Below are 72,089 nucleotides of genomic sequence, written 5' to 3'. Positions count from 1 at the left end.
CTAAGGGGAAATGTGAATTATGCAGTTAAATGGATTGATTTTGATCTAAAATGAAAAGCCTGGTGAGGAATATACCGTTATTACAAGAATAAATGATATTACCTAGGGGAACTGAGTAGACAGGGGAAAGAAGAGACCCAGGTCAGAGAGAGGATGCAGAACCAGCAGGAGAACTGATAATTAGCCAGTGACATGAGAGGAAATTATTAGGATTAAGTTAGTCTCTATATTGATCCTAGGACTTTGCAAGGAAATTCTGTTATATTAAAGGTGATATTATTGTATATCATTTAATATTTTGTGTTAACTCTTAAAAAGTTAATTGTGATTTTTTTTCCTCGAGTCTAGAACTATGAATAAGGGGTCCTGTTGTAATGAAATGTCTTTGGCCAGCCCTACCCTGAACAAACATCTAACCTAAATAAATAGGAATCCTACAGAAGCCCAGGTATCCAAATTCTAGACTTTCAAAGAGAAAATAGAATTAGTTTAGTGATTTATTAGTCACTATCAATTTCATTTATTCAATAAAAAATAAGCATGTATCTCACTAGTTATTGTCAGAGAAAAATTTAACAGGAGGTGGTAAATCTATATAAAATACAAGTAAATTTTAAGTACCAACACTTGGTCCAGAATGATTGATAATTTTTCCGGAGATTAGCCACTATGAATGTTACATCTTCTGATTTTCTGGTTTAGTCATTTATTATTCAGCATCTCTATCTGCTCATTATGTACCAGCTGGGGATACAGCAATAAGCAAGATGAACAGGGCCTCTCCTTCTATAACTTTTATCAAGGTAGTTAATATATGGACTATAAACAAGTTAAAATACATAAATTAATTTCAGATTGCAAAAATGCTATGAAGTGAACAAAATAAGGTGATACGAAAGAATGCTGTGGCTACTATCCTAAATTGGGAAAATTGGGAGGACCTTGCTGAGGAGATGACAAGATATCTGTGCTTTGTCTGATGATCGAGATCGGTCCTTTGTTTTCAAACCCTACCTCAAGGCTGAGAGTTAGCAATTGGCCGCTGGGGGGATTCAGGGATGGGGTAAGGGTGAACTCAGTATTCACTAAGTACTAACTTAAAAAGCTTACATTTAAATGTTTCTTAGTCCATATTAATGTATTCTTATTTAAAAATGGTTATAACAAAGTAATCCATTAAAGAAACAAGGCAATGTTTGGAATACCAGATGAAAAAATAAAAAGAAAAGTCCCTGGAGAACTAAATGGTGAAAGTCAGAGACTCAGAGCAAGAAAGTAAAAGAAATAAAAAAGATCACATCCACTCTCCAGATGTTCACCTCCGATCTGGAAATATTGACGGTGGATCATGTAGTTTGAAGTGCTTTTGTGGGAGGAAAACTAACAACAATTAGTGTGTTCTTTGACTTACCCGAAGGCAGCAGTTAGAGACTGAAGCCAGAGTAACCTGAGATGCAGCCCACGCAGCGAGGAAAGAGCAGATTGACTTGCATCCTTTGCTGCAAGGGTTTTGATATTTTCATAGTGTCTCAGAATATTAGGTGATGCCTCACAGAATAAACTGCAGCCCTAGGTTCTAGAAAAAGGAACAAAGCATCAATTGCTGTGGGTTAAGCCAGTGGGCTTTGTGGATTTAGCACGAATCGGAGACTACATGTAGCTTCTACACTCAAAGCTCAATGTTTGACATTCATTTTACATTGTTTTTAATAAATATAAACATATTATCACTTTCACTTATGTTTAGATGTTCTCACTAGTGATGGAAAAAGGAAATCAATCAGATATATTCTGTTTTCATAATTTAGTTGTTTCATAATAAATGAAATGAATAGAGTACCTTCTGTCTCTACAAGAAATCTATATGCTCCTCGATGGCAGGGACTGTGCCGCTTAGTGGTGTATATAAATGCATCTCTGGCGCAGTGCTGATTGTTAGTATCCGAAGTGGTGAATAGAGAGCTGTTTGGGTGGGAGGACTTTCATATATAAAAAATGGTAGCTGCAAGGAGGGGTGACTCCTTGAAGGCAGGCACTGTTAGCATTTAATTTGCTATATCTCTATAATGTGGCACATAATAGATGCTAAAAATAAAAAAAAACTGATTAAGGATTTTTAACTTGCAAAGCTGTGGTAGTGGTCTTCAAATGTATGATGAATTTCTCTACAGTGTGAGCTTTAGAGCAGAGATTCAAGAAAAGAGGCTAAAATAGGTAACACAATGACTATTCTAATCGTGGAAACTGTTAGGGTTCTCCAGAAAGTCAGAATTAGTTTATATATACATATACATATGCATACACATACACACACATATGTGTATAGATAGATAGATAGATATTGCATACACGCTCAAGAGAGAAAGAGACAGATTTGTTATAGGCATTGGCTCATATGGTTATGGAGGCTGAGAAGTCCCACAATCTGCCATCTGAGAACCAAAGACTCAGGAAAGCTGGTGTAATTCAGTCCAAGTCTGAAGGCTAGGGAACTAAGACCTCTGATGTCTGTGGGCAGGAAAGATGGATGTCTCAGCTCAGGAAGAAGGAGGGAGAATTCACCTTCCTTCCTTTTTTTTTGTTCTATTAAGGTTCTCAATAGATTGGGTGACGCCTGGCCACATTGGAGAGGGTGGATCTTCTTAACTTAGTCAACCACTTCTCTTCTGGAAATACCCTCACAGATAACACCTGGCGGTACTTTTTTCCAGCCATCTGGGCATTCCTTATCTCAGTCAAGTTAACACATAAAATTAACTATCTCAGAACCCTTAAAGGAACCTTCCTAGGATTCATGTAAATTCTTTTAAATTGTAGCATATGTTTTGCCTATATGTAACAGTCCCTCCAAATAATTTTTAAAGAAATATTCATTCTCTAACTATAAAACATTGGGCAAGGAAGAAAGCGTAATTCCTTGGTCTATGATGAGTAAAGGGAGCTGGGTGCTCCCTACTGTGGAGGAAAATAATTCTTATTATGTCTTGAAGAAATCAAGCGGCTCTTTTTTCTCTTTACCAGATATCTAGGTATTACTTGGATTTCAGAAGCTGCATGTTTCCCAGTGTTAGAATCATCCCATTGGCCCCAAGAAGAGTAACACAGTAAAACTTTATCAGCTGACTAGGGAGCTTCTACAGGGAGTTCAGGTCAGATTCTGGTCCCTAGGACTCACACTATCAGATGTCCCTTAAGTGTTGTCCCTAAGAGCCCCCTATTGGTTTGATTGATTGATTGATTGTGTGTGTGTGTGTGTGTGTGTGTGTGTGTGTTGCTTCTTGTGGGCAGAGCAACAAAGCCATGAGAGCAATCATGTCAGTGTCTTTGGTACTTAATGGAGCTGCCTTCTTTCAGGGAAAATCACCTTAATTGGAATGTTTTATTCTAGAGGACACATTCTGCAATTGGAGTACAGTGATGGAGCAGCTATACAGCATTGCTTGTTTCCTTAGAGCAGCTCTTAAAATAGCACCTTATCGAGGCTTTTAAAGAACAGCCTGAATCACAGGGTGTCATTTCAGTGTTTGCCTGTTGACTTCTGTCTTCCGTTTCTAAGTTGGTAGCAGAAGGGAATATTTACTGTTTTCCTTTATCCCTAACTGAAAATTTTTTCTTGGCTATGGGGACAAATTGGAATAACAATTTTTCAGTCAATGGTCGGCACAGAATGCTAAAATATCTTCAGAAAGTATATAAAACACTGCATGGATGAAATTTTGTAATTTGTGCAGAACATTGTGGCTAAACTTCACGAAATCTCTCAGAAGGGAAAAGAGACTGAAGAAATAAGTAATAATAGCTAATGTATATGTAGCATTTTATATCATTCAGTCTTCACATTTTCAAACAGTAATGAGAGTAGAATTAAATTATTATTACTTGAGAGGAGGAGAAACTGAGTTGCAGTGTTGTCAGATGACTTGCATAAGGTCACATGGTAAATTAGTCCTCAGGCTGAGAACAGGCTCTTACATGGTTTTATTTGGGGGCGTGGGTGGGTTATGGAAAGTTTCAGAATTCCTGTGCAAGCTGTGTTTCTTCTCCCCAGAGTGTGTGCACATGCACAGTTTCCTGCAGTCAGATATTTCAGGTGATTCTTAAGTCCTTCATGTCCATCCATGGACTCTGACAAGAACGCTTTGTCACCTGAGGGTCATTCTCCAGTCCCCTGATGACCAGGTCAATAACACCTTATTAGAAGGGCTAGTCAGGCAGGGGATTAAAAGTTAGGTATATGTATACTTTTTGAAAGCCATTGGCAAAATAACTTGCAAACAGCATCTCATGAACAGTTAGCACGGTTATGCTCTTGTTCTGCAAGGACGGTCACATACATCCGGGATGAGAGGTAAAAACTCCTGTGGGGCTTACGTCTTGGGACTGGGGTTCCTGGATGCAGTTAGGAGGCCAAGCAGGGCTTTGACAAAGTTTTCATTAGTCTATAGGAGAATTAAAAAGATGAAAGAGACGCATGAGTTTTTCACCCAGTAGTACTAGGGCCACCTTATGTTTGGTAGGCAGGAGACCAAGCTCCAGTGCCAAAGTCCTTGGGCCCGTAGCTGGGCTCCAGCCTAGGGTTAGATTGGGTAACGTGTCTAATCTCTTTGAGTTTCAGGGTCCATACTGTAAAACGGGGATAATAATAGTACATAATTAAGGTGTTGTACTAATTAAATGAGTTGATTGACAAAACACCGAGAATAAACTGTCAGTAAATTTTAGCTAATATTAAGAGTGCATGGCAATTGAAACATATGTAAGCTAACATGGCCAAATATTTTACAACTCTGTTAATTTACCAAATTATTAGTGTTGTCATTGTTGTTATTATATTGAAGTTACACTGATTATGAAAATCCAAATGTAGATGCAGTATGTGAAAATGAGAAAAAGAGGGAGCAGAATAAGGAGAAAGCAAGCGAGAATGAGGAGAAAAACAACTGATGAGTTTTTTTTCTGAGGAATATGTTTTTTGTCTAGAAGAGGATGGAAGAGGACTAGGAAGTCGAGTTTCATTAGAACTTCTTTTACTTGAAGTCCTTATATTAAGCTGAGTGTGGGTGTGTGTCTGTCCCTTTCTAGAGTGTCACCTTTGAAATTGTCAGTTTCATCTGGCTTACTCAGTGCTTACTGTTGCTTCCCCAACATAGAAAAAATGTGTAGTGCTCCATAATTATTTATTGAACAATAGAATGATGATTTGATGATGCTGCTAGTGCCAAAGGCTGTGCCATGAAATTGCAAGTGCTCTGTCCTTCCTTGGCCCATGCATCCCACTAGCTAAAGCATGGCCTCTGCCCAGCTCAGTCAAGGAGACCCTGGTGGGGGCGATTTAAATCTCCTCTCAGCCTGTGCCACAACAAGGGACACCAGCGGTGTCAGGCAGTCTCTCTAAATACACTTCTCTCTGTCTCTCTCTTGATATACATACATTATACAGACGAAAATTCTTAAGCAGTTTTTGGCGTATGTTAATTCTCCAGAATATTAAAAAATGTTAATTGGCAGGGAAAGCCAAGTTTTATAGCATTAAATAATGGACTTCATCCAAATTCTCCAAAGTTGAACAAGTGGAGCACACAGTGGGGACACCTTGTGCATTGTGAATCCTCAGAGGGGGGTGGGCAGTTCATGTGAGATTTACAAAGTCAATTGAACATAAGCCCCACTCCCTTTTTTATTATCTGTAGACTATTACACGGGCTGAGGCGGGGTAAATAACACACAGAATATGCTTTGGGATATGCTGGTATAGATTTTGGCACTTCTCATTTGAAGATTTAAGTCTTGTTGGATGAGAGTCAATAGCCAATGATGCCTAAATTCTAAATTTACCCTCTTCAAAACAGGCACTCTGCCCCTGCACAGGAGGGTGTGTATTTGTTATTGGAGGATTTCTTCTCTACTCTCTCCCTCTGGGTTTCATGGGTTATTACAAATCAAACTTTACAGTAATAGGAAAGCTTTCTCTAATCACCCCAACTAATTACAGGGAAGGGTGAATCAATTGCTAAGCATCACTAGCACTACTAATAAATCACAAAATCATTTAAACAGGGTTTTAAATCCCAGAAAAAAGAAGGGGGATAAATGTTCCTGTCGTCAAGGCTTAGCAGCACGTAACTTATGGGCTCCTTTCATCCTCTGATTCAGTTCAGTGTTTCCCGAGCATTTCTCCCATGGAAGGCAATTTGCTAGGCTTCTTTGAGGATATCTCACTTAGTCTCCCTGTCAGCACCCTAAGGCAGGTCTTGGTACTCTCACTTTATGAGGCTTGCGAAGCTCAGAAAAGTTACTGTTTGCCCAAGTCCTAGAATTTATAAATGGAGGGGCCGCAATGGGAATGAAGGCTTCTGGTTCCAACCCACCCTCCTCCAACTTCCTCAGGTACACCCTGGCCAAACCCCCAGACTCTTCTTGGTGGCTAGGAGAGGAAACATCAGGGTAATATGTAGAATATTAGCTATTGTAAAAAAAAAAAAAGAAAATGAATTACTCTAAGTGCTGTGAAACATCATGTAAGATAAAAGCATGAGACTAAATAAAAGTAGTAATTATAATAACCATTAATTTACTTTTTATTATGAAGCAGGTACTTGGGAAAGTACTTTGCAAGTTATGTCACTTAATCTCTATGATGGCCTTATGAGGAAGTTTCTGTTATTATCATCCCATTTTACACATGTGTACTTATGAGTACATTTAGGCTAACAGATTTGAACAGCATATCTAAGGTCACAGGGCTGAGGATCACAGGGCTCGCTCTCAAGCAGCCTGACTATGTATGAGGTCACACACTGAACACCTTCTAATGTCACCCTTAGTAAGAGTAAGGAGGGTTGCTCTCTTATGCTAGACTTGCCAAAGACTTCGTCTAAACGAAAACCTACTTATTATTATTTTTTAATTTGTGAATGAATTTAAAGAGTTTAACTACAATAGATGATGTGTAGACAGACTCTGCCCTTGAAAAGGCATACTTGTCTTTTAATTTTTCCTTGAAAATACCATCAACAGATTTGAATGGTACTGGGCTAGTGTCCAAATGATTGCCACATAATCACAGGCACATTAGAAAGACCCTTTGCTTTTTACTATGTGGATATCTAGCCCACTCACGCCACGTGAGTAAAGGACTTTTCTTGTTGAAGAAAAATGTAATTAAATACCAGAAGAAAAGAAGAAAATAAACAAAGCAAATAGAAACAATTTATATTTTGTTTTTATCCTGTATTTTTCAAATTTTCTGCAATAGACATTTTATTATAAAATAGACATAAAAAGAAAGATTCACAGATTAAGTTGTTATTTTACTTAGCCTTTTTAAAGCAACCAAGTTTTGCTTTTTTATTCTCATGGTTTTAGTATTATATTACATTATATAACATTATATTGTATTATGTTATATTAATTATCCTTAAGTGTTTTTCCCCAATATGTGTTTCGTCCCTTCAGCTAGATGATAGACTCCTTGAGGACAGGGGCCACAGAGAAACTCTTGGTTTGCCACTTCGTATTTTCTTCTGGTGTTTAGTTATTGTTTTTACACTGCAAAACTGTTGTGTCAATTTAAAAATGAAAATTCTTCATTTAAGTATTTTGGATGAAAAGAACATATTTTCATATTTGCACATAAAGCTTATTCAGTCCTTTGGAGTATTTTCATAGGGTTGACTTTCACAATTCACGTTAAGTCTGTCTTGGACATTTTCAAAGCATAGCTATACATTTTCTAATGGCTTCCCTATAGCATCATGTATTCTCAACACAGATGAGTGCCAGCTGAATTTTTCTAATCATGACCTCAATTAAAAAAATATTATGATTAGAATGATAAATGAAAAGAGGATCTCATTACTGTTCTAAATAAAAAACATTTTGGAGATTGGACACTTTTCTATATACTTAATTTCCTAATACAGTTTCTCTTGTGATTTTTTTTTTTTTTCCAAGCTTGATGTCCATTTAGTTTGGCCTTGGGTACTTTTTCTCTGCATGTGTCAGTTCTTATAGAAAAACATTTTGGCCCTCTAATGTACTTCCTGGAAACTCTTGTCTCAGTCTGTGTTCAATTAGATAAAGTGGCATTTTAAATTTTACATGATAGCATATTTGCAGTTGCTTCTTTTGCTTTCATACTTATTTTATATTTCTATAATTCTTATACTTTTCAAGGACAACTCTGTGTTTACTCCAGGATGTTAATGTGGGAAGCACAATTTATAGTCAAGAAATAAAATAAAACTAATTGCCTGGAATAAATAGTGAATGCTTAGGTTATGGAAGTGATTTATATGTTCTTCACTTTCCCCAGGGCTAACAAGACCTCTTTATTCTTCCACTTCAGTTAGCTGAAGTCAAACCAATCAAGATTTACTAAAAATATGTGTATGCCTGTACTTTTTAAGGAAAAAGAAAACCTTTTGCTCACTGACTCTTTGTCAGGCACTGTACTAAAAGGTTACATAGACAATATCATTTATTTTCAGTAACCTTCTAAGGTCACTCTTATTACCTCTATTTTACAGGTCTGGAAACCAAGGCATTAAATGCTTAGACAGCTTGTTCAACACAATTAATAAGGGGGTCCAGGACTGAAGCTCATATATTCTCAATCCAAATTCTAGAATATTAGCCATTTTGCAAAACTGCCTTCTGGATGCCTCCAGATATCACATACCCTGTCACCCCCTATTTTCTCACATTGCTCCTTTACGTCATTGGTCTGGGCTTTGTATTTAAGTTCCAACACCGATTGTAGCTCTCCCTGCTTGTATTCTCAAAGAACCATGTACATGGCTAGGGTGTAGCCCTACTTAGTACCAGGAAACTGACTTGATGACTTTTTGTACATTTATCTCTGAAAAAGCAGTTTGTCCTTAGCTTTGAAGAGGTGAGTCCTCATTTTACGGAGTCAAAGATGAAGGTACCAGAAATTTTGACTGTCCCAGTCACAAAGCTGGTGGCAAGACACACAAAGAGGACATTAGAATGTTTCACTAAATGTGATTGTCAATCAAACTGATGAAAAGGAGGACTAAATGGAATCTTGTGGTCTTTGGGGTCTGCTTGTTCATGAAGTTTGCATATTACATTTACTTAGCGGTGCTGATGGCTGCTTTGTACATTTTGCCAGTTACTTGGGAAGCTGATATAAACTGTTGTGTAATAAAAAAAACAACAACTGTTAGACAATTTTTTTTTTAGTCACTTTTTTTAACCCACAGTACTAAAAAACTAGATGAGCATAATTGGTTTCTCGGTTTCTTTTAGAATAAAGGCTATCTTGATTAATTTTCACATCAAAACAAAAACAAAACAAACCTACTAACGAATAAACTATCTATAATGCAATTAAAAGATAAACTTTGTCTATTCATTGATGAAATGATCTGTGTGTGGGGGTGTGTGTGTGTGTGTGTGTGTGCGCGCGCTTGTGTGTGTATTTTGTGTTTTGCCTTACCACCATAACAGGTAGTGAGAGTGTTTGGTGTGACATAATCTAAAGTCATCTAGTGGGAGTGATTGTGCGATACGATGCAATCACATTCTAAAGTCAAAAATGCATGAGAATTCTAATTTTGGGAGTCATGCATAATTGCTCTGAACCTTACTTTCTTTAGTTGCAAAAATGAAAATACTACTATCTACCACGAAAGTGTTACCCACATTACCATTGGAATGCAAAAGATAAAGCATGTGACTACCAGTCTGTAGCTGGTTTTTAACAGATGCTAGTTTATTTTCTTTATTGACACAGCAATTCTTGAATCTCTAGCACGGTTGTTCTAGGAACATTCAGTGAAGAGAGCTGGTGGTTTGACCACTGGACTGCCAAACCCTTCATCCTAATCCCAGCCCCAGGCTCTTAGTTATGGTTCAGATTTAAACTTTCCCTGTGAAACAGAGATCTACTCAGAGGATCAGTCCAAGGTTGTCAGGTTCTCATCCTGATTCAGTCCATTTCTCAGAGTATCTCTTCTCTCTAGACCTCATCCTTCTCATCCATTTCATGTAACTGTGGTCAATAAGAATAACACATTTCAGAGTAATACTTTATTTATTAATTCCAACTGTAGAGAGCAAATTAACGCCGCCCCACTGCAAGATCCTGGACTTTACTAGGCATCTATCTAGCCACCTTAAGCACTGAACAAAATTGTGTGTTGGTCTCCATAACAGTGGAAGCAAGTTGGCAAGTTCCCCATTGACCTGATTAACAATATCTTATTAAGCATTTATAGCTTTCAGGAAACTTTAAACACATAGATTATTGGTAAGGAGAGGCTTGGGAGTGGAGCTTGAAATCAGATAGATTTTATTTGATTTGATTTCTGACACTATGAAAATTAGAACAAGTTAATTAAAATTTATGAGCCTCAGTTTCCTCATGTGTGTAAAAGGAAAATAATACCTAACACCAAGTTTTTATAAATATATGAGGAAATTGTATATGTAGCATTCAGTACAGTTTCTAGAATATAAAAAGCCCTCAATAATCATAGGTATTACACCATTATCATCATAATCAAATCTCATATCAACCTACAGCTTTTTAGACCTCTGCTCGGACTCAGGAGAAGTAGATTGGGGAGGAGATTTCACATCTATGAAGTATTCTGTGCCAATTAATCCACCTATTAGTTGCAGAAGGCAACTTGCTGGGGAGAGTGGATAAAATAAATTGGACAGTCATAGCAAAAGACCTTCATTGCCTTGGTCTCACTTTCTGTTTTCTTTGAGATTCATTTCATAGAATTGTACTTGCTGAGGTCTGACACTGAAAGTAAATATCAATTTCTGAGAGTGTAAGACGTTGACAGTTATTAATAATAACTACATAACAGAGACCTTTCTATTTCCAGACAGGTATTACTTCTTCTACACATGACTTTTCAGATCTGCAATTTTATTTACTAAATCAATTTGGACCCTTTATTTTAGAAGCAACAGAAAACCTGAGCCAAATTATTTGGGGCAGAGGAAGAATTTCTTTGGCCCAAGTAACCTGGAATTTCAGAACTGTCTAGTTCCATGTGAGTTTGATATCATGCTCAAATGATGTCATCAGATCCAGTTTTTTGTTTGTTTGTTTGTTTGTTTCCTGCATCTTATCTCTATGTTGGATTTAGATAAACCCTGTTTATGTAAAAGGAAGATGGCAAACAGCAGGCTCAGGCATATATGTTCCCATACTCTAAGTCATTGCCAAAGCAGATGTTTCTTCTACAGTCACAAAAACAAATGTCCTAGCTGAGCTGTAAATATCTCAACCAATTCCTAAACCAATCACTCTGGTTAGGAAAACGGGATGGTAGGCCTAGGTTACATGCTACTGGTAACATCACATCCATTCAAAGAACTTGGACTAGAGTGGTGCCTCTTCAAAGGAAAATCAGGGCTGTTTTGTCAGAAAGAGGGTCACTGTACTCCAGCCAGAAAAAATACACATGTTCTTTATTTTCTGTAAAGAACCTTCCTTCACCGCCTCTATCTATCGAGTCTAACCATTCCTTCCAGTTCTATCTAAAGTGTCACTTTTCTATAACATATATCTTGATTCAAGTTCTATTATCCTGGGTGAATTAGCTCCCTGCCTCAATTTAGTCCACATGACATTTGTGCTTCTCATGTGGATTTTATTATAATGTGCTCTTTCTCACTTAGAACTGTTTGAACATTTGTCTTAACTAACTAAAAGCTCATGAAGAGCAGAGACTCTGCCTCATCATCATAGAATCCATTGAAGCAACAAAGATAGCAAACTACGCTCAGGAGATGGATAGTAAATACGTTCTGAATTAGATTCCAAACACAATTCTATGTTCCTAAAATAATAATTATATTTCTACTGGAAAATTAAAAAACAAAACAAAACAAAAACTGAGTTCCAACTCTATTTGGTGGAAACATAATCCTAGATTTTGCTTTGAAATACTTAAAGCCTGGTCTCAGAAATTGACAATGATTTGAATTTAGAGATTTGAGCTCATGTGATACATAAATGAGGAGCATCTCTTCAATTATAGAGCAGAAGTCATTTCCTGTAACTGCCTTCCACATCACCATCTTAACATGGGGATTTTTATGTGAACTGAACAGATTTTTAAGTCAAGAAGTAGATGAAAGGCTGGAAGGAGACATATGTTTGAATGAAAATAATGTATCTTTGTAAATGTTTGGGTTCCTCAGCATTTCCATGTAATTCATAAACATGAAGAGTAATTGGAAATGGTATTCTGGCCTCGATGTTTGTGTACCACTGATAATAACAACAGAAACAGGTCCAGTCTCCTCATTTGAAATCTATTTTTCTTGTAGTATTAGTCCACAGGGGAATCAGTGCTCATCTGTAATAGAGATGTGCAGATGAAGTTTAATATTATTTAACTTCAATAATTTTAATTTGCGATTGATTTCATGGCGATACAATGTAGCTCGGATTTGGAGATTTTCTTTTGCTTTTGGGAGCCGAATTTGATTAATATATTATAAATTGACATCCATGAAATGTGATATATTTTTTTATTTTGTGAGGGAAATAAAATCATTCATTAACTATTAAGTATGCTCTGAATTCTAAGTATTGAATTGGATACAAAAGAAAGGAATTATCTTTCATCTTAAGGAACATACAGCTTTATAAAAGTAATTAAATTTACATGTAATAAATGACATAAGAGAAACATGAAGAGAGAAATTCAGGTGAAGGGAGACTTAACAGATGAAATGTTAATATACAGCTATGTGTTCAAAGAGGGCATCCTTGAGATAGAGGCTTGAGCTGGGCTTCGAAGGTAATAGTTGACATTTTTAATAATAGCTGACATTTCTTCAGTATTTACTAAATAATGGGTACCTTTCTACGTGCTATTTTTTGTCACATTTGTGCATATGGTACTATTATTATCCCTGTGAAATAGATGGGCAAACAGCATCACAGAGGGACTAAGAAGCTTGATGAAATACACACAGCTGTGAAATGACAAAAGCAGGATATGAATGCAAGCAGCCAGCCTTCAGAGTCTGTGTTTTTAATCACTTTACTGTAGGAAATTCCAAGTGCAAGTAATAGTATGAGTGTAATGGCAAGGACAGGAGAATGTCAGGTGGGTGTGGAAAAGAACACGGGGCTGAGTCTGGCTATGACAAAGTGTCCCCTGGGGAATGTGTTGAGAAAGAACATTCGAAATGACAATTAAGACAAATCACCAAAGGCTGTTTGAGAAGTTTGGGTTTTATTCTGCAAGTAATTAAAAGCTAAGGGCAGGGTTTGTGCTAGTCAGTCTTCAATTGGTCCTCCAGAAGTAGACCTAAAACAAAGATTTGAACCAAATAGCACGTTTGGTAAATGTTCCCAAGAAGGACTCACATATGTAGTGAAGTCATAAAATGAAGAAGAAAGAAAGCCAAACGTGTTGTGTTATTGTGTGTATATAATATATACCAAAATTCTATGAGCCCTACTTTGGACCTAGAGAGTTTCAGACACCACGATATGTCCCGATGGAAATACAGATCAAAGACCAAACAGTGAGCACACATTAAGAAGAGCTCAGGTCTGAACACAATATATATCACCGAGATGACAGCTGTTCCTACATTCTTATGAAATCACCTGAGATATTTTTCTCTCAGAAAATATAGAACTGGCTTACTTAGCAATTCTTAACCTTTTCTCCTGACTAGTTCCAAATGAGTAGGTTTATGTACTATGGCAAAGTGAATGTAGCCTATGAATACAAGGTTGGCTTAATATCCAAAAATCAGTTAATGCAACACACAATTTTGAAAGAATAAAAAAAATGGTCATTTCAATAGGAGCATAAGTGACATTTGACAAAACATAACATCCTTTATGTGTCATAATAAAAACAGTCAACAGGACATCCAGTTTTCACTCTGACATGTAAAGAGTTGGCAAGTTGTCAGTCTCATCCTCACATCAGGAAAAAAAGATGAACACATTGAAAAGTGATGACTTTTCTTAGATTCTTCAGAGATTTGAAGTCATAAGACAAACTGCCACCCCCATAATAGGAGATATAGGTGGATACATGGAATACAGAATACAGATTAGTTAATTTACCAATAACTGGTAAGAAAACTTAAATGATAACTTTAGTAAACTGCTGGAGGCTATGTATGGACTAGCTTGAACATTAAGATCTCTTGGGAACCAGTTTATGGGGCACCAGACTTTCATGTGTTTTACCTTCAGGAGTCCCACTAGGTTCTGACAGTGAAGATAGTAGAAAAATCCCTTTGTGTTTAGACAGGGAAAGGGGGAAAGGAATCATTTTTGAAATATACCCAGGGGAAAAGTAACATATTTAAAATCAGTTCTGAGAGTTCCCTACAACAGTGACCTACACAGCAAGGCAAAAGACTCTACCTGAGCCTTATCTGACTTGTAGCTGATACCTACAGCTAAAGCAAATGGTAAACACAGTCCAGCTCCTATCCAGATGAACGAAAACCTTCAGACTCAAGGCCTATCTACCCAGTTCCTGTTACTTCAATCCATCATGTTTGGCTTTAAACAAACAGCCAAAAGAATTACAAGGCATGCTAAAAGGCCAACACACACACATACACACACTTTGAAGAGATAAAGCAAGCATTGGTGTCAGACACAGTTGTGACATAGATGTAGAACTTACTAAACCAGAAGTTTAAACTATGATTAAAATGCTAAGAGCTTGAATGGAAAAATGAACAAACCACAATAACAGCTGGATAGTATAGTGGAAAGAAAAACTCTAAGAATGAATGAGAATAAAATGGGGGAAAATAGCATTGTTATAGAAATGAAAAATACATTTGATGCACTCATCAGTAGACTGGGTAAATGGGCTTGAGAATATGATAGAAGACTTCCAAAACTAAAATTAAAAAGAAAAAAAACAAACCATAGATGGAACAGAATACTCAAAGTTTATGGGAAAATTATCAAAGAAGTAACAAATATCTGAAGTAATAATGGCTGAGAATTTTCTAGAATTAATGATAGAAACCAAAACAGAAATCCAGTAAACTCAGAGAATACCAAACAAGGTAAATACTAAAAAATGTACACCTAGTCATATCATGTTCAAACTACAGAAAACCAAAATTGAGAAGAAAACCTTAAAAGAAGTCCAGTGATGGAGGAGGGAGGAACTCTTTACATATAGAATAACAAAGATAAGAATTACATCAGATTTCTAGTCAGAAACCATGCAAGCAAGAAGAGGGTAGAATGAAATATTTAGTGTCTAAAGAAAAACCCCATCAACCTAGAATATCATATCCAATGAAATTATCCTAGAAGGAAATCGATAGCTTTGAATGCATATACTAGAAAATAAGAAACAAAAGTAATATAAACCTAAAAAAATCAGAGAGGTGGAAGTAAGAGCAGAAATCAATGATATTGAAAAAAGGAAAACAGAGAAAATCACTGAAAACAAAAACTTGGTCATTGGACACATCAATAAATTTGATAAACTTCTTACCAGGCTAATCGAGAAAAAAAAACAATATGTAAATGAATATTATTAGAAAGGAAAGTAAAGTCATCACTGCTAATTCCATGGACATTACAAACATAATAAAGGAATATTATGAACAACATTGTGCTGTTTGACAATTCACATGAAATAGATTAATTCTTTGAAAGACAAAATCTGTCAATACTCACACACTAATAAATGAATAAGCCTTTCTCTATAAAAGAAATTGAATCAATAATCAAACTTCCAAAAAGGTAGCACCAGGTCAAGGTGTTTTCAGTGATAGATTCAATCAAACATTTATGAAATAAATGCCACTAATTTTCTACAATCTCTTCTAGAAAGGAGAAGTAACATGAATACTTTGTAACTTATCCTATAGGGTCAATATTAATACCAAAACCAAATAAAGACATCTAAAGAAAGAAAATATAATAACAAATATCTATCATGAACATAGACGAAAAAATACTCAAAAAAAAAAAACATTAGCAAATCAAATTCACCCAAATATAAAAAAAATCATCTGCAATGGTATAAATGTTTAGAGTCTTAATTGAGGGTTGAGGTTATGAAAGTATACAAATTTCTTGAGAGTAATCAAACTATACATAGTAGATGTACATTTTATTATATCTAAATTATACTGTAATTTCAAAATGTGCAATTTATTGAGATTTGATAAATGCATCTACCTATATATACACAAATACATATTTTTTTAATGGTTATAGAATTTTTTGCTTGTTTCTTGACAAGGCTATTAATTTTTTATTACTTGATGAGCTTACCCAGGTTTTACAAGTTTTATATGTAAAATGTATAAGTAAATTATTAAGAGTCTGGATTTTCTTCTCTTTTTAAAAGAAAATTGAGGTTTTTTTTTTTTTTCCTGGAAGACAGTTTTTAGATGGATATGCTAATCCTCTCATGGCTTTTTAAAAAATCATGTTAGAGCAAGACTAAAGAATCACTTATTCTAGAGGTAGAAGAGCTTCACACCTAAGGAGTGGCCTTCCGGGTGTGTTCAGCTGACTGCCCCGGCAGTTCACCTTGGTCATTCTACTCTGGCCAGTCAGAACCACTATGCATTCTACTTTCTTCAGTCTTTAATCTTCATTGTATAGCTCTCTGGCAGCTGTTCTTTGCCAGTCTTCAGAGCTTTGCTCTGTACATGCGCGACTTAGCATAAGATCAATGACCTAATGGGACATCTTTAAATTTTGGAAGCTCCATTTTTTTCTTTTTTGTGCAACTTTCTTTTCTTTAGTACTTTGTCCCACAAATACCAGTCACCTCTTGAGCCCAATTTCCAATTTCTGTCTCTTAATTTCAATAAGAATGCTATGTTCTGACTGAACTGTTAAATCTCTAACTCATGCCACAGTCTTGAAAATACTTGAAGGCAGAAAGCGTGAGAAATTTAGGGGCAAGCCTCATGGGGTTTCCCCTCTGTCCAAGAGGGCATTTCTGTGCCACTTGGAGTCAAGTGTCTGAAAACAGTTGCCTCCCATATTTTGTCCAGTTTTATAGTTGTTTGTGGTGGGAAGGCTAGTCCAGAACTAGTCTCTCAATCATGGGCAGATACAGAAGTCTATAATTATACTTGCTTCCACAGGCTGATGGCTATTTCTGCCTTCACCTTTGAATATTGTTATCAGGGAGATTTAATCTTACATTATTACTTGCAGCACTCACATTTCACTCTCTCTTTAGGGATTATCACCATAATAATAAATTAGATTATTGGTTCACCTGTTATATATAAATTTTCTGCACTGTCTTCAAGATGCAAACAAAGAGAAAATTCAATGTTATTAACATAATAAATTAAAAACAATAAGAAAAGAAAGTTGACCATATGCATCATATATGAGTGGATTGAAAAGAGCAAAAATATATTGAATTGAAAATCTTATTACAAGACTAATCAATTTCTATTTGCAGTTTGTCATAAGAAATTAGTATAAACTATGATGACTTTTAAAATACCATGGACACCGAAGAATATAGAAAGTAGATGAGGTGAAATAAAAATAATTTATTTTTCAGTTATAGATGAAATATCGAGCATGGAAATACACACATCATATAATTTATGATCTAGTTTAGAACTATCTTTATTAGTATAAAAACAAATATATTACCTCATTAGGGCAGTAATGGAGAACTCTGTTAATGACAACAAACTCTCATGTCCACCCACAACATGTATGCCTTAAACAGAACCATGAGTGGGGATAATAGTTACCTAGGGAAGTAGAGTTGAGAGTAGGGATAGAAGACATGGTCACAGACAAAGGCAACTTGTCATTTTGATAGGGGCTATTAATAGTTGGTGAATTTCCTCACCAGGTAAACATTCCTAGAAATCTGCGTGTCTCCCAGCAACAAATGTTTATTTCAAAGCACATCCAGGATGTAAATAAATAATAATGAAAAATAGGAATGGATATTACTTTAAATATAGTAGCTATATGGCTGAACGACTATTACTTATTAGTTTTTCCTAATCACTAAAATGAATAATATCAAACTTGGAAGGCTTCTATGAAATTTAAATTATCCCATATAAAAATGCATCTTAAAAATTACCTTCATGTAGTCATAATTCAGTAAATGTTGATCAAATGAACAATTGCATACAGTTGGTGTCATTATCTTCTTCTTGTAGATGTTACAGAAGTAACGACACTAACAACAAGCACACCTAGCCTCCAGATCTTGGTTTCTAACATCGTTCCTTGAACACATGGTGACTGGAGGGGTGCAGGAGGAGAGGGAGGTCCCCATGTTTTGATTTTTGATTTAGCCATGGATTGAACTAGTATGATCGGTTTCTGAGAATTCATCAAGCTGCATACTTTGTTAAGTATACTTTTCTATGTACATGTAAATATATGTACATATGTACAAGTACATATACATGTGTATATATGTGTATACATATAAAATATATATAATAAAAATGTTATAAATATACAGATACCAAGACACAGTAGTAAATAACTCAAGGAACAAAAAGCAGTACAACAAAACATAGCATAAAAACTGAGTAAAAAAAAAAAAACAAGAATCACATAATTATGATAAGGGGAAAATTAACAAAGAATCATTATGTTAGAAAAATCTGCTTCTAGGGAAAGTATTATCGTGAAATATAAAACTAAGCAGTGAGCTTTCTGAGCTCCATGGTCAAAAGTGAAGTAGTATTTGAATAACACAAAAAAGTTAAGACAATTTTATTTCTTTTTTGTTTCAAACCAGTTTTGAACTTATAGAAATATGGCATTTGAGTCTTTATGTCAGAGACATTGGAGAGCCTCACATGTAACATTGTTAGCATTTAAAACACTTAAGCCCTGCATTTCATTCCTTTAAAGAAGGCTCTGAAAAAGAGATAATTTCTTGGATACACGTGTCCAGGACTCATAGTCAGGAGCATTTGGGCCATTTTGTTGTATAGTCCTTGGTCCTATCTAGGACTGATAATTTATTAATTCTTTCACACTAGGAAGACACTAGCACTAGTTGTGACTTCTAACTAGTTCTGTGCAGAGAGGAAACAAATTGTGGAAAGAGATACATTAATTAACCTTGTTCTTAAATCACAAAATGGTTTTTCTAAAAACATCATTATACAACTTCTCTGATTCTTGGAAAACATATCTTGCTTTATGCTGATTTAATTTAATACAAAACAGAGAAATACCAAATCCTGTGATTTATGGTCAGAACTATTTCAAAATAGTGATTTATTTTATAGTTTTCTTCTGGTCACTTATTTCTCTTTAAAGCCCATATTTATTCATTGTATTCAGGTCTCTGAGCAGGTGATTGACAAGTGCAATGACTCTGCAGAAGAGAACATTGCTGTGAACAGAAGAAAAACCCAGGGAGAATTGGATGCTTTTGCTGTGTTTACGAATAGCCTATGAAAGATTGGAATGTCACTCCAGCTAGACAGCAATAGAAAAGGAAAGTTCATGTTTGTAATTGAAGAGTAAGGAACTGGAGTGTTTTAGAAGTGATCTTGGTCATGAATGTGGGTCTGAGGAAGAATTAGGGGAAATCCACATTTTCATGAAAACTTAACAGAAGCCTCACTCAGATCCTGGTGACCTTGCTCAGACCCCCGTTATATTTTCACCCTTTTGGAGGATCACACCTCAATACTGATTTCTCCATCATGGGCTGTTTGGCTCACATATGCATGCAAATACCTAAGTTGTTTAGAAAACCCATCACTGTTCACAATGTATAGGAGCATTTCTGAGGGAGGCAGAGAGAACAGAATTAATGTATTGTACCCTGTGGAGTCAACATAATTGAAAGTCAGAAATTTTCTTTAAGTCAAAGGGTAGGTGGATGGGAGACTTTCTGGATGGGTGTGGAGCGATGCAGAAGCAGCTGACAAATGTGAATCCAATTCAACTTCCCATTTATCCAGCTACTCACCTCATGAGTTCTTGATGTTCTCAAACTGCTTTTTAGTAGCATCTCAGGTTTCATAATGGCATTGCTCAAATTATAATTTTCTGAGGATGTGAACTTTTATTATTGCACAACTGCAGCACTCCTCTCCCTAGCACTGTGAATAGCAGAACTGCCCTTCCCGCTCCCCCAAAATGCACAGCAGCTGCTCTGTAAATGCAGATTGTTCTGCAGTACCTGGAGTTCTGTCAGCCAGCATGGGCAGCCTTTTCGCTGTATTTGAATTCTACCTGGTCTGTAGTCACACTTTCTCCATGTTGACACCTTTGACCATCTCAGCATGCAGGATAGTGTCTTATTTGTTATAGAATTATAAAATTAACTAATAATATCATCACACATATCTTAACTTGTCTGGAATTGTTATTATTGTATGGATATTGATATATTTTGTATATATTTTTCTATGTGACTTGAATTCTATGTATTGTATTACTTTTCAGCAGGCCCTCAAATATGTGTCAGATCAGATGCCTGTCCCTCAGGCTGAAGCTCTAAGACAAGCAGATGACTCTCTCACACCAAGCCCACGTTCCCTCGCATTGGGCACTTCTGCACTGGACCCTGAGAAGGGTGAGTTCAAGTGCTCTAGCCCTTTAAGAGCCATTTCTCTGTAGTCTGTGGGTCTAGATCTCCTGGATTCCAGTCCCATTAGTTTTCAAAGCTATTTGTTTTGGGGGCTCGTGTTCAGGTCTTAAAATTTGGGGGTTCCTGATGGGAGGTTCAAATCATCTCCTCCCAGTTAGCTCTGGGTTTTGAGATTCCTCCTGACTCTGAATCTCTGGGCCACAGGTGGGGTTTATGATATCCCAGCTTCCCTTGCCTGTTATGATGTAGGAAGAAGTCTTTCAGCCAGTTTTAGGATTTTTTTCAGAGAAGGTTGTTCTAAATGTAGCTGTGGATTCAGTGTGTTTGTGAGAGGAGGAGAGTTCAGGATTCTCTTACATCTCCATCCTGAACTGGAGCTTGCCTCTATTTCTAGGTCTACTTTAATATATATTCTTCTATTCGACTTTGTCTATGTGTTATAACGCCATAATTAAACTGTTCTCTCCATAAAGACAAAAGATGATGTGTTAAAAACAACAAACATCCACGTTAGGTTTCAGAGTTCCGCAAGCACAATCTCATTTTATTTGTGTACCTCACAAATCCTATGAGACAGGAAGTATTTCTACCTTCATTTTAAAAATGAAGCAACTGAGGGTTGGAGAAGGAATTTTATCATAATTATAATGGGAAAATAACAGAGCTTCTGAGTCTAACTGGCTTAGCTCTCTTCCAGCTTAGTGCCTTTTCTAACTTTAATTCTCATCTTTGGATCAAGCACAGGGGTTTCCTTATATAGTTACTCAAAAATGTTTGTGATTGTACAATAAGCTTAAATGTGCTGGATGAGTATATACTACTCAGTGGGGACACCATTTGGTGCCTTCAAAATGTTTGCAGTCTAATAGAATCATGTAAATAAACAAAGTATACAATAATTGCTTAAGAAACACGAATTATTAACAAAGGGGTGCGGGGGCATAGACAAGGATGGTGGTTAAGTCTCTCTAAGAGAGCAGGGACAGTCTTTGTAGAAAAGGGTAAATATTTCTGGGTCCTGAAAGGGGTGATTCAGAGTTTTCCAGATGAGTAAACAGGGACGGACATTACATGCATAGAGAACAACATGTGCAAAAGACCTAGAGGTGTGAAGAGATACAGGAAGCGTGAGGCTGGCAGTGTGCCTGGAGTGTAGAGACCAGATGGAAAATTGGAGTTGTTAGCAGAGTTGGCTGTAGAGGTTTCCATGGCTTCTTTGAGAATAATTTCTTTCTCAAGTCCGAGGTTAATCCTTTAGAATCCTGGTTATCAGAAAAGCTACACAATCCATGTTTTATAATGGAATTAAAAAAAATAAACTATAAAAGCCATGGCTCAATTAATGATTCTCTCATATAGCTAAGCCTTATAGTAGTAGGTGCTTTATGGATGTCATAAAGTCAAGGGACTAGAATAATCCTACAATGTAGATAGCACCCTTCTCATTTTACTGGCGATGAATCTGAAGGCAAGAGAAGATAAGTAACTCACCTATGGCCACCAAGCTGAGAGACAGTGTATCCAGAATTTTACTCTCAATCAACTCTAAAATTTCCTGAGTTTGCTAATAATGAGAGTGAGGGAACACACACACACATCAGATATACTGAAGGCTGGGAGAGTCACGAACAGAGAACATTCCCAGTATTGTAGCTCAAAGCATTTAAATAACTGCTTGTCTATTGGGTGAAGGATAGGACTGAGTTTGTTATAAACACTTACCAGTCATCAAGCCATTTGTTTAGGGTTGCCTCTACTGCCTGTTACCTATATTCTACACTCCGGGACACGAGTAACTAAAAAGCAAGATGATGTGGTTTGAGAGGGGAACGCTAACACAGAAAACTACATCTAAAAGCAAATTCTTGTTTCCATGCTCAGCATAAACATATAAGCTTGAGTCGTTCTGCAGCAGGAACTCTGTACGGAAAGCAATGAAAATGCTTTATGCACAAAAGGAAGAATCGGCTTCACAGAGCAGGCCATCTTTATAATCAGGCTCATGTGCTTCCATCTCACAGTAATAGCTCTTGAAATTTTATCAACCATCGTAATCCTCTACGGAAGAATAAAAGTTAAATTACAAAGGCGCGTGAAGTGCCTCGCGGTTGTCACTATTTGGTTGAGGAAGAACTGACTCTTGATTATCTCTAGTGGAGACTTAAAAACTTGCCTAGTGAAAAATAAATGATGCCAGGTGATAATTGCCAGCCCTACTCACAGAGACCAGTTATGAAAGAGGAAAATCATAATTTATTGCACTAGTAATGAAAAGAGAGCCTGAACTAAAGCAGACTCGGTGGGCTTAGGGAGAAAGGTCGGCTCCCTATCGCTCTTTTCCGATACAGCCACCATCAAGTGAAAAAAATCACATCAAATCACATTGTTTTCCTTCTGTTTCTTTATATAAAATTAAGTAAAATAAATCAATATGGAAAATAAATATCTGCTAAATTTTCCAGCCTCTTTCCTCTATTCCAGGAATATCAGTCTTCCTCAAGTTTTTCCGATGTGATAAGTTCTTTTGGATCTCAGGACCTTTGCATATGCTCTTTTTTTTTGGTCCGGAATTAACACACAGGCCTTTTCAATTAGCTTTTTTATCCTAAATTCTTAAATGTCACTTCTTCAGCAAGGCCTTTTTTTTTTTTAAATCAAGAATTTCTTTCTAATGATAAAATATAAAATTTAGTCAACATGAAATAGGCCTACCTGTGTGGTAGTGAGCCTCCTGTCACAATGCAGATCGATCAGAGATTTGCTGGAAATCATACAGGCTACAGCAAGAGAGAATAATAAAGGGCATAAAATATATTGAAATATAAGAACTTCCTCACTGAAGAAGTGAAATTCTGGGTGAAGGCTGACAAAGAGCCAGTTCTGTAAAGGTAGGGGAGACTTGGGGGTGAAATGAGGGGACTCAAAGATCACGGAAGGAAGATGAGCGTGTGCAGATGACCTGGGTGCAATGAACTTGATACACTCAAGAACTTGAAAGAAGAGCGGAGCAGCTGGACAGTCTGTAGGACAGTGAGGTTAAGGGCGGAATGGCAGGCAGGGTTATTGTGCACAAATGGGCCTTGACACCTAAGCTGAAAGGTTCCCTTAGTGCCACAGCATGCGGAAACTCAACCAACCTTCACCTTGAGGTGCAGGAGTAAAATCGCTTTCTCTTGGGGAAATTCAGTGTTCAGAAGCTGCCTGTGGTTCCTGCCAATTTTGTCAGCCTACTAGGTTACTGTCTGCCCATCCTGATGGGAAAGTCAAAGAAGTCTTTGGTAAAGTCAAAATGTAAAACAGATCAAATCAGAATGTGTCTCAGGAAAAGGTCAGGGATGTGCTGATAAATCTTCCTGTACTCCCCACATGAAAAGAATTCTTGAAACCCTGTCCTGTCAAATGTTCTTGTTCACGTCAGTATTATTCTTGGCTGACGGAAAGGCCTGTGGGGTTTGTGGAAGTCGGCTCTTTCAATATAGAATTTTTCATGCTCCTTATAAAAATGTCGCTGGGTTGATTCAAAAATATTTTTATTGGCACCTAAATTGGTGAGTCTGCAAAAGACTTTCTCCAGGTTGATTCTTTAGAACACACCAGGGCTCCTTCCAGGGAAGAACAAATAAAATCCTCAGACCCGAATCTGTAGAATTTCCCCCTCAGAGCTCTTTGCAAACACATTATTTTTCAGCAAACCTGAGGCAACTAAAATTGTTTTAGCCTGCCAGGAAATAGCCCATTTTATTATTTATTTTACTTGAAGATATCAGTTTGAAATAGTTAATAAATTTTCCATTGGAGTCATTTTTGTTTCAGTGACAGAGACAGCATTTTGCTTCACTAGAACGTATCTTTGTAAGTGGTTGTCCATTCACACCTTGACATACTTGAACAATCCCATCCATGAAGATACAGAAAATGTTAAGGTGCAGCCCATTTGTCAGGCAGTCAGACGTACACATCTGTGATAATCATGGATATTGAGAAGGACTTCACCAAAGGCTTCAGTCAATAGATGGTGTTTATTTCTCTAACTGCACGATGTATATACAGATGTTCATTGTGTTAACAGTCCCACCATATCAGAACTATTTCATAATAACAGGCAAAAATTTAATGGCAACAAAGAGAGTCTTTTTGATGCCTCCTGTTTTCAGACCGAACGCTATTATATTTAATATTTTCTATTTTTGCTTCTTTCAAGTTGCTTACCTAGAGACAGACGGTCTCTTAGCTTTGGGTTGATCCCTCTGCACCATTGTGTTTAAGAGTCAATATTATGTGATTTATCACTAAATCATTCTCTGTGTCACGTGTCGTATGTCTTTAGCTGGAAAGTATGCCAGAGAACAAACACTATTTAGTTACTCATGGCATGAAGCACACATAAGAACAAACAAGATGGAAAGTTCAGTGAGAAGGACCCTAGCTGCCTTTTCCTATTGGATCTTTATTGCCTAGAACAGAATCTGGCTCTTAGGAGGTATTCATGGTATCTTTGTACATTAGCTGATCTGATTGATTCTGTGCACTAGGATTTTGTAAGTTCTCGTTAAGGATGGGTTTTTCTTGTCAAGGATTGTCATTTCTTATGTTTCACTTTTTAATGTTGATATTAATTAAGTTTAGGAAAAAGCAGCAGATGTAAGGCATGGCTACAGGCTATGAAATAACTTTATCATCAACTGCAATAATAACAATAAAAATTAATTACATTTACCGTGTGCCAGGTATGGTAGTTAGTGATTTATGTTTTATTTCATTTAGTCCTAAGGAAACAGATCTTTACTACCATTTCCATTTATGGATGAGAAAAATGAGGCACAAGGAAATTAAGTAACTTGCTTAAGGCCCTAAATAATTTGCCTCGCTAGACTTTCACATTGGCTGTCTGCTATGGACCATATTCCAGCCATTATGCATAGTTGTGGTTCCAAGTCTACAGTTCCTAACTCAAGAGTGTCTGCAAATTCCCCTTCAAAATAAGTGATGAATATCGTAACAGACTTCGTGTGGAGGGCTTGTTTTCTTTCCTCTAATTCTTGTCCCTAACAACATAAAATATTTGTAAATCCCCTTTCTCCTTTTGGCAGCATGGTGAGGTATTGTTCCTGGTGGTTAGTACAAGGGTGCCAGATGCGGACAGACCAGAGTAAAGGTCCTTGTTCTGCTGCTTAAAAGCTGTGCTACTAACAAAAAGGTTGTATAGGTACTAAATCAGTTTCTCGTTTTATAAGTAGTAATGGGAATGTCTGTATTCTAGGGCTGTAGTATACTACTTGACAGCATACATGCAGAATACTTAGCAGAATATATAAAGGTAAACTATTATTATTTTATAATAGCAATAATAATTACTATAGAAGTAGCATAGGTTTTTTTTAATGTTTTTATCATGATGTGACTGTGGGGCAGTAAGATTTAGATGTAGATACTGAGTAATTTTAGAAGATCTTGAATTATTAGATTTTCCCCATATTTGTGTAATCCTTCCAAAGGGCAATTGTCAAATTTATGTGGTTATTATGGTCATACTTTATAAACAACAACAAAAAAATAAGATCATATGATTTGATAAAATATTTTATTCTTAGATAATAATACACACAGATGCACGCACACACATGCACGCGTATCAATTCTTAACAACAGGGTTAGTTGTGCTTCTGTTGAACAAGCCTAACTGAGAAGACTCTACAATTGTGACTGACTTAGAAAATCCAGGATTCATAACCACCACATCTGCAGTGCACGAGGCCAATCAGGAGATACCTCTTTCTGTATTCAAACCTACTGAAGTCCTACTTTTGTTAGACGGACTTTTCTTTTTCTTGAGTCCAGAAACTCTCTTCCATGTCTTCATTTTTAGGGAATGTTTCATTAGCCAACAACACTATCCTTTTATTATATCTTTCTAGTTTGATTGTTCCAAACTGCTGTCATTTTCTCAGCCTTTGGAGAATTTTCATTCCATGGACACACTGCCCTGCTCTCTTCCCCACATTTCATTACAGTGCATGGTATTAAATTTTGTTTTTGCTTTATTATTTTCCTTCCCTTTCCGTTTTCTTTTCTTCTTTCCCATACTCTTTCCTTAATGAATAATAAAGCCCTAAAGCCATTAGATTGGGCAGAATGAGATTAGCACTGTGCTGGAAGGAAAGGAACACCACAGTGGCCCAGCTCGGAAGGTCAGAGGTGAGGCTGGTTAGGGAGCGTGTACGTGGATGTCGTGGCTGGCGGGAGAAGCCCAGCTTGGAGTACTGGACGTCACATGGGTGAGGGCTAAGGGTTCCCCTGTCAGGGATGTTCCTGCATCACATGTTGGAGCTCGAGTTGGGTAAGGTGGGGATTGGGGATTAGAAGAGGTGAAAGATTGATTGCGTACAGGAGGATCGATGGGAAAAAAAAAAAAAAAGGAAAAGAAATTAAGTATAATGAGAGCCCGGTTTCTCACTATCATAGAGGGAAAATTAAACATCAAAAGAAAACTGAAAGGAATCTCTTTCGGTTTGGTAGACTGAAATTCGAAGTATTATTATGACATCACGGACGTTTATGTGTGTGTCTGCGCATGTGTGCGTGTGTCATTTGATTTAATTTATTTCTCAGTCCATTGAGAGGATTTAGGATCTGTGAGATACCAATAAAAATGAGCACACCTTATGTTCATATCTTGTCTTCTGAATATATTATTCACTAATAGGAACCAGGGATATCTTTTTGTGCCAGAAAGTAATGAAACTCTCAAAGAATGATGAGGACATGTCAATAAGACAATATAGTCAGGAAAGGGCTCTCTATGCCAAATTGAGCATAAGTTGAGTATCAATACAAATTATGCTAGTGACAGATTATAATCCATTGCATAAAATAGGGAACCATAAATCCAACTACATATAAATAAATAAAAGAATAATTTTGAAGTGAAAAGAAATCTATTCATTGTTTCAGATTAACTCTTTACACACAAAAATACTTAAAAAGAAGAGTTAACTTTGCAGTGCGGAAATCTATGAATTAACATCATAACGTGAACACTATCAATAGTAGGACAAATTGAAATCATCAGCTGACAAAAGAAGAGAGCAGAACCAAACATGCCTCTGCTGTGACCATGAGGTGAGAGCAGATACACCCACGAGGGGCATTCTGCAAAACCTTTGGCCTGCAGTCTTCAAAAGTGTCAGTTACGAAGTCAAAGAAAGGCTAAGGAAAGATTCCAAAGCTGAAGGAAACTAAAGAGACATGACACTGATGTACAGCAAATGATTCTGGGTGGGATCTTTTTGCTAAAGTCATCTTGGGACAATTGGTGTTTGAGTACTATATGGAAGTAATGTATCAGTGTTAACTTCGGGCTTTAATGGTGATCATTGTATTGTGGTTATGTAGGAGAATGTCCTTAATTATAGGACTAACCACGAAAGTATTGTGGGGACATCAGGTCAGCGGCTCAATCTCAAGTGGCTCAGGAAAAAAGTTTTTTTTTGTTTTTTTGTTTTTTTTTTTCAGTCATTCGTATAGCTATAGAGTATTTTGAAGTGGCCAGTGACTCTTTTATAAGCCGCATAGTATTAACATCTTTCTCTCTTTGTTTCTCTTGTTCCCTCTCCCTGTCTCTATCTTACTCTGGCGGTCTCTGTCTTTCTCTTTGGAGTTGGGCAAACAGGTAAATCTCTGTTTAGATCTCAGCTCTGCCGTTTTTAATTTGTGTGACTTGAATAAGAATATTCTCTTTTAAACCTTGGTATTTTAACCTGTAAATTGAGTATAATAGATACTGTACTAATTGAGTATAATATTACTGTACTAATAGGAACTATTAGTACAGTATCTGACCCATGTCAGTCACTTAGTAGAAGTTAGGTGTGTCATTATCATGACTATTGTTCAAGTATTTCTGTGTTATATTGAATAGATCTACCTTACCGTTTTCAACAATTTTTTTTCATATTTAATTATTTTGTTATATCTTCTACATCTACATGCATTTTATTATATATATTTATAAATTATTTTAAAAGTACTTTAGATTGTTTAAACGTGTGTTGCAATTGTGTACAGCATTACAGTTGACATCTCTAGGTCTCTATCTTTTTTTTTCTTCCCTCGTTCACTTATTCTCTGAGGATACAATTCCAGAACCAACTGGAACTTCCAGATGAAAGGCATTTAAATAAAGGTTCACAAACTTTTTCTATATAGAGACAGATATTGTAGGCTTTTCATGCCATAGAGTCTGTCACAACTACTTAGCTCTGTCACTGTAGCATAAAAATATTCATGAACCAATGTGTGGTGTATTCCTATAAAACATTGTTTACAAAAATATGTAGTAGACCATATTTGTTCTTTATTAAGATCATGAAAGAAAACATTCCTCTAGTATTTTTAGTTTCAAAATACTGAAACTTTCATTTTACCATAACCGGGACATAGAAATTCTACAGCATGTCAGGAAAATGTCATATTTGCTCCCTCGTCTGGCAGCCAGACTCCTGTCATTCGAGGGCCACCATCTAATATCACTCCTGACCACACTGACCCTCAGGCAGAGAAGAGCTTGGAAAAACATTGTAATGGTGCTTCATTCTCTAAGGTAGAAGAGTAATCAGCATATAATGGATTTTATGCATCGTTTTAAAGAAGGAGAGCGGATCATGTGGGACACAAGGGACTCCTGGGGTGGCTTTGAGCAAAAGAGAGGGCTCTGCATTTCGCTGCCTTTGGAAACTGCAAGGATTAAAGTCTTTAGTTTCTTCAAGGTTAAGCCTTGTTGCAAGTCTTTATCTGATACTTTCTTATAGCGTATTTAAATGAGCCATCTGATAATTACCTGCCTCTTTTTGTCTTAGGGTGGTTTGCATTTCCCTAACTGATATCTAGGCCTTAAGAGTGTCTGGGCACTTTTCTGATCTAAGGCTGCTAGTTATGTCTGATACATTTTGGATACGTCAAAGATTGCTGACAAGGGGATTTCCCAGGACAGATCATGCTGAGTTAACATTCCCCTATCACACACTTTTTTTTTTTTTTTTTTTTTTTTTTTTTTTTTTTTTTTTTTTTTTTTGTGGGGACTGGAGACTCCTAGAACTGGAATGACTTGAACTTCATATTTTTTATTAATAGAAACCATATTCAGAAAGTTTGTTCTGGGGCTAGGCTAAAGAAGTCAATTAGATGGTTTAATGATTAATTATAACATTAATCACAAAAAAGCAAAAACAACATTTTTATAAGACCTGTTATTTGCCAAGCTCTGTACTAAGGTCTTTACATATTTTAACTAATTCAATTCCCACAACAACCCTATGGGATAGATGCTTATAGACTACTCATTTGAGAGTTGCAGAGCCTTAGGGCAAAAAGAGGTTAAATGACTGCTCAAAGTTACTTATGTGGACTGTAAAAATAAAAATGTCAGCATGGGAGTTGGAACCCAGGTTGTCTGGCTGATTCTTATGGTGTCAAATTCTTATGGTGAGCCACATGAGTTCAGTAACATAGTTCAATATTAGACAGGCCCTAAATTGCCACAGGATTCCCCAAAGCGACGCCTATCTGAAAGTGGGGTTCTGGCATAGGTAATGACTAACATTTGGGAGCACCATGCGTGTGGGCTTCCACTGCCATGCTATTGAGTCTCCATTTCACTTTCTCAGATTTCTTGCAAGCTACTTCCTATTTTTATTTGCCATTACAGATGGTGGACCCAGGGCTCAGACACATTAAGTTTGTCTTTTTAGATCAAATTGCCATTAAGTGGTAGAGCTGGCATTCATATACAAGTGTGTCTCCAAAACCCAAAATCTTAATAAATATTTACTTTCAGAGATGATATAATGTGAAAAAATCTGGATATATAAATTTTAGACCCAGCTCTTCTGTTGTATCATTAGGAGGCACTGGATAAATTATTGCCTTTCTCTGGTCTTAAATTTCCTCCTATATCAATTTAATTACTGTTGTTTCCATTCAAAATGATGTTGTATGATTTTGTAATTTTTTTTTATGTCAAAATATTCATGAGTACCTTTTCAAATTCTAGATTATCCAAAGGTGTATCTCAGTCTCTAGAGCTTAATATAAATAGAGAAAAGATATTTAGATAAACACTACTTCCAGTCATTGGGATAAAACACTAAAATCTTAAGTATGTAACACCTACTTTATAAAACTTAGCTAGTGCCAATCATTAATGGAAATCATGTTGATTTCCTCAGGTGTCACTCTTCAATCTGAATGCCAGTGCTCAACTCTCTCTCTCTCTCTCTTTTTGGTTGCCACACATGTGACACACACAGTTTAAGACCACAGGAATTCAGAGCTCTCTCGTGTAAGGCTGCCATGAAAATCCTCAACCGTGTTTCAATGCGTTCTTCAATGCTGAGTTTCCTATTTATTTAATCAGGACATATCAGTGAGAAGAAGAGGGTTAGTGGACTATCATCATGGCACTGTTCACTAACTCACGTTCTCCGAGTCTTTCAGGCCATTTCCAATTTCTTGTTAAATGCAATACTGTGCCTTAGAAAAGCTTTCACTGAGATCCGTGTAGGTAGTCCTCATTTAGAATCTCTCTCTCTTCCTTTGCACCCTTGTTCCCCAGTACACACACCTCAGTAGTACGCGTAAGGCCCTTCCTACAGATTGTTGGAATCTAAAAAGTAAAGCTTATTTTTTTGTACTATTTAAACTAAAACAGTCTCTAACTTTTTTCTCTCTCTCTTTTCTTCTTATTATATGTTTCCAGCGTAGTCAGTTGACACACAGTCTACCTCTGCTAAAATTCCATGATCTGAAGGCTGAAAATACCAGATAGTGTACTCGCTTTCTCGGGATTCCTTTATTTTAGGACTTAAACTTATCATCAACTTCATACAGTAGCTACCGAGGTAGAGTATACAATGTGGAGGATGGGAGAGTTTCTGGAAAAGAGATGCACATGGAGATTTTCCATTATCTTTCTTCGGATGTGGTTAGGTGAATATGATCCACAGAAGATTGGAAATCGTTTTGTGGTCATGAGGGCATAAACCTGAGGATTAAGGCCACTATGCTGAAGATGCTGAGTCTCATAAGATGGAAGCACCAGGGTCATAGATGATATCATTATGTTTTCTAATTAACCAAATCTGGAATTCTCTGGATTTTAGTTGAAATGATAAAAATGCTGATCTTAAGGTACCTTTGATTGATTATTCCATGAATTTCAACTAAAAGCTTTTTGGTTCACTATGCAAATCTAAAATACCGACTTACAAAACTTCTCCTTTGTCTGACTTAACATTCTTTATTTCATGATCCTGGTAGAGTGTTATTTCAAAAGGACACTAGATGGCAATACATGCTCCATAATTTATGGCGGGGGAAGGGAATTTAAATTTAAGATTGAACTGTCAAAAGTACACAAAATGTTCATCTTGAATGTGAAAATACATCAGAATTTTATTTATTCCGTAGCTTTGTAAAAATTATTCTTTCATTTAAGTAGACGTAAAAACAAGGGAAATTTTTGAGTGCTAGGAATCATTGGACAGGAAACTCTAATGCACTACCCAGTTTAGGAAACAAAGAATGCCCTCTCCCAGGAGACTGTGTGCAGATAAAACTAGCAATGTGCACATCTCACTGACCCCTGCTGTTTATGTTAGGCAGGATACTGTGTCAGTGGCACAAGTGGTAATCCAGGTGGCCCATCTGTAAGGTAGATATGTCTTACTCAGGGAAGCATTACCTTCTTTGGAGAGTCTAGAGAAAAATCATTTAAGAAATATTATCCATTCGTTCAAATTCATAGCCTAAGCTTTTGAGCAAATATCATCCTTTAGATAATTAATTTACTTTTATTTCTAAGAGATAGTCTAAAGATTATAGTTATTTTTATTCTTGACAAGAATTTGCATGCAAGTTTAACCTCAGCGCCTTAATGTATAAATAAAATGCTATTATATAAAATATACCTTCCCCCAAATAAGCTTTTACATGATAACAGCACCTGGGCCATCTGATATTTATAAATGGCACATCGAAAGTCGGTTGTTATTATCAGAAGGTAGTGTGTGTGTGTGAGTTCATGGCATAATATCTATGTATTCATATTCAGAATTTGCCTCATACCCCTGTTATTCTCTGGGCCCATCCGTGAATTCCCTATAGTGGCAACCAACCCTTTCACACACACTGCTGTATATCAACAGCATGATAACTTTTTGAGCCCAGTTGGTAATTTATTTTAGTGATATGAGAATGGGGAGTAGTGGAATGGAAAGAGAAGTTAGTCAGTGGATTATAAACTATTGTATGCTGGTAGATAGGCTGCTGTTTTTGTGGCAGCTTTCATTCATTTCATTGTTTTGTTTTTATTACACATCATATTCCAGTGGAAAAATAAACAACTGTTTCCAAAATTTCTTCCTCCTTAGTTAATTAGAAATTAATGTGCTTTAAGTCTTATGATTAAGATAAAGTGTAAAAACTAGAGAGGCTTTATCTTAAATATTTTTAGAATAATAATGTTGAAAGTCATGAAATAAGTGTGTGTCTTTGTGAATATTTTAGAGGAAGCTAAGAAACTGGTTTTCATGGTATCACTCTTCAAAAAATACTATTTTTTTTTCTTCAGAATAGTATATTGTCATTTTCTCATTAAGAGATTACAGGAAATCAAGGCCAGATGCTAAAATTATTTGGCTGTTTGAATGTTCTACCCAGGAAGATTTATGAAGGAGAAAGTGTCAGTATAAGCATTTTATTTGAGTATATTCTTGAAAGGATATGTCTTGAATGAAGGCATGTTTATATTTTTATCAGTAATTGAAGAATTGGACTCATTTCTGAGTTCAAAATTACTGAAGGTTTTCTTATAGAGGAACTTGATCTAAAAGGTTCAATTCAATGAATATTCAATAAGGATGAGCATCCCCAACACAGTAGGTCAATAACAGAATTGAAATCAGATATTTCTCATGCAGGGGTAACAATAGTTGAAATTTTGGGAGAGACTAATACGTGATAGGAGCCAAAGGAAATCATCTCCAGTCATAACAAAACTTTAACTGTTTTCCCCTGCTTGTGTGGGTGAACAGGAAGTTCAAAGAGGTTAAGTAACTTGCCGATAACGGAATTTGTCTTATTCTATCTAGACAGGTTAATTACTGTATAATTCTCTAAATACAATGCACAGACACATACACAGTATTAAAAAAAGGCTGTGAGCCTGGGTTCATTTTAAATTACTGATTTTCCAGTGATTTGTGGTAAAGAACTATGTTTCCTCAATTTAGGGTAGACCAATAATCTATGTTTGGAGAACTAAACAGTTATATAGTATTGCCTGTAACATATCAGATGTTTGATAAACACTTGGAAAAAGATTGAATGGATGTAATGGCAGTATATTATTTGTGACAATGTAAATTATTAACACTGTAGAACAAACAATGTGTCAGTATTTTGGGATAATATTAAAAATATAGTTCATATAGGTGCTACAATCTGATGAGCATTGGGATGAAGAAATAATCTCATATTTTCTAATTTCCAACAGAGCTTAAAATTATTTCCAAAAACATATTCAACTTTAGATGCAACTTGCAAAATAACTTATCACGAAATCTTTTAATTATTGCTCTCTGTTCCTCAGAAAGGTGTTCTGTGCTCCCCTGGCCTTACATCTGTTTTTAGAATATTTATTTTACAAAACTATAGTAAGAACAAAATCCTGTCTAATGAAACAATGCTTATGTTCCAAAATTAGTAGATTTTCAGTTTTCTAAAGCTCTCCAGGTAGAAAATAATCTGAGATTTAATTATCCAAGACACCTGCTTTTATTAAATACTGATAACATGAAAGAGGAGGTTCCTTGAGAGAACTTCAAAATCAATCTTAGTGCCAACTAACCAGTAACATCTATTACAATAAATAAAATTATTTGTAGTTTAGAAAAATGGGAAGCACATAATGAAGCATCTGTTTTAAACTGATTCTCAAGTCAGACATTTCTGCCTATCTAAAAAAAATAGTGAAAGAAAATATTCAGCTCATTTTTGATAAAATATTAATCTATTGCCTCTTTATAAAATTGCTAATATTTGTTGCAGAAAGTTAATATTTGTGATTTCTGTAGTCAGCAGTGTAGTTGAAGAATAAAATTACTTCTCTTCAGATCAGTTATTTGCATTAGATTGCTGGCCATGCTCACAAAAGGTTTATATTTCATTTTAAGACTGATAAGTTTTTTATATGAAAGACATAAAAAATGTTTTTAAACCTGTCCCCTCCCCCCAAAACAACAACAACAACATTCTTTCCTTATCCTTTATAATTACCAAGCAATCAGTTTCCCATCTGGGTGAATCAAAATAAATAAGCTAATATTTAATTCCTTTTGCATCATCTTTAACAGCAACTGTTTCTTGAGTGTAAGGTATAATTGAGGAATGTGTGGACTAGGAATTGGAGAGGGCAGAAACCCTGGTCTCAAGGGACTTCTACCTCAGGCCGCAGAGCCTCGCGGGAGGGCTCATTCTTTGTGTCTGGCAGGAGGAAAGGCCCTTGCTCTCTGCTCCAGAAATCGGAGCCTGTCCTCTGTGCCCGGTTCTGGGCTCTTCTCTGCCCCCAATTAGAAGAATCACACTTAAATTCTTGACTGTGCTCCTCGTTCTTCAGTACTAAATTTTATAATCCCACTTAGAAGTTCATATAGGTATCTTGAGACCTCCCCAAGTAATCAGATGTGTGAATTTTTACTTCTGAGACCATTAAAGACTTGTGTAACGAAGCCCATCTGTGTTCTTTATCAAATTAAAGCACAAGGCCTTGTAACGGGGGAGGATCTTCTCTCAGAGGAGGTAACAGAGTGAACACAGAAAGCCGACTGACGACCACCTGACATGAGATCCTTCTCATCCTTCAGGAATCTTCCGTCTCTCGCCTCTGCCACCAGGTGAGGGGTCTCCTCCCTGACCAGCCTTTGATAGTGTAGTTTGATTTTATTGTGAGATGTGGCAGGATCCTTAACCTTTTGAGTTTCTTTTAGGGATGGGACCAATATAGCATTAATAAGAAAACCTACAATAACATAAAGAACAAAAAAGGGAGATGTATTTTTATTTAGAGTAAACAGATTTCTTTTTAATTAAAACCCATGAACAGCATAAGAGAAAAATTATCTTAATGCCAGAGAGTTAGTTATAATGCCTTAAAGGTCATATTGGTTAGGAATCCTTTTCGTTGCAAGGACCGAAGTGGCTTAAACATTTAAAATGTTCTTTTTCACAAATACATAGGATTCCAGATGTCAGCAGTGCAAAGCTGATACAACTTCTTAGTGATACGTTAGTGATACCAGAGAGGCCAGGTGTCAGGAGGCCCTGGTTTGAGGGTCTGGTCAAGAGCTAGCAGTTTAGCCTAAAGCCACAGACAGTCAGTCAGTGCATCCCTGAGAACCTGGAAGGTGAGTAAGAGAGGTGCTGTAAATAGTATAGAGGCCTGGGCTACATGAGCAGCGGCAGGAGGTGGTTAGAAAGAGCAAGGGCTTTGGCATCGAGGTGATGGAGTTTTAAATCCTTGCTCCTCCAGTGCCTGCTGAGACCTTGGGCCAGTGACCTAAACTCTTTGAGTCTCAGTTTCTTCATCTTTCTAGAAATCTTATGGGAGAAGTAATACCTCCCACAGAATTTTCGAGAGGATCTAATGATTTAAGAAAATGTGTACGAAGTGCCTGGCACACAAAATTATAGTGATTGTTATAAAATATCTAAACTGAACAAGAAGCTCATTACTTGGGTGTATTGCATAAATAATGTGGTCAGCCTGGCAGGTGTGATTTTTATTTTTGTGTCTAATTGCTCCATACAAAGATTTCTCAGCACTGAGCAGGGAAATCAGTTGTTTGGTTAATGCACACTGGAGATCCATCCTTATTCCTGCTGTGAAAGGTAACAGTACAAAACCTTTCTACAAACGCCATCACTTTTGAAGTGTTAAATTATTCATTAAGTAATATTTTCATTGATGAAGTATGCATGTTATTTCCTTTATCTCATTTTTATCCATAAATTTAATCATTGGGTTTAATTATAATTGCTTTATAATTACTCTATTTTGGCATTAATTATACCACATCAAGGCATTAACAATATTATTCAGCATGAAACTAATGAAATCATGAACACACATAGCCCAAGGCTTACCTGTTATACGTTTTTTCTCTTCTCCGGCTTCCTTCCTTCCTTCCTTCCTTCCTTCCTTCCTTCCTTCCTTCCTTCCTTCCTTCCTTCCTCCCTCCCTCCCTCCCTCCCTCCTTCCTTCCTTCCTTCCTTCCTTCCTTCCTTCCTTCCTCTGTCCTCCCTCTCTCACTTCTTTCCTCTCTCCCTTCCTACGTCCATTCCTTCCAATGCATTTAAAAAGAATTCTCAATGACTTCATTGTTTTTCATCCCTTTTTCTCAGAAGCATACAAACCCACAAATGTCTAATGGAGCCTTATTTCCTAGAAACAACTCTCATCTACAAACAACCTGAACTCATTATTTACTGATCTCTTCAGAAAAAAAGTTTCATCAAAGTTGTTAGAAGATGTTCCCTAGGACTGGAGTCTTGCCACAAAATTTAACTCTCCATGTCTGTCATTCCACATGCACATTTTATTGCTGAAGTCCAGATAGAGAACATTTGGGGTACTTAAAAATCCCTCATTTTTATTCTTTCTCTCTCTCTCCTCTATATCTCACTTTCTCATTATTTTTACTTTGTTCTAAGAACCTTTTCAAATTACTTATATAGCATAACATTAAATGATGTTGATGCTGTTGGTGATTATAATAGTCAAAATGTTTTATAACTTTATAACTTTAATTTTATAAATAATATATTATTCATCAAGGTACTTCAACTTTCAGTTGAAATAGTCAGGGGCCTGTTTTCCTCCAGGATAAACAATACAAGTTGCTCCAAACTTTTTCTAGGTAACATTTGTAAACATTTCAAACTAAGGAAGTTTCCTTTATGAATTATTTTTTAAAAAAACATAAAATTATATTCCTACACGTTTATGGTGATTCTAAAACATTTAGCACAAATGAAAAAACTCTTCAATCAATGTCAATAATCACACGAGCTGCAATCTTTACCATTGTTCCTTTGGAACAATATGGATGCCATCAAACATAAGTTTGAAGACATTAATTTTCATGAGGCTTTTTAAGCCAGATGAGACTTTGTGAGTGATTCTATGATAACTTCTGACTACATTTTGACTTAAATGTACTTTTAAGCATAACTTTAAAATGTGTCCCCACTAAGCAACTAAAATGTTTTAATTTTTAAAGTGATGCACATAATATAAAGGCATCCAAAATACTCTTGGACAGGGTCATTAAATGTTCTACTTACATGATTTTAAACCTATTTAATTGCACTTTAATTTTACAGAGTTTTAGAGTAGTTGGGTACAAGATGTGATTGCAACTTGTCTAGGTCTTGTTTTCAAGCCCTTTAACAATAGAAGTAAAAGGAATTTGCAAAATGTGGAGAACTTCAATAAGCCATCTAATGAAGAGTCCTGGATACAAACTGCTGAAGGCTAAGAAGGGGAGAAGTTGAAACCAAATGCAAATAATTGGGGCTGCAGGGTAGAAAAGCAAAGCGTATGCTAATTTGCAACCAGTACATTGACGATTTCGGCTAAGATAAAATATCAACTTCCTAATATTCTTGGAAAATTATCCCTTCCAATTACTTTATTTTGAAGGATATATAGTGTGCCACTGAAGAGGCAGAAAATGTTTGTTTTTAGTGTGGGAGGAAAAACAGATCATCAGATTTCTGGACATACATTATCAGAAGAACAAAACTGACCGATTCCCTCCCGAAGGCCATGCAGAATAGGGTGTAGCCAGCACTACAGGAGAGCAAACACCTCCTTTGGGTATGTCTCAGATGAGGATCGGGTTTCTCTTCCACATGTCTCAATGAGACATTATTCAATGTTCACTATGTACCAGCAGAAAAGGCAACAGGACAATTAATTAATTGCAGGAAAATAAATGGTAGCTAATGGAAATTGACCTGGAAAGAATGTTGAGCTTATGTTAGCCTCAGAGAGAAAACAAATGAACAGAGTGAGATTAATGATGACACCGAACACTTGCACAGCACTTAAGTGCCAGATGGTGTTCTCACTAGTCAGCTTATTTACTTCATCCTACCTGTGGAGTAGTTATTATGCTTATTGTACAAGTGAGGAAACTGAGGCACAGAGATGTTATGTGACTTTCTCAAAACTGCACACCCGGTAAGTTGCAAAGTAAAGATTTCTACCCAGGCAGTGTGGTGGCAGAGTTTGAACTATTAATCTGTGTTGTGATTGGTTATGATTTTTTTTTAATTAAATTTATTGGGGCGAAATTGTAATAAAATTATATAAATTTCAAGTGTGCAATCCAATACATCATCTGTATATTGCATTGTGTATTCACTACCCAAAGCCTATAGTGTTATTTATTATAGTTCTAAAAGTTAGTCAATAATTTATATTTAATTCAAAGGTATCTTCATATATCCCATTCATTGATACATTCTGATACAGATTTCTGAGCATAGATGCCAATTATCTAGAATAGTGTTTCTCAAACTATATTGGAGTAATAATACCTAGGATCCTTGATAAAAATGCAGATTTTGGAGTCCTGACCTCAGAAGTTCTGATTTAGAAAGTCTAGGTTAGAACCCTACAGTTGACATTTTTAATGAGCCATCCAGGGAGTTCAGATACAGTTTGGAAACATTCTTTTATTGGCTACTCTCCCTGGTACCAAGACTGCTTAGATGGTCCACATATTGCCCTCAAAGAACTTCACACTTAACTTATTAGAACACTTCCCATACTCTATGGTCATTGTTCATTTATTTACTCATCATCCCCTTCTAGACTCTGAGGCCTTTAAGAGCAAGGACTGCATTACTCCACCGAGGTATCTCTCATACCTATCACTAACCTTCCCCATGGTTGGTGCTTATTAACTATGTCTTAGAGTGAACTGTAGGACATGGAGGATAAATGAGTGGATGAATGATCGTGAGATGGTCTTCGAGTGTGCCAAGTGATGCGTCATTTTCAGATAACTGCATTTAGTATGCCTAATTCTCTCACCTAGGTAAATATGTGTACACAGAAAGATAAAATGTTTGTTTCTGTGATCTATTCTGCATAAGAAACTATCCCAACACTTACTGGCTGATGTTTCTTTTTACTTTTCTCTCTGCTCATATTGCCCAAATTTAGCCTTTTTTTTTTTTTTTTTTCAAATTTAGTTTCTGGGATTTTATTCCATTTTATAGTTTCTCAGTTTCTCAGAAAATGCTCATGAACTAAACGATAGCACTCATCGAAAATTAATTAATTTTCTTGGCAGTATCTTTGGAATAGTCAAGGTTCCAGAATGCAGTATTTGAATATTGTGCTTTTTCTTGGACAGGAGGCAGAGCCTTGGACTTTTGCATTAATGTCTCCTGCCCTGGCATAGACCTTGATCAATGACTGGTCCACATCATTCATTTTAACAAGTATTTAATGATATGCTGGCCCGATGTTAAATACCAGAGAAGAGCAGTTTAGAATATAGAGCGCCTTTTTTTTTTTTTTTTAATAACATTCACCTTTACATCTCATTTTTATTCTCGAAATAACTATCTGAGCTAGACATAACACTTGGCATTATTCTTATTTTCTTAAAAACACTAAGCCTCAGAAATAGAGTGATGACCCAAGATTAAACACCTGCCTAGTTGACTCAGTTGGCACTGGATTCCATTTCAGAAAATTTGAGAGAGAATGCCATCCAGACTCTCTCAAAGATCTCATTCAATTAAATCAACAAACATTTACTAAACCAATCCCCAGTGATGGGTTGTGAGCTAGAAGCTGGGGATTCAAAGGTGAATAAACAATGTTGCTTGCCCTCAAGTACCTCATAGGTTATTATAGGAAATAGACTTGTAAACAAGTATATTAAAATCAACATGGTAAGTGACATCCTAAAGGTATGAACTGAGTGCAGATTGTAGAGGAAGGAGCAAAACTTGCTTGGGGCCAGCAGAAACAGCTTTTAAAATAAACAAAACTCAGTTATGAGCATGGAAAAAATAATTTAAGGATGAGTACCCGCAGGGTGGAGAGTAGAGAGTGTAGAGTGCAGGAGCTGAAATGCTTCCAGGAAGAAAAAACAGCATGTTGGAGGCACAGCATTATAAAAAACTAAGCTTGTTTAGGGCAAGTATCGGTTTGTAAACCAGCCCCCATACACAGAGGGCAAGGAGAGACAGAAAGCAGATTGGTAGGTGGAAGGTTTAATAAACAAGGGAAGTTTCATACTAGACTTGTCTTAGGTGTCCTCAAGACAAGTAGATCTCTGCACCTATCTGCTAGAATCTAAAAAGTTCACATAGAGGCCTTAACTGGGTTCAGTCACATATACCACTATCTGGATGGTCTCCACAAAACATCATTCTCTCAGTGCTGCATTCTTTAAAACAGTTTCCACTGTTTGTACATCCAAGGACAGGGAGGAGTTGAGGAGCCTCTGATTGCCCCAGGCCAGCTGCCCAGTCACCTGGCAGTCAGATCCTCTCAGTGACCTCCTGCAGCAGCGAGATTTTCAATGCAGCTGGACCAGGGCCAAACAGGGTAGAAGATGTCTAGGAAGATGAATATCTTGGTGACCTTTTTAACCAATATCAATTTTCTTTATTTTTTAAAGGAATTCACTGATGATCTTTGAAAAGAGTAGCTGAGAAAGAGGACTGTTTGGGGATTGTTTGGTCTCTATTATTCCTCACAGTTTACTTGAACCTAAATGTGCATTTTCATCTCAGTACACAAAATTTTTAGAAGAAAATTTAGCCACCAGGGTTTTATAAAACAACTTGCTTTTTGGAAGTCTTACCTCCCCAAACTGCTTAGCAAAATACTCTTTTGAACTACACGTGGTACTTATTCTTACATTCGAAATATATATTTGTGCTCTTTATAGATTTTATTCTGGAAGCTTCTTAGTTGGTCCATCAAGAAATTTTTTCCTGGAGAGGTGGCTGGAGAGGAGGCACAGGGAAGTCACCTCTGGCTTTGAATGACAGGTTAAAATGTGTGGACTTAATTATTCAGGCACTAGGAAACCAAGAGAACTTTTATACAGGGACAGTGAGGACCAGGTTCTGATTTTGAAGAAGCTGTTTCTGAAGGGGTTGTCACCTTACTAGTTGACAGATTAGAACAGAGACTTGCTGGAACTAGAGAGACCAGACAGAAACTATTGGGGGAATGTAAGAGACCAGGGCTTGCTGGTGTTGTTGCAATATCTTATCAAGGAACACCTGAATTCAGAGACATTTTGAGATACAGTCAAATTCACTTAATGATTGATTTCTCATAGGGAGTAAAGGAAGAGAAAAGGGTAGAGGACCACTCCAAAGTTTCTGACTGTGGGGACTGGTTTGCCTGTGATGTGTGATCAACACCGGGACGGAGGGGGAGGGGGAGGGGGAGGGGGAGGGGGAGGGGGAGGGGGAGGGGGGATTGGGGATGGGAAATAATGCTTTCTTTTGTAAACATGTTAGGTTTGAAGAACTCTCAAAATAGCGAATGAGAATATCTACTGTGTAGATTTGGCTTCAGGTTCCACTTCTCTTAGAGGATGTGGGTGTTTTGAAATCCAGTCATTTCTGGATTTGCCCATTAGAGGTTACCAGTATGATTCAAAACAGGGAAAATGCTCGGGCTCGATGATTTTAAAATGTCTGTCCACATTTTGGAAGTTGTTCTGTGTACATAGTGAAGTGAAGCATGGCTAAGTGACCCAGCCCCACTAGTCTTTAAGGAAGAAATTCATTTTTGATGATCCAAGGTGTAAGGTGGAAAGCTGGCTGCAGAGGACACATGGTTCAGGTGGAAATGATGACGCCGGCTTTCCCTGCGTCCACAGCTGAGGAGCAGTGACACCGTCTGGACAGGAGCTCGCAGGCCACAGGCATGAGCTGAGACGTTTCCACATTTATGACTGATTGAAAAAAAAATTGAAAAAGATTATGCAGAACGCGTGTGGCCCACAAAACCTAAAATATTTACTGTTTTGCCCTTTGCAGAAACTGGTTGGTGATTTGGTCTAGAAACTTGGTCTGTTGATTTAAATGAGTGAATGAATTTATGTAACTGAGATATTGTTTATATTGGTATTGTTTATGTTCCTCCCCAAGTCATCCCGGATATTTAGTATTTGATCTTGCATACGTTTGAACATGCTAAGTACAGTCGGCCCTCTATATCCGTGGCTTTCATGTCTGTGGATTCAACCAACTGAGGATCAAAATAGTATTTTTGCAGATATGGAGGAAACTGTGTAGTTTTAATTTTTGTTACCTGAGGTCAACTGCTGTCTGAAAACATTAAATGGAAAATTCTGGAACTAAACAATTTATAAGTTTTAAATTGTACACTGTTCTGAATAACATGATGAAACCTCACAGGCCCTCTCTGCCCTACCCTGGATGTGAATCATCTCTTTGTCCAGCGTATCCATGCTGCATATGCCACCCTACACATTAGTCACTTAGTAGCTGCCTGGGGTATCAGATCTCCTGTCACAGTACTGCAGTGCTTGTGGCCAAGAAACCCCCGCTTTGCTTAATAATGGCTCCAAAACATTGCCAGCGCTGATGCTGGTACATCGGATATGCCCAAAAGAAGCGATAAAATTCTAGAAAGTTAGGAACATTTTCCCACAGATAAGGGGGTATTACTATGTGTGTGTGTGTGTGTGTGTGTGTGTGTGTTTTGCTTTTGTTTTCCTTACAGTGAGATAAAATTTACCTCCCTGTGGCTCCCACCCACCAGGCCTTCCTCTGCCTCCTGGTAAAATACAGACTCAGGCCCTGTGATTAACAGCTCTCTCTGTGGCCATTTAATGGCTGCTAAATAGATTCTCTGTAAATTCTCTAGTCCAGACAAATTCAACATTTTAAAAACTCTTTTTATTTTTTGCCTAGGGCAGAGTTTCTAAAACCATTCCCCTGTTTATTTGCTTTTTTTTTTTTTTTTTTTTTTTTTTTTACTATAGAATATTCTAGTGTGTCTGTGTACCCACTTCTTTAAAAAGTAGACCTGCCCTGAGCCCAGTGCTCCTGAGGTGGTCCGACTCTCCAGAGCAGGTACCCCTGGTCAGCAGTCCTGGTGGGAGAAGGTGATGATGTGAGCAATGTGAGACCTGACCTTGGAATCTGGGAATCATTACGACTGAATTGGAATCCTGGCTGCACATGTCCTAAATTTCTTATCTGTGAATTGGGGAAAATGTGCCTATCTCAAAGTTTGGTTTTGTGGATAAATGTGATGTTTATGAAGCCTGACTACCATAGTACTTTATATAAAAGATTTATTCAAAAAATGGTTCACCCCAGTAGTGAAGACGGTAGTGAAACTGAAGTTAAAAATGACTATTTGGCCGATTAGACTATTATTTTGAAGAATCTTAGACCAATGAAGTGTCCAGGCCTTTTCTTCAAATTTCTACCAAATGTGAGCATCTCCACTATCATCTTTTATTTCATTTATTTTTACCTAAAATGTGATAAATTTATGTTTACAGCTTCTAAATCCTTCTTGCTTGTTTTGGGTATTTGATACTAGCTAACTTTATAATCTTCTGGCTGTGGGGACAAGATACGACTCATTAATTTTGACCTAAGGTTCTTTCTATGACCATGACCTGGGAGTGTGACCCCTGATGGTATGGCTCATTGCGATGATATGAAGTGGGTGACCACAGGATGTGATTATTTGGGTCATGGGTCCTGTAGCTTTAGAAAGGCCAGGTAATTTCCTGCTGCCTAATAATATTTGCAGCCATTCCCCATAGGGCAGCTAAGAGAATATTCAAATGTTCTTTCTTCAGTGCATAAAACAAATGCCTAGAGGACCAGAAAGTAATTTCCTCTCCCGTGGTATATTATTGTGTTATTTCCTGGATGCTCTAATCTTAGAGTTTTGAGATATTGTTAATTCTGGGGGCAGAATTTCTGAATTTAGTAAGACGGCTTTTAATTCCAAACAGGTCATATCTAAGACCTCAGAGAAGCTGGGGAAAACATTCTCTAACCTTAGCCACAGCATATTTAGGCTCTGGACTTGTAAATAACCTTATATATCACTTGTTTTCTCAATTTGCAACCTCTAAGCAGCTAATTAAAAAAAAGTTTCTAGGGAAAATTTTTCAATATATAAAGTGTCCAAAAACTAACTTTGCTAAGTAAAGATTTGAATTTTTATTCAAATAGGCCTACATTTACTAAATATGTGAAACTCAAGGGTTATTCAATTTCTCTGATCTCCATATATTAATTTTATTTTATATTAGTTTCAGGTATATAGTAGAGTGGTTAGATATTTATGTAATTTCTAAAGTGATTGCCCGATGACCCAAGCTCTCATCTGGCACTACACACAGCTATTACAATAATATTGACCATATTCCCTATGCTGTACTCTATAGCCCAATGCCTGTTTTACAGTTACTAATTTGAACTTCTTCATCCATGTTTTTTAATCTTAGAATGAAAATTTCTGCCTTACCTACCTCATAGATCAGTTACTTTATATAAAACTATGATGAATAGAATATATGTTATATACATACACATCTATTAGTTTTATTACATCAACAGAGAAGCACTTTTGGTAGTACACGGTAAAGTGATAATAGACGGTTTAAACAACATGTGTTCTAGAAAGGAGCAGAAAACAGTCTAGATAGTTTATGCAAAAGTAGTTTTTTTATCCACTTCTAACTTACTCAGGGATTAGGACATATAATATTATTAGGTTACATCAGTCACATCATACGATTATCCTAGTTGTAAAAGAGTAGGCCAGTGTTAGACAATATCAGACACCTTGGATGACAGACTTGTGTTTTTTTGAAAACTTGGGAGTGACTGTGTGGCGGGCTGTGATCGCAAGGACTTTGATGCTTCCTCGTTCCCTAACAGGGAGCTGTTTTATACTAGCTTTGAGTTTATGTGGGCGGCTATGGTTTTTTGCACTGCCTCACTTTCAGAGGTGGAGTCAAATTTTTCAGTCTGTGTATATGGGCTGACTTATGACTTGATTTGGGGAGGAGAATGTGGTGAAAGCAATTTTTTTCTGAATTCTCAGCCTACACTTCTGGGGACTTCGAATGATTATGCTTTTGCTTCAACTCTGATGCTGACTGCAAATGCATGAGCAGGCATGGGCTAGGACAGGTAAGCCCTTCCCTGCCCAGCTCACCTGCACATTTGTGAATTAGTAAAGGCTCTGAGTCTCTGAGTTTAGGTTGTTTCATTGCATAGCTATACATAAATGTTAAAGGTAGTGATGTCTGCTATGGGTAGGAGATAAGATCGATGTGGATTTTCTGTGGCTATCATAGTTACCTTCACTCCTTTGATTATTTCCCCCTGCCTTTTTCTCTTTCCCAAGTTCATAATTCTGGTTATAGTGCTGGGATTCACATCAGTTTTTAAGACTGTTGGGGTCCATTATTCTCCAGATCGTAGGGTGGGGATGGGCCCTGAATGTTCTGGTTTTTGTTAATACAGTAAGTACTGTCTCTGTTTTCTGAGCCTCACAGTGTGACGTTCTGACAAGCCTGTCAGCTTATCAGTGCCTTTTCCTGTATATTATTTTCTCCCTTATAATGTACTTCTGTCAGGAAATATCCATAATGGGGGCTTGTGATCTGACAGATTTAATACAATATCATCGCAAATGCCTCTTACCTCTTTCTGGTATATTTTGAATATGAATCAAAATGTTCTGTCTGAGAGGATTGAAAGCAGCTTCAAGCAATGATCACTTTAAAAAAACCTGGATCATGGGTGGAGCTAATTAAGAAATAGTGGCTACAACTTCCTCTGCTGGTTCTTCACTTGAATATTTTCAGACATGTCCCATCTTCTTGGCAAATAGTTGATGGTGCCATGAGGATAAGGAACAAGAAGGAGATGAACAACTCTATAGACTCCCCTTCCTTCCCTCCCCTCCTTGAGTTGAGAAAATGAACTCCACATGCACTAGAGGCAGCATTGCATGTCTTATTGCAATGTTCAGTGTTTCTGATTTCTTTTTATGTAGCTCTTGGCCATTGCGGTGGACCTACTCATGCTGAGGCAGATATGATGACAATAGCAGCTCCATCTCTAAATCTTGCCTCTATAATTATGATGGTTTATGAGGGTATTTTCCTTAAGACTAGATTTGGAGTCCTCAGAAAATGACCGTTTTACTTCCTGATAAATGTAAATGAGTGATTGGAGTAGATAAAAAAAAAATACTTTCTGCATGATATTTTGTAGATTAATGAATGTATTTAACCATTCGAATGATAGATAGGGAAATTTTTTCCACTGTAACTTAGAGAACTAAAACTCCATTTTAAATTAAAGAGGTCTAAAATTTGTCAAGCTTATCAAAAGTACACGAGCAATAAAGAGGTGAAGATTTATAACCCATTATGAAACATTAATTTCTTACCATGCATCATTTTTCTGTTTCATTACTGTTGGTGTGATCCTTATGGGAAATAGTAGTTTTTGAAAAAAATAAATATGGGGCAAAATAAAGGCTTTTTAGGGATATACTGAGATTTCTCCACTTATTTAGCATGTTGTAAATTAATTTTATTTCTCTGGTGTTGCCTTCTCTGTAGCCTCTGCGTCCTAAGCTAGAAACATGATTCATTTTGTTTGGTAATCAAATCCAGACTTGAATGAAATCCAGTGAGGATGTTAACCAAGGTTATAAAAATTATAAAAATGAACAAATGGTTTAATAAAGTTAGAAAAGCAGTAAGGAAGGTGATATCAACCTGGAAAAATAAAAAGACCACTCAACTTACGTAAGTGAAACTACCAGCAGTGGTAACCAGGAAGAGAAGAAATTTGCATAGAGAATATGTGAGCCACATGCACTGTTACAGATTCCCTTTGGCTTAGTTTCCCCTCCTGTGAAAAGTTAGGTGGAAAGAGAAATGAAATGAAGAATGAACTGTTTAGTTTTTTAAGCAACAAGAGGCTGAGGCTTGACTAGTTGGTAAAATGTTTTTTTATCTTTAATCTTTTCAGAAAATAAAAGATTTTCAAGTGAAATGAGGGTTGGGCCAAAGTACAAATCAAGGGTAAATAAGACCCTATGTCAAAATCTTTGAAAGTTTTAAGGTGGTTCTCCAGGAGATCCTCTCAGACAAAGGGGCTTTCCAGTTGCAGACGGGCTTGTTCACAGCAGCCTGGTACAGCCAGTGGAGAGAGAGTCCTGTCCCTCAGCCTTCCCAGATATTTCCCTCAATACAGTTTTTCTTTCTTTTTCTTCTTCTTTTTTTTTAATGTCTAACCTCATCTCAGTCTTTGCTTCCCAGAGAAATTTTATTTAAGTTAAGCATGAGAGATGCTCTATTTTCTAAGAGTTGCAATTAATGATCTAAAACTATGTCTCAATGATTCAGGTGACTCTTAGGTCATATGACTAACTTTAAATTAATCACTGTGGCCAGATTTATGTGCCATTCTTATTGGGGATTAACCTCTCCCCACCTCAGCAACATGTTTAGAAAATAATGGAGAATAATTCACCAAGGAAAATGAGGGGCTCTAACCAGAAGGGAAATGAATGTCCTGCAGCCAAAAATACTATGTTTATGCCATCCATTCTCAACTTACTTTCCAGCCTTTTTTTTCTGACTGGCATCTTGTGAACCGTGTTCTTCCTCTACCCCAGAAAACACATACAGCAATAGTTGGCTTCTCACTGTATTTCCTACCTCCCCTTCCTGGGCAAACACACTTCTCTTTACAAAACACTCCATTAGTTTTGATGTTTGTCTTGGTGCTCTGGCGTGTTTGAAGGGTTTCTCCAAAGGGCTGCTGACATTTCCTGATTGCTTTCTATGCATGATTTCTGTTTTCCTCCTAGGTCATCATTCTTGGAGAGGCATCCACTTCATTAATATCCTTTAACACTCTTTGGATTTGTGGGTGTGCACTCAAGCAAGAAGGGAGGCCTACGGAGGTGAGCAGAATCTCACTGATGTGTTTTGTCAAGTACCAGGGAAATTTCATAATGAACAGAGAAGCTGGCTTGAACAGTCAGACTGCTCCTTTCATCATGGGGCTTATAGGACAGAACTGGTAGGATAATGACGGAGATGCTCGAGTGAGAGAGAAGGGACAGGTTGTTGAATATGTGTAGGTTACACTCTTACATTTCATCCCTCTGGCAGAACCTAATGTCTGCAGTATTTTCATTTGAGTCTGAGAGACCATTGCTACCCCATTAGTTTAGATCTCAGGAAAAGAGAGCATTCAATGTCTATGCCACAGCTTGTCAGCTGCTCTTCGTGAATACTCTCAGATACTTTTGACTGGTCCAGGCATTTCTGCCCAGACTTGTGTTATAGGAATGGCAAAATTCTATCTCAAAGATGCTGTAATAGATGCAGTTTTCCTTGGCTTAGAAGCAGTTTTGAGAGTATAGTGGTGAGTTTAATTTCCTGGATCGCCCAGGCTGCTGTTGATATCCTCAACATTCACCTTCTCACAGCTGTCACTTGGTCACATGTGAATTGTAGAAGGAAGCGTTTATGATGTGGTACGAAAGGATCGTCTCTTTACCCCTTCCGACTTTCGCCAACTCCTTTAACTATTCTTGGATGATCCCTGCCTGAATTACCTATTACATGAGTCATTACAAAACATTGATTTTCTAATCCTACCATTCTTCCCAGTATTAAAATCTGCTATTCTCCATTACATCAGGGATTTGACTTGGAAAGGTAATTTTTTAAAATGTACATTATGAAATATTTATATTGTAATTGATGTAAACATTCTATGAAATAGTTGTCATGTTTCAGGAATAACAACAACAACCACCACCAAAACAGAGAAAAAACCATGTGCTTTTGAGGCCTTTGGCAAATGTGTACAGCCGAGTGCTTCTCATTCTTTGGATAGTACAGACAGCAGATGAGAATTGTTATTACCTATCCACTCGGTCATTTCTCACCCTGTTTCTATCAGAACATATTCCACTTGTGTCCTTATGATGCCAACCCTATTAAATTCACCTCTTAAAGAATTTGTCACAGTATTTTGCGAGTACGGTGGGCTGTTGTGCAGTTTTCAGTGTATTACAGTTCAAAGAATACTAGACTAGGAGTCTAGAGTCATTATGCTGCCAACTGGACTGTGACCTTGAATTGCTACGCCTACAAAATGAAGATGTTTGGCTTTCTTTCCTTTTATCCCTAATATTGGTTAGTTCTGGAATTTCGTGAATATTTTGAGAGATTCCAGAGGACTTTTTATAAAGTCTTCGCTATTTTAGGTTATAAAAGAGCATCTCTAATAGTTTCCAGGTCTCTCAAAGAATTCTTTAAAGGGACAGGCCTTACTGCAGGTACAAAATCCAGTATGATCACTATCATAATCATCACTATCACCATCACCATCACCATTATAACCAACATTTATTCAGTGCATTTTATGTGCCAGGCATGGTGCTAAAGATATAGTATGTATTTTCTCATGTGATCTTACAATTAGAGGTACTAGGATTATCCCAATTTCGCAGATGAGAAAAATTATATTGAAAGGATGTTTGCTCAAGAATGTACAAGTAGGAAGTGATGGAACCCAGTTCTCAAGGCTAGTTTGGTGTGACTCCAAAGTATATGTGCTTCACCACTATTCTGAATTTACTCTTGTGGACACAGTTGATGAGGTAAATTATTGAACTGTCTATGAAGTCCATTATCAAATTAAACAGAACGAGGACTTTTTTTTCCATTTTATGTATGCGTCGCTGATACTCATATACACCCACAGTATACAGTAATGCCCATCCTGAAATTTTACCTTTGTCCAATGAAAACAGGCTCCAAATTTGTCCATTATGAGGGCGCTGGAATCAGGGCTTCAAACTTCAAAATACTTCCCTTTGCTGCATCTTTGTTGTAAACCTCTCTTATTAAGAAACATTGTTTCTCTGTTTCTTGGTTTGTATGTTAGAAACCTTTTTTCTTCATTTCTGTGTTTGAATATTCCCATGTATTTCCAGGATTTAATATTCCAGTGACTTATTACATTTTAGAAATATACTTCACAGTAATAGTCAAATAAAAGGTCCAAAATATAAAGACACCTTTGTGCCGATATCCTTAATTAGAAAACAAATAATAGATCAAGTAATACTTGCTATTTTTTCTCCTTTCAAACTTTTGTTGACAATAGAATCAGTGACTTTTATTTCTTAGTTTCATGGTTTTATCAAGTAGTGACTTTGTCATTTCTAAACAATGCTTCTCAGAGAGAAAGAAGACAAATTCTCGTTGATTTACCTAGAGATCTCAAACAGCCCTTTCCCACTTTACTCTGCCCTTTGAGTCAATATATAAGGACCCTTAGAGTTCAGAAATAGAGGAAAGACTGCTGAGAAGAATTTCTGTATGTTCTGCTACTTTCAAATGTTTATTTAATATGCTTCCAAACATTTCTCTGTGACCCTGAGTTACACATTTAAAAATTAAAACATTTATGTTCCTACTTAGTTTAATGAAGAAAATTTTGCAAGTGAGTATTTATGGCGGCAGTCATTTTAACATGCCATAATAAGGAAAATGGGAAAAGAAATAGAATCCGGATGTAGGTTCTTATATTATATACCCATTCTTCATATACCCATATTAAGTGCCTATTGGCCTGTCATGTTCTGTGTCTGGCATTATGAATTTATGGTGGTCAGAACCAGAACAACAACCAACAAAATAAATTTGGACTGTCTTTATGGAAAAAAATATATACGGTTTACTTGCCTTTAATTTTTTCTTATACCAGCCATATGAGGTTAGATTGATTATCCCCTTATTACAGATGACTATTCAATACAATAGATACAAGGTGTACACTCCTCTCCTTTCCAATTCCAGTATTTATTAGGCATAGCCTTTGGAAAGCGAGTGGAGGATAGAGGCAGTCCCCTGGAGTAGATGCCTTCCCTTAGGTATTTACCCTCCAAGTAATTGTAGAATCAAAAAGAAACACGTGAAAGGTCAATAACACATGATAGTTTATTATTAGTTATAAACCTGAATCATTTAGATTGAAATACTAGGGTAAAAGGAGATTAATTAAAGGAGGTATTTATTGTAGGATTGGGCAAGTATAGTATCTGAAGAAAAGACATTAAGGTGAGAAGGAAAACAATCCATAATGAATTTTCCAATTATACCTATGTATCATATATCTATGCTAGGAAGACGGGATTGAAACTAAAGGGGTTGATCTAGGAAGGTACATAATTTAGGTGTAACATCCTGAAGTTTAATGTGTATTAGAGACTTTTTCTTAGGTATTCCTCCTATATAAGCTCTATGTGGTTAGGATTATTATCCTGATTTTACAGATAGGCAGACTACACTATAGACACAAAATGTACATAATCCTTGTTTCCAATTTCTCTCTATATATTTCACTGTTCAGGTAGGGGACACAAAGACAAATGTTAGAAAGAGGAAGATACCTAATGATTTCGTGGAACTTCTAGATCCAGCCTTACCTAAAGGCAGTTTCTCAGTTGATTTGTTTGCTTGTTTTAGCTTAAGGGCCTCAAGACTCAGTTTAAATTAGATTTTTTTTTTTGTCACTGTAATCAAGAAAGTCCTGATTTTAGTGTGAAAAATGGAAGGGACAAAGTTAGGCTAGAGCATAGCTCAGGGTCCCTCCATCAGAGGGTCTGGGGAATTTATTCAAGTACCAAATCGATATAACTGAGAATTATTTTTCTACCTCATAAGGGGAACTTTCAAATTTCTAACTAAGTTAAGCAAAAGGTAGGGCAGGAGAAAACTGCTATTTATTATGAAACTTCTAAAATAAATGCCGTTCCATTTAGGCTGATTTAAAAATGTTAGAGTGGGAGAAGCTGGGAAGAGATGCATTTTTCCACACCCAAGCATCATTTATTTCATTGGCACTGGCTGCTTTCCAGAGAACTGTTGCCCCCCCTCTTTCTCATGTCTCTCCACCCCCATCCCCCACCCCCGCTTGCCCATTTATCAATTAGTCAATATGTGTTTCTGTCTCTTTTTCCTTTTCTCCCCCCTTATTTTTTATCTCAGGAAAATAAACCTTCGGAGAAACTTCTAACCTTGAACTTGGGTAAATGACTTGCGATGGATGACCCTGCCAATTTTCTCAAAAGAATAAGATGTATTTCCTAAATGCCACACTCTCAATTCCTTATTCCCCACTCAAAGAGAAAGGAGTAAGTTTCCTGACTTCACACCTTAAATATAGGTAGCCTTTTCTCCTTTTCTCTGGTTTCTGATGATCATAACTAACTAGTAAAATTTGAGGGAATGAGTAGGAAGGAGGTAAATTGGGGTTTATAATGGAAGTGATCTTTTATCATTCTGACAGACCTTGAACTCTATGTGGGCATTAATGAAATCAGGACTTCAGTACACAAAAACACACACATGCACAAATAAGCTTTCTAGTAACTGCTCTTTATTATGGCTAGCCAGAGACTGTGCTCAGTATGACCACATTAGCATTCTTATAAGCAGCTGTTTGGAAATCACCACAGAGATTAGAGGAGCCTGAGTGAAGGATGCGGGCAGGGAGCAGGGGAGGAGAAGTCCTGCTGCGGGCATATCTGCCCTCATGTATCCTCAAAATTACAGAGTTTGGAAGGAGCCGCTGCAGCCATTAAAATATAGCAGAGTGGATTTCCAAGAGGAGCTGCAGACGGTGGACTCAGCCAAATCAGCTCAGAGTGTTGAGGGAAGTGGAAATGAGGAAACGAGGGATTTATGGAGGAGAGAAGGGTGGCAGCTGTCCTTAGTGATTGCCGAAGCTGGAGCAAGAATAGGTGTCTTGGCCGTGTTCATGGGACAGGTCACATTAAGCAGGTTCACTTCTGACAAGTGAGTCTGAGGACATTGGAAAGGTGGCAGGAGACAGATACTTAAGCTTCTCGCAAGATCTAGAAGAGATTTTTTTTTTTTTTTTACCCAGGTTGAGAAGTTCTGCAGTGTCCTCACAGTATTTCTATTTATTTGAAATAGTGTTCTTAGTGCAAGTGTATAGAAATCAGGCCATTTGCTCCTCCTGCTTCTGGCTCTATTGCATTGAAGGAGGGGGGCGGGAGTGAGAGGGGAAATAGAGCAAGAATTAAGGAACAGGGGAGAGGCATGCTAAGCAGGAGCATCGCAGGCAGGAGTGCGACTGCGAGCAGTGACCTCAATGTGCATCGTGTCATGAGGTGTCTTATTCAACACCAGATCCGATTTAGTACTTCTGATTTGGGGCTGATACTCTGCATTTCTGTCGAGCTTCCAGGGGATGCCTTATTCTCCCTGGTCTGAGGACCGCACTTAGAATAGGAAAGGTAAGAGAACAGGTGTGTGTATTCAGGTGAAATGTAGGTTGAAGTAGACATCATCCAGTTTGAAGGAGAAAAAAAGAGGAAGATATGCTACAAAGTAGAAACCCGCAGCCCATGGGCAGGAGTGTAGTGAAGCCGCGAGTTAGAATTTCCTCCAAGTTTGTCTGCCACAGTCCTTAAAGTCAGGGATATGGATAAAAGCTGGAAATTACCTGCTAGTCTCTGCTTTGGTGGCGATTGGTAGCGCGACCTTATTCTCCCTTTTGTTTCTCACTTCTCAGCTTTATTCAGTTCATGCGGGGTGAGGTGGCCCTGCCGGGCAGAGTAACTGCTACACTGAGTAGACTCATAGAAAAGGTATAATCCAGGTCTGTTTTCTGTTGCCTTTCAGGATAACAGAATAATAGAAACATTTCTATCATTCATTCCATACTTTCATTTCACATGTGAAAACGTTTTTAATATTTGGAGTCATTTTTCTTTCTTAGAAGGACACGTTGAAAGACTATTCCTTTTTACATATTCTTCAAATAAAGGATCTGATGCTGAAAACATATGAAAATTTCCAGTTACTGCGACATCAATTTTACATTGATCCATTTTTCTTCTCACTGTAATTTCTGCATTTAAGGTTAATTGACCTTCCCATAAGTGAAAGAGAGGTGCAGTAATATTTCTCCACATGTTAAAAGAAACTGTCAGCTGTCATTCTCTGTATCTTTCCCTTCGCAGACATTTGGAGGATAAATGGTGCTGTCATATTTACAATAGTACCTGTATGAATCTAGATATTTTATTATTGGAGTCTCATTTTGACAAGTTTCCAAAATGTGCTAATTTATACTCTTATAAATCGCCATGTTGGAGTAATGGGGCATAAGTGTTCAGGACAAGGAATGGGCTTAGCAGATGCTAAAAAAAAATCAGTCATTTGCTTGTCCTCTTCCTAACACTTTAACCCCCTCCTGTAATTTAACTCCCTTCTCAAACTGCAGCTCAGAATGATGTTTTTGGCTGTGTTTCCAGGAAAGGAATGGCAAGTGGGTTACAGCTCCTGTACTGACTGGAATCATTTAATAAGTGGCTGGTCAGAGTATGCGTTAAAAGGGATCCCAAGGCCTTGTGTAAACTCAGGTAGAAACTGCTTGATTTGCTTAGTGCTGAGCATCATGGATACAGGGAAGAAGAGTGACAGTATATGAGACACAAAACTTCTAGACTAAATGTTTAAAGCTAGACCAAGGTCGAAGACTTATGTCTGTACAATAACCTGCACACAAATGTTTATAGCAGCTTTATTCAGAATTGCCAAAACGTGGGAGCAGCCAAGATATCCTTCAGTGGACGAATGGATAAACTGTGGTACATCCAGACAATGAAATATTATTCTGCACTAAAAAGGCTTGAATTATCAAGCTATGAAAAGACATGGAAGAAACTTAAATATATATTATTGAGTCAAAGAAGGCAGTCTGAAAAGGCTACACACCTTATGACTCCCACTCCATGATATCCTGGAAAAAGCAAAACTATGGAGACAGTATGAAGATCAGTGGTTGCTTAGGATTGGGGGGAGATGGATAGGCAGAGCACAGAGGATATTTAGGGCAGAGGAAATACTGGATATGACATTATAATGATGGATGTATGTAATTACACATTTATTCAAACCCATTGAATATACAACCAAGAGTGAACCCTAAAATGAACTATGGACTTTGGGTAATTATGATATGTCAATGTACAGTACTCCTTGATTAAAAATAATGTACCATTCTGATAAGTGATGTTGGTAATGGGAACAGCTATGCATGTTATATGAGAAATCTCTTTATCTCTCTCTCAATTTTGTTATAAACCTAAAACTGCTCTGAAAATCAAAGTCTTTGACAAAAATATATAGACCAAGGAGCACACAAGATTTGAAAACCTATGATAGAAATCAGATATAGACCATGGAGACAGGGAAAGTTCTAATGTCACTTACTGGCATTAAACAATAAAGAATACAGTTGGGATATATTTTCATGGACCTCCACAAACCCTTGATAATGGAAATAACACTTAATGTTTACTAACCACTTACTGTATGCCAGGCACCCATTCTTAGTCCTCACAGGAATCGTTGAATAGGTCCTATACATGTCCTGGCTTATTATTCTCCCCAACAATCGTATGGGGGAACTGTGATTGTTCATAAAAATCAACCCTTGGAATCATTAGTAAATTATCAGAATGATCATATTAGATGTACAAACACCAAGTTATTATGTAGTACAAAGTATCTATCATCACTATATTTTGAAGTTTAGATTTTGGAAAACAGAGCTGAATTAAAAAAAAATATAGACTTTTTCAGAATTTTATTATCATTATTTTTACCCATGACTGGACCTTTAAGTAAAAATGCCCCTCTGAAATCTTATAGAAAATCTGTGTACAACAAAATGCCCTATTTATGTTATTTTATGTTTGGATAACATCAAACCCCACTTCACTGCAGATAAATACTTTATGGAACTCATTTGTGTTTCTAATTCATTATGAATCTCATTTCTGTTCTGCTGTTATATATAGTCTATTTTAAGAGCTAAAAATAGTATGTGAAAATTAAAATAGTGGTGGTGAGGCTTCTTCTGTCAGCCACTTCTCTCCTCTACCAAGGAAATATTATCTATAGAATATGGGTCAGGATGATTTACTTTTATTAAAATTTGCTTTGCAAGACTCCCTTCTTTATTCTGACACTTGTGGTAAAATTATATGTCTATTTTCAATCCATTTATTGGAACCTAATACATAGACAATCAATGGTTCACATAGTAGGCTCAGGTCATGGAAACAAATCTTCAAATTCAGATGTTATTATAGCCAGAACATCTTGGATATAAAGCCAAAATATGAATAATAACTGGCTGCTTCTGCACATCTTCATGTGAGCCCTGTTTGGAAAGACAAGCATGTTCCTTCTAGCCCCAGTGGGTGTGCTCAGCTGTAGCTGTACTGCTGCTTCCTCTAGAAGATAGTGAGGTTGAGGGAGGACATGCTGGATGGTAGAAAATGGAGAAGTTTTGGTTAATACATATATATATTTTTTTTAGAATCAAATTTTTTATACAAGAAAAGTGGTGCTGAGGAGGATGTCTGGATTCCCAGATATAAAGCATCTAAAATCTCTAGCTGTAATTATAACTGCAAAGATACTAGAATAAAAAAAAAAAATACAATGAACCGTGATAGAGGAGGAGGAGCAGGGCTTCAGGCTCGCAAAGGCCCTCTCAAATCCTGTGTTCACCACTTCTCAGCTGTGTGAGATGAGGTATGCTGGGGAATATTGTTGAAACTGTTTTCTCATCTTTGAAATGGAGAACTAGGGAAATGCCTACCACTGGTCTTATGAGGTGGTTTTGGTGCCAGTGTGCAGATGGGGCCACTGGAGTTTGGATCTCGTCATCTACAGTGTGGGCAAATATTGATCTATTTATGGATCAATATTTCTGGCAGCAAAGTGGGAAGATGTAGATAGATAGAATCTGGTAAAGAGAAAAGAGACTTGCATGTAAGAATATTATTTTTTGATGTTAAATTTAAGATTATTCTTCCATCAATAAACTCTTGAATCAAAATTTATAAATCAGATGATAACAGCTTTGGATCTTTTAAGTATGTGCGAGTCAGTATAATTTATTGTTATGTTCTGATAATTTTTAAATTAACATTTTTAAATATGCCTTTTCTTTTTTTGAGACACTGTGTGGATTGATAAAAAGGAAGTAAATTGCTGTTTTTAGTCTTGAATCCACTACTTTTAGATTCAAGATGTGTGATCTATGGCAGGTTCATTAACTTCTCTAAGCCTCAGTTGTTTCACCTAAGAAGTGGAGCTAGGAATCCTAATCAGATTACCTGATAGTTTTTTAGGACACCGTGAGCATTTTATGAAGTGACTCCTCCCTCTTATGGAACACACTACCTCGGGTCATCCTCCTCCATTTCTTTTGCATCAAATCACATTCTTTTCTGTTGCTTTCTTTGCTTTATTAGATTCTATAGTTCTCGAGAAGAGGGGAAGTGTCTTATTCATTGTTTTTCTAGCAGAACTTGTCACATAATATTAAGTCAAAAACGGATTTAAGGGAGGAAGGGAGAGAAGAACATAAGGAGAACATACTCTGTGAATTAATCATAATCTATACATTTATTCATCTTAGAAAGTGCCATAAAAGTGTCAGGTGTTGTCATGGTGTTTAGCTAAAAGATAGTGAAATTCTAACGTCAGCTCTTGTCATTGAAAGCATTTATTTTTGTCATGACTGTTATCATTTTTGCTCGTTTTCCTGGTTAAGTAACCTGAATATTTTGCCTATCTTTTTGCTTAGAAAATGTGCAAGGGTCTAAGGCAGTGGAGTCCACCTAATATTTGTTTAGATGGCTTGAGAAATAATAGGACAAAAATAGAAGAGTGAGGCTGCTTTATAGGTAATGTGGTCACTTCACAGAGTCTCTCTCTGGGAATCTGATTTCTGCCAGATTAGGGGTTCCTAATGGAAGGGATTCCTGCAGTGAGAGGAAAAAAACCAGGTGTACTTTGGAGAGAAAATGCACCTGGAAGCAGCGACATCCTCTCTCATGGAGTTTTTCCTTCTGTGCTTTTCCTTATAGAACAGTGTTTTGATTGCTTGCTTACTTTTTTTTTTTTTTTTAGAATTTGGTTAGGACACAACTTTATTTGGACCTTAAAAACTACTTCCCTGGAGAAAAAAAAAATCAAAGACCAACAAACTGAAGTTTTCTTTAAACTTGACATTTCTAGACCCAATTTCTGTAAGCTCTCGACATGACCTGAGTTACCTCCTTAGAATCTAGATTCAGTGAACCCCTATCTAAATCCTAATGTCCTTCTTTACTTAAAAAATCCTGAAATTCATATGGAACCACAAAAACTCCTAATAGCCAAAACCGTCTTGAGAAAGAAACTGAAGGCATCACACTTCCCGATTTCAAAGTACATTGCAAAGCTACGGTAATCAAAGCAGTATGGTACTGGCAAAACAGACATGTAGACCAATGGAACAGAATAGAGAATCCAGAAATAGATACAAACATTTACAGTCAGCAGATCTTTGCCAAGAGGGCCAGAAACACACGATGGGGAAAAAGTCTCTTTAATAAATGATGTTGAAAAAACTAGATACTCAAATATAGAAGAGTGAACTGTACCCTTATCCCACACATATATAAAAATTGACTCAAACGGACTAAAGGCTTAAATGTAGGACTTGAAGCTAAAACTATTAGAAGAAAATAGAGAGAAAAGGCTTTTTAACAATGGTCTCGGTAATGATTTTTTTGTTACAGCACCAAAATCACAGGTATTAAAAGCAAAAATAGACAAGCAAAAAATAGACTAAAAAACTCTACACAACAAAGAAAATAATTAACAAAAAGAAAACTTTGGAATTAGAGAAAATATTTATAAACTATATATCTGACAAAGGGTTAATATCCAAAACATATAAGGAACTCAAATAGTTCAATTAGCAAGAAAGCAAATAACTTAATTAAAAAATGGGGAATATACCCTAATAGACATTTTCTCAAAGAAGATATATAAATGGCCAATAGGTATGTAAAGGTATTCAACATCACTAATCATTAGGTAAATTTAAGTCAAAACTGCAGTGATATATCATCTCATACCTGTTAGAATGGCTTTTGTCAGAAAGAAAAAAAAATAGTGTCGGTGAGAAGATGGTGAAGGAGAAATTTTGTGCACTGTTTATTAGAATGTAAATTGGTACAGGCATTATGGGAAAGTAGTGTAGAAGTTCCTTGAAAAATCAAAAATAGAACTGCCATGTGGTCCAGCAGTACCACTTTGGGGTATATATCCAAAGGAAATGAAATCTGGCTCTCAAAGAGATATCTGCTCTCTTATGTTCATTATTACAATATTCATAATAACCAAGGTATGGAAACAACCCAAATGTCCACTGGTAGTAGAATGAGTAGAGAAAAGTGAATACGCACGCGCGCGCGCGCGCACACACACACACACACACATGCACATACATATAGTTTTAAAATACTCATCACTAAAATAGAAGGGAATCACGCCATTTACAACAACATGGATGACTGTAGGGACATTATGCAAAGTGAAATAAGCCAGACATAGAAAGATATGTACTACATGATTCCATTTTATGAAAAATCTAAAATAGTTAGACTAATAGAAGGAGAGCATAGAAGGGTGATTGACAGTGGGGATTAGGGGGAAATGAGATGTTAGTCAAAGAGTGCAAAATTTTTGTTATACAAGATAAATGAGTTTTGGAGATCTAACACTTCATGGTGATGCTATTAACAGTGCCATATACTTGAGATTTCTCAAGAGCATAGATAGATCTTAAATGAAATCTCACTACACATACACACCAAAAAATGGTAACTATGTAGAAGTGATGGACAAGCTATTTAGTTTGATTGTGGTGATCTTTTCACAATGTATCATATATCAAAACAACCAGTTGTACATTTTGAACATATATAATTTTTGTATGTTAAAGATACCTTCATAGTTGTTAAAATGAATTTAATTTTCTCTAAATAGGAATAACAAATAAATGTCACACCATTTATTGTTTTATTTATTTATTTTTCCTGAAAAGAAGATATGTCAGCAAGTTAAATTCTTGAACAATCAGACTCTAACCAGCAAATTGGGTCTTCAATGATGTATAGGCAATTTGTCACAGGATACCTGAAGTCATAGGTGCATATGGCCCATTTCCCCAGGACTGCTCATTTTGCTCGATGATCTGAGAGACACATTTTATACTAAACCAGACATGAATAAATGCAAAATCACTGATATTTTAAAGACGAATACTTGCTTCAAAGAGATGTCTCAGTTGTATCTGGCCATTTCACATGGTTACCTGAGGTCTCTCTAGAGGATTTTATTGAGAACTACTACTGTGGGGAAGTCCCAGAAATAAATTTATCTGTGACAATATATATGTGGAGAAGTTCTAGTTAGAATAGGATGGTTCTTACCCAAAAGTATAAATTACTCTCCGTATTTATATACAGGTAGGTTAAGATCTAAAATTCTAAAGGAGAATTTTGTTCCTGTCTCAAGGATTTGGCTAATTGAGCCTTGACTATTCACAACTTCAAAAATCCTTTAGTATTTTCTGCCTTGATATCTTTGCTCATCTGTCCCCATATGCCAGGAAGTCATCAGTTAATTCCTAATGTATTATATCCAAAACCTTCCCATTCTCTAAGGCCAATCTCAAATTGTACTTTCTACACACACACACACACACACACACACACACACACACACACACACACACTCTCTCTCTCTCTCTCTCTCTCTCTCTCTCTCTCTCTCTCTCTCAAACTGTCTCTTCCTGTCACTTTCAGGCAAAATATATACTCAGTAAATACTTATTAAGTCTCAATTCTCTAAGGAGTTATGCCAGACACCAGGGATATGGATTTGAAAAAGAAACTCTCTGAGTTAACATCCCTTTTAATTTCCCGGCTTTTGCTTACAATTGCTAGTATTTATTTTATAATTTTACTCTTTTTTTTCTTTAATAATTACTAATAAACACATTTTGCAGTAGAAAGAGCATGAATTTTGAAGTCAGCAGACCTAGAACGAAATCAAAGCTCTACCAGTAACAAATCTGTGACCTGGAAATAATCATTTATCCTCTCTGAATCTCAGCTCTTACATCTTAAAATTTATAGACAATGGTACTTGTATCATGATCCATCCATCATGATAGATATTAAATAAAAAACTGTATTCCATAATCTGGCCTGTTAAATAGTTAGTGAACCACAAATATTGTTTTTTCCTTACTCATGCTACCTTACTTAGTCCTTGAGGGCAGCATTCAGCAGAATAAGGATCAGATATATGGAACAAAATAAATAAAGTATGAATTTTGATGGATCTACTCGGGAGGAGTAGCATAGTCATAGACACTTTCAAGGAAACGGAGAGTTGGAGAGCAAGTAGGGGCTGGGGAGGGAATATCGCTAAGTGTTTGCAATATGGGGTTTAGGGATGATTTGTTATGCAGAAACCGAGAGTTCAAATTGGACCTAACTTCACTGTATATCAAAGGCTGGTTCTATCTACCATATCCTGAGAACTGGCTCTGACCTGCCCTTCTCTATTTGATGGTGGGTGAAAAGGTTATTTCAGAACCAAGACCAAGCAAGAACCATTTGTATTGCCTTCCATAACTCATCATATCAGTATCACTTCTTTTAGTTGCCCATATTATCCTCCGCAGGATCTCACAGCTATAACGGAGGGAGTTCTGTGTGGTATCACCATGGGAAGTTTTATTTTTACCCTTAAATTAGTGACGCATCCCTGACAATTGGTTTTTATCCTGAGGTTCTCTAATTATCCAACTTTCTCTTTCTTAGAATCATTTTTGATCAGGCGATACTGATGTTACAGCTAAATTCTTCTTGTGGTCATGGATATTACACTGAATGAAAACTAATTTCAGATCAAAAAATATATTAGAGAATAGGCTAGCAGCCTTAAAGTAATGAACAGATAGGATCATGGGTTGGAACTAAGCTAATTGGCTTCCTGAAAGGATCCTCCTCCAGGGGCTCCAGTGACCTTTCATTTTAATGAGGATTTGTCAAGATTAGAGACTTCTCTGAGGCACAGCCACCCAGGTACAGTACAGAATCATTAAAGTGTCTAAACTAGAAATATTTCACTGAGTCTGACAGAGGCTGGAATGCCAATAAGACATACTGATTTTAGGGTACACGAGCATTATTTTCACTTCCTCCAAAACATCTCCACAAACTCGGGAAAAGTAGCTTTATTTACATCTTATAAATAGTGTAAACTGGATTTCATGGTAGTTATATTTACTCTTTCATTCTCTGAATTACAGCTCATGTTTTCTGGACCCCAAACCAGAACTTCTGTCCATTAGCCAAGTCATTAATAAGTGCTTCTGCTGTTTTATTTACTTTTATCACTTATAACACTTAAATTGCCTATAATTCTCTTATTTTTTTCCAATAAATATTTATTTACTCTCCTGTATTGGAAGAGATCAATTAAGAACATCTCAAGTAGATTTTTTTATTCTTGAAGATTCTTCTATCCAGTTGAAGAGTTAAGATACATATATACAAGAAGATAATTAACATTATGTGTCAAATTCACCTTTAGAAATACCTAGTCACCAATTTTTCTGTGACTAGGCTTCCTAGAGAAAGAGATGATTAAGAAGGTTAATCGTCATAAATGACTAGAGTGAGAAATGGGCTAAGAGCTTCCGAGCCTGGGGGTTAGCATCTGCATTAGCAACTAGTCAAGTAGCACATGTACAACACTATTCTAGACTGATAAAGGACTTTGCCTTATCCTCACTTTGTTTTCTCTATGTAGCTTGTAGATGTTGGGCACATAGTAGACACTCAACAATTTATTTGTTGACCTAAGGCACAGTATGGCTTAGTGAAAAGGACTCTGAGTTGAAAACTAAATAGACTTTTGGCTTTATCATTTTCCTCAGTTGATGGGAACATACTATCTGTCTTATTAGATTTTTTTTTTCTGAACATCACTTCTCATTAACAAACAAACAAAAAAACTCTCTGGACAGATACTTCCATGTGATTGGCTGCTGCTTCCGTTTACATACTAAGAACTTCCACACCCAAGTCTCTAACACAGTCAGTCCTGCAATTGCCACCTGTTCATCTGCTTGTTTGCCTGGCATCGCCTACTGACATCCAAAGACATCTCAAACTAAAAGTGAAAAAAAGAAGAATAAAAAAAGAAGAAATGTTCTTTCTTCCTGTGCCACCCTTTCTCCACAAGCCTACTATTGTTCTTATACTCTTTATGGTAGCAAAGAGTAGCCTGTCTCAGAGCTTCAAAGTCTCAGAGATGCCTAACCCTCAAGTAGCTAAAGAAAAAACTAAGCCAAAATAAAAACACGAATTCACTCCAGCATACTAAGGATAGGTAAGACTACTGTGTTGCCTCTTCAAAGGGTATTTTTGTATCACCACAGATATATAAATAACTCCTTTTATTTGTACCGTCTTGTGCATTCTATATATTTTCAAAGGAATTGGTATTTATAAATCTCAGGGTGTAGTTGGAGGTAATGGAAGGACAGTGGGAGATGCCGTTTGATTAGAGAAGTTGTCTGTCTCCAGTTACTTCCAGCTTCCAGCAGCATCTCTTCTAACAGCAACTTCGGCTAGCCCAGGTACTTCCCAGCACTTAATAGATGTTTAGTAAAAATAAATGAATGCATAAATCAAGGAATAATTGACAGTAAAATTGAATAGCTTGAATAGTTGAATAATAATTGAATAAGTAAAAGTGGACATACCCATATGCACAGCTGGAATCGCCGTCTCCTAAACTACGAAATTCCTGGGTGTCACCTTGATGCCATAGACTGAGGAGATGTCAATTTGGCACTTGACTCAGGAAAATGAAAATGAATTTCCTGTAAACTCTAGACCACATCGTTGATACTTTTCACTTACAAATCTCAAAGCATTAGCAGGGAAGCCTACTGCAACAGACTCACTGAAATCATAAAAAAATAAACTCCAAAATAAGGGTACAGAATTTTGAGAGAGAACATAAATTTGATCTTTACTTTTAGTAGAACCAAACAACACATGTTCAGTGTTTCATTTGGGTATGGAGACTCTCCATCAATCCTCAGGGCTCGAATTACTAACCTTGTGTCCTGATAATGATGATATGAAAGATCTGGGCAATGAGCTGTGGGCTTTTCTAAGTTTACTTTGTCCTGTAACATGTTTTCCACTTTGAGATGCCTAATTTGAAGAGAACTCTTGGTTAGATTTGAAATTAAACTACTCTCCTAGTTTCCATGATTAGACTTTAAGACTTTTACTCACTGATGAGTTCATATTCTATATACTCTATTTAAAATGCTATGTATATATTTATATACATAAAGCTTTTTATAACAAGTAAAGTGGGGAAGAATGGCAGTATGATAGTGTGATTCTGGAGTTTTTTCTCTAAAAGATGTCTCAAAGTCACTGAGCTGGATGTTTTTGAAGAGTGTCTTCTACTGTTATACTTGGGTGCTCCTGTGTTTGCTTATATCTTTAGCAGCCTGATCCTGAGCTTATTTGGGATTTTCATTCTAGGAAGCGGTTGTGGCATAGTTCAGTTTTGCTGAAAGGCAGCTGAGACAGCTTAGGCTGATGGGTGAGCAGTTCCCAGCCTTCGTTTATCTCACAAGAAAGGGAAGCTCGGCTTCACCGAAGACTTGTTTTCAGAGAGATCAACCCTAATTCAGTTTTGTTTTTCAGTTCATTAACTATGTGCAGCTCTTTCTGGTGCTGAATTAGGGGCAATAAGTCATGAACGTGTGAAAGGATCAGCTTGTCCTCTACCCTGGATATACCAGAGGTAGGATGAAAATTTTTCTCAAAGTCTTTAAGAAGCTCATTCTGGAGGAGCCAGTTAATCAGTATGTGGATGAGAGAGAAACTCCTTCTAGCAGAAGGGGGCAGCTGTAGATAACATATGCTAAACTTTTTGCGAGGAAATGGTTACATAAAATTAGAGAAATTTCCTTATAAGGAAAGAAGTTTCACTTTTAGAAAAGGGTGTGAATTGACGGTAAATGTCCATTCGATGTACACATTAGGAATTGATTCAATACAGAGAACTCAGCATAAAATACAGCCTCTTTCATTTACTCCAAATCCTTTGAAATGCTAGACAGGATACTCAGAAAATCCATAAGCACTCTTGAATATAGAAGGATAACCTTCAGTGGATGAGCAATTGTGAAGAATCCCAAGTAGATGAAAAGCAAAATGGGATAAACTGAAGAAGGGAGGTGTATCCCTCCCATGCACACGGGAGGACTGTGCAGAGGGGGAGGGTGGGGACCTTCTGCAGGAGTCCTCCTCCAAGCCTAGTGTTTTACCCATTTGATAGATATGGAAATTAAGGTTCAATTTAAGTAGCTTGTGCAAGTTATATAATAACAGATAAATTACTAACCCAGATCGGTCATACTCTCAAGCCTCTGAATAAATTGTTCTTTTAGTTGCCTCCTCTCTATGTGGGGACCTTGGGTTAGTTATTCCAGTGGGACTGTGCTTCCTAAGAATCTGTTCTTTTTTAAAAAATTTATTTTTCAATTACAGTTGACATAAAATAGTATATTAGTTTCAAGTGTATGGCGTTGTGGTCAGACATTTGCATAACTTATGATCACCCCAATAAGTCTAGTACACATCCGATATCATACATAGTTATTATAATATTATTGACTATATTCCCTATGCTATATTTTACATCCTCATGACTATTAGCTATTTCACATCAATACAGATTTCTGGATTCTGTTGAAAAATCAAGATCAGGCAACACTGGGCAGTATTTTCCCAGAGCAGCCATCAGGTGGAATCGCATAGCAGCCACCCATTACAGTTTAACAGCATCTTTACAATCATAAGTCATGATGATTGTGTGTACTCTTGATAGGAGGTGATGAGAATTGCACTTCCTCAAGGCTTTTCTTCCCCTAAAATCCACAACCCCAGTCTAATCATGAGAAAAATATCAGACAAACCCAACTAAGGAGCATTCTACAAAATACTGAAAAGATGGTAAAGGATTTATGGAAGCATTTCTCAAAGTTAGCTATTTGACTCACCTTCCTTAAGTTAACAAAGGTACATTTCTGAATTCATCCAAAAGCAACTGAATCACACATTTCGATTTTGGATCCAGGAATCTATAATTTTAACATAATATGCACTGAGATTGTATATGTACTAAGCGACTTCCTCAAGAAATCAATGGGTGACATAAGTGAGAATTGAGAAATGGTCTTAGTGATGAGGGAAGAATTACATTAACTCTAGCAACAAGGCTGGGTGAGACTAGTGCAGAACCAAACTATCTGAGAAGAATCATTTGATAGGACTTAAAATTTAGATTCAAGGGTGGTAAAGAAAGTGTTTCTGTCATCTTTGAAATATTTTGAGTACTTTTCTTCTGAATAAATAATGTCAGTACTTAATCGTGTTTATCTTGTTTAACATTTTGAATTCTTTATATGTCCAAAGCCTTAGTTAATTCATGAATCCTTAGTTCAGTTAACATTTTCTAACTATTAAATATAGGCTTACATTAAAACAACAACAATAGAAAAGAACTGAGTCTATGAAGTCAACAAAACATGCCTAGAAGCTGCTGGTTTGAGACTTCTGTACCATATAAATAGCAATTTGGTGAACGATATATTAGTCTGGAGGAGAGGAGACATGGGGACAACTGTGATTTTAAATGGGTGAATGACTACTAGACACACAGAGGGGTTGCTGTTTTTCCCTGCATGACTCTAGAGGTTTGAATTTGCATCAGTCAAGAAGAGATACTGGAAAGAAATTTTGCTTGGGTAAAAGAAACCACTTTGGACAGCTGTTATATATAGGCAGAGATGTTTCCAAAGACATTTTGTGTTCACTATTTTCAGTATTTAAACAGAGGTTGCAGAAACGTTTGGCAGCAGTGTCGCAAAAGGGACTTAAACAGTGAAATTTAGGGTGGGATGAATAAGATAGTGGATAGCAAGTTTGACCACCCGTCAGAATCACCTGGAAGGATTGTTAGGCATGTAGTAAATATAGTATCTAAGTTATTATATATCGAGTAGAGAATTAAAAAACATCATTCTTAACTAGCAGCTCTAGATGATTTTGTCAACTCCATAAGAAGTAGGTCTCCTTAAGCCTCCTGTATCCCTGGGATTATCCTTAACAGTTATTGAGCAAAAGCTCTGTTCCAGGTACAGGCTACTTCCATTATCGTTATTTTATTGTATTCTCACTCATCCCTACTGCTTTATAGATGATGAAAGTGAGGCTTCAAAAAGTTAAATAATGGTAACTGTGAGGTTATGGGGTAAGTGAGAGAGCAGAAATTTGAATGTGAAGGTTTACTCCGAACCTTGTAACTCATAAATATACTATCCATAGTGTGTTTTACTTGACTGTGGAATCTGCTCCTGGACACAGCAATCTGGCAAGACATAGGATGGGGTGATACTCTCAGGAAGAGATTAATACCTTTGTCATGTTGTCAAGCACCAGCCTCTGTAATGTTCTCTGCCTTGAACAGAAAAATTGTGACTGTCACCTTACCCCTGATCACTGAGGTGGTTGTCTATAAGTATATGAGTAAATTAAATCAAAAGGCAAGGGCAAAAAGAAGATGAAATGAGGCAACATAAAAGTATGATTTTCCAAATGGAATACTATTTGTCTGATTAATGCTCTAGACTGTCCACATTTAATTGATGCTGTCCTTAGAGCCACACAGAACTCTGTAATAAATATGAAAAAAACATACCACAATAATACAAACACAAGCGAGATGACCTTTTTCATAAGGAAGTGGGGGCAGTGCCTGTGTTGTGAAACATTTTCATTTCCAATATATCCACACCTGCAGCAAGGCAGAGAAATATCAATGTGATGAGCAGAGAATTTTGTTCACTAATTTATTCTTTTCTCCAGGATAGGACAATGCAAATGTGAAAGGATTTGTATTTGTCACAGGAGACCAAATTTTGCTAAATCTGAATGGTCTCCAGGTTGTAAAATTGGCTTTTTATTCATTCTCAACAAATCAATATTCGGTCTTTGTTGCTTCCATCTCTTTTAACAGAGATGCTTGAAGACACCATGAGAAATGACCAGTGATGCATGTAATATGTTGCAGAACTGCAAATAGCTGAGGCAAGTTCAACACACACTCACCCATACACACACTGACTAACAGCATTATAAAATACTGCATATGATTAAAAAAACTATTACGTTTAGAGATAGTAGTCTTTCTTGAAAGGACAAGGGGACTCTGTGTTGTGTGATTCTCCACCTTGATTGCCGATTACTTGATCACCAGGAATTTAAGGCTCCTTTATTTTCTTTTAAATAGCTTGTATCTTAAATAGTCAATTCAGGTTTTTAAGCCTGAAAGCATAATCATACCGCAGTCACCACATCTGTTTCTGCTATCAGCATGGTTTGGTCTTCAGCCTTCAGTCATCCATCTAAAAGGAATTGGGTATCTGGGAAGCCTATTTTATGGATGGTGAGGGGAAGACATAGTTGACTTTCTTTTATTGGTCCAGTTTGGCATCATTGAAAATCGCATTAATGTTTTCAATAGATTTAGCCCCTGGACATTTTTCCAGAAAAAGTCAAAGTGAGTAATATTCAACTCACAGGAGAGAGGATTCATGTTTCCTTTAAATCATTTCTCTAGTGTGCTTAGTTAGTTTATTCCTTTGGGTATATAATAATATGATATCCGTTCCATCGTTCATTGCGTTGTTCCAGAAAGGAAATACTTTTATTTCATACTGAGATGGGTTTAATTCCTGGATAATTGATAAAGTCGCAGTCCAGTTAGGTCACCACTTTCCATGGTTTCTCATGCTGCTCTTAGAGGGAGTATGTGCTCTCCTATTTTGGTCATGAAGAATGTTCTTATCCTGAACATAGTCATCCAATATCTTGTGCTTCTCAGACCACGTTTTGAGATCAGTTTCAAACCTTCTTTGCTCTGCCATGTGTCACAGAAATTATCTCAATTTTAAAGATTCTATAAAATGCAGGCTGTTTGGTTGCAAAAAATATGTACAAATTGAAGAGTATCGGGAATACTAGCGATAGAGGAGTGTCCCCTTTACAGTTGTTTTTCTTATTTTTCCAGAGATAAATGCAATTTTCCGTGAAAATCTCCACTGACGGGCATCTGGGAACATTCCCTCAATACCTTGTCTGTGTTTAGTCAATAAGCCAATCAGGGCATGCCAGTTATTATCAAATACATCATGTTTTTATGACATTTAATAATATTTTATGCTGAGCAGATGCTCTAAATTCCTGTTATATTGTATTTGTATCCTTGCATGATGGAATAGTTCCATGTCCTCAAATATCTGATTGGTTTCAGGCACTTCTACCACCAGTAAGCCTCCCTGTGACACATAAAACAAACAAACAAACACAACAAAACAAAAAATAGCAAAACATGGAAGGGTGAGTTACTGGGAGTTTATTGAAATTACCTTATGACTGGCTTTCCTTTCTAATGCTTTCATTATTTAAACTGAAACGATATTTGGAAATCAAATGAATAAGGCATTTAATTTATCCATGAATTAATGAGTAGGCAATGTGGAATTTGTTACTTGGTTATCTTATTGCTTTTGGTATGTAGGGTCATCAAAATTTGCTAGAAGCAGTGATAACATGTTTGCATAAATAGAAGCTCAGATATCTCTGTCCATGGAGTGAAAAGTTCTACAAAAGTTAAATATTGTGTATTATTTACATATTCTGAAGCAAGATAGCAATCTAGAAGTGGTCTAAGTCAGAAGAAAAGGGAAGAAATGAATGAGAAAGAGCTAGGATATGTCAACTTGCAAACTAACAGTCAAAATCTGAGTTTTACTTATGTCCACAAAAATTGCACTAGTAATCCAAAAAGGAATGCCATTATCTAAATGCAAATGCAGGGATTTATGAAGATGACCCTTGGTGGGATGAACAATTGTGCTTGGAATCTGGGAAAATTTATATATATATCTCTATATATCTATATCTATATCTATATCTATATCTATATCTATATCTATATAGTTATTTATGTGAATGTGTGTGTGCATGTATTTGAACTTGTCATGTGTATTCTTTGGTGATGCTTAAGTTCATTGTATTCTGAGAAAAAAAATTAGAAGGAAAACACACCTCCTCTACAGTGGAAACCGAGCTTAAAAATGAAGTTGCTTTAGGAATAAGAATATCATGTTCTTAATTCTGGATACAATAATCTTTCTTGAAAGAGAAATGTGGCCAAACTAATGAGACTCCTTTGAAATTCCAAATGGGAAAATCACATTCAGATTTGTTGCTCTTGGAAAGGTGTAGAAAACTGGCAGGTTCGCCAAAGTGACTTCTTCAACTTTCCATCATGACTTTGATAAGGGTAACCTTTCATGTTGACCCCAAATTTTGACTTCTCAATGGCAGTTTTTTCCACAATAAATGAACAGTTAGCACTTTTAAAGAAAAATGCTCCATAGAATTCTTTGAAGGAAAATGAATTTGTAATTACATGAAAAGACTAGAATCAAAATCAGCTGTTTTTGTCATGAGCCAAGGCTTGGCTGGATCACAGTCATTTAGATCCAGGATCCTGGTAGAATGCCTGGATTACCAGCTCTTCATTTTAGTCAGAACTCAGCTGGCTGGCAAAATATTCCTTCCAGTCACTGATGCAGAAGACAGTCGAGTAAACAACCTTAACAGAGTCAAGAGCTCTTCATTCTTGACAACCTTTCTCTCTATGACAATTGATTCTCTTCTTTGCCAAAACTCTATTTTAATATTTCTAAAATTCTGAAAAGGAAGCTTGTTCATTGAACATCTTCAGTGGATGAGATGCTGGTAATAGTGATTCAAAAGTGAATTAAGCCCAGTCTCTGCCCTCAAGACGCTCACAGTCCTCTGAGACAAATAGATGAACTACCATAGTATTATTTGCAAGAATTACTATAAATATGTGTTCAGGGCATAATAGGAACAAAGTGAAGGGGTAGGATACAGCAAGGATAGTCAGCAAAGGGCTTTTTGAGTATTTATGATCTGCATGTTAAAAAGGAATGAAGAACTATATGATAAAAAACGAGGAAATAAGAATATTAATGATAATAGCTAGCACTTGTGCAGTGCTTGCTAGGCATAAGTTACTGCACTCAATATTTTCAATCACCCTTTGTGTTAACTACTATTGTTTCAATTGTATATATAAGAAAGTAGAAACCCAAGGGAGGGCAAGTGAGAGAGACAGTATTCAAAATGACCCTGTTTACAGAGGGTCTGTTTTTTACCAAGGTTCATATATGAGAACAGAAGGGAGGAGAATTGAAGTCAAG

The sequence above is a fragment of the Rousettus aegyptiacus genome, unplaced genomic scaffold, assembly GCF_014176215.1.
Source record: "Rousettus aegyptiacus isolate mRouAeg1 unplaced genomic scaffold, mRouAeg1.p scaffold_m13_p_6, whole genome shotgun sequence".
Lineage (NCBI taxonomy): Eukaryota > Metazoa > Chordata > Mammalia > Chiroptera > Pteropodidae > Rousettus > Rousettus aegyptiacus.
This window is presented reverse-complemented; position numbering follows the sequence as displayed.